The sequence below is a fragment of the Anopheles marshallii genome, chromosome 2 (assembly GCF_943734725.1).
Source record: "Anopheles marshallii chromosome 2, idAnoMarsDA_429_01, whole genome shotgun sequence".
Classification (NCBI taxonomy): Eukaryota; Metazoa; Arthropoda; class Insecta; order Diptera; family Culicidae; genus Anopheles; species Anopheles marshallii.
In genome coordinates this window covers 91,832,833-91,904,921 of record NC_071326.1, presented here as the reverse complement: position 1 = coordinate 91,904,921, position 72,089 = coordinate 91,832,833, and the positions used below count along the sequence as shown (strand labels likewise).

Sequence of the window (72,089 nt, the reverse complement as noted above, 5' to 3'; positions counted from 1 at the left end):
TTGATTTATAACAGCTTTAAGATGGCACACATCTTCTCTTTTAGTGTAACCGCAAAGTATTTTACGCCTTCGGTATCCGTCTAGTGAAGCTGTGGTTTTGCGAGGTTTGTGGCGTTGACGGGTGCGCTTTTATCGTTGTAAATTTATAAATATTTATCAGACCCCGATCGTATCACCCAAAACACATACACACACTTCCAATGTTGACGCGTTTGTTTTTCCATCAATTGAGACGACCTGCAGAATCCTTATGGTTTCCAGAAAGGGTTTTCCTTCTTCAAAGCGTATGTACCGATGTAAACATAAAGAGTTCATCAGCAATCGAGTGAAATGCTTCGGCAAGAATCAGTTGAGCAAATATTTGAGCGACCGCAAACGCATCGGAAGAAGGCGTCTTTCCCGAGAAGCATCAAACGACTACGTTTCTCCATTTAAGTGACATCGAATTTGGGTATCGATGAAATTCATTGCCTTGTTCGTAACACAATATCGTTTCGTCTTCACGATAGGGAAGCCTTGTTTCTTACCTTGGGATCAACCGTTTCTGGAGATGCCGGAAAAGGGGTTACTTACGCTTTCAAGCTACGACAAGCTTAAACACCTTTCACCCATGAATAATAAAGTACCCAATTTCCGTACTAGCCGACCAGAACAGACTACTTCAATATGGCAGCTTCAGTTGGGATTGTGGTTTGTGGACGTTCATCTGAAGTGTTACTAGCAAGACACATCCATTGCAAGAACGTTTAGGTTCCTTTGAAAAAAGATGAAATACGATGTCTATTTTTAGCATGTGTAGCCAACATTGCACTTGAAATACATCTTACCACTTTGTGGATACAGTATGCGAGTAGGGTATCGAGTTGAGTTGGCAATAAAATGGTTATAGAAGCAAAACCAAGATCTAATAGGTCACATGTCATTGTTTCAACTCAGAAGCAGCTATTGGAAGGCTGGCTAAAATTTTACAGCGTCTTCTCCGATTCCTTGTATGTACAATGTATTAAGCAGTACCACGAGAGGCGTTGAATCAAGCTCTGTATCAGAATCGGAAAACTGATGTGTTGCTCTTAAAACGATATTAAATATTGAATAAATTAAACGTTCCTATGCTCTATGGAGTCAGACCAAAACAGGGTTTCATTCTAAGGATGGTCGTAGACTAACCTTTTGGAGCAATGGTATTGAAAATCCCTTTCATTGTTTTGGGGGTGATCTTAAGAGATGTTGAATATTTTGAAGAAGAACCTCCCGTTTCTTCTGCACAGTTTGCCAGCAACTTCTGGAGTGTTGTTACTGATGGTAGCAGAGGGAATGTAGATATTGAATTTAATATGCAACATGAGTGCGATACATTGTCTTACTCACCACCCGTACGTACGAATAGTTAAGCTGTTTGCTGACAACAACTTTATTAGGGACGATCGGACGATTCTTACATGGTTGAAAGTAGACCGTTTACTCCTTTGCCGGACCCATCCTATGTATTAAAAATGAACAAACGTCAGCTGAGGATAACATGCCCTTGATATATCTACTTGTGGCAGCAATCTGACATTGCTAATGACATGACAGATAGCTCAAGAGTAACTTAATTAGGAGGATGCTGTATCAACGGTACAATTAGCAGGCTTTCAAGGGGTAGTTTAAGTGTTCGCAAACTAATTTAATATTTAATTTAATTTTAAGTTTTTAAATTGTAATAAATTCATCACTCTAGCACATTATTAAACCCTAACAGCTAACTCAAAAATAAACAAGACTCCGATAGTATTTTATTTTTGCTCCTTGTGACTGGTACAAGTCTACTGGCTATTGTCATTGGTCATTGTAAATCATTGTCAACAATTGTTTCTTCACAACGCATTTGCATGAACATCCATTTACGAATGGTCAGGTGCTAAGAAATATTTGAGCTATACACCAACGACCCATGTTAAATCGTGGTCGTGTTTAGCAGGACACCTTCCACCCATAACACTAATGATATCAAACATTCTCATGTCCATCGACGTTACTCTAGGCTAGTCAGAACAGTGTTTGCTTGTCGTTGGGGTGTAACGAACTGTGGCGTTCACACGGATGATTGCAGAAAAACATCGTCAGCCTAGGTTTTAAGTTTGAGGGAAAATCAGCCCAACGGCTAAAAAGCCGTCTAGTAGCTTGAAAGGACTGTTTATACTTCGGTGGAAGATTATGTAAATTAAAGGATATAGAGAGGCTTGTCGGTATAGGCCCAGAAATGGCGTTTTCGTTTGGTAGAATCGACTTCCGGGTCGTATTCGATGACCATTGGTGTAGATTTTCTTCTTTTGTGCTGGACGGTTGCGGCTCCTGTTACCAGTAATTCTCATTATCACCCGTTACGAGGTGGCTAGATTCTATGCAAATCTGAATTTCCCTGCTTTAGTCCAGTCCTGCTCTGTGTTGGTAAATGGCTGAAGCGGTTGTGGTTTTTCACAAGCATCATCATCATCAACAACCACCACAGTACCGTCGACGTTGTCGTCACCTAACTCGAAACAGCTTCGTTGAGGCTGTTTTACGGACGAACAACATATTCCCAATGCCTATTCCTTATCATTTGCTCGGATATCGTTTGCTCAAAGTGCTTCTAGGAAGTTCATTCAATGATAATTGATCCAACCGTTCCGTCTCGATGCTCGACCGCTCTGTTAGACCTAACGCTTAGTGCAGTGCATTACAAAGTGGTTGGTTTCCTTCAATTGTTCACCATGGGAATCATACAAAGTGGTGATCATTGAAGGTCGATTAATCATCCGGTTGTCGAATCAGATGCAAGGCCATCTTCAAGCTGAGCTATCCTGTCATACACCATTAAAAGAGGCAGAAAGGAAAACTCATTATTCTGCTGCCAGCTACCGATTGCCCTCAGTGAGCAGTGAGTTATAGTATGATATCCTTGGTGGCGTTGTTGTGGTTCTTCAAGTGATGCTCTTTGTGATGAGCCTATCAAATCCAGAAAAGTTTCGCTTTAGCTTTCATGAAGAATCAATCTGGCAAAAAATAGTCATTTTCATTCAATCCAATATACTCTCTTTGTTAGTGATTTCACTTTTATAGGTAACAACAAATTTTAACTTTTATGATAACTATGTTTCCAAGATGATTCTTTACGCTCATACATGGTTTGGTATTGATGTGATGAATATTGATGATTCTATTTTCTTTCGCAGGTAAGACGAGAAAACTATTACTTCAAAGCGGAGGTTAGTGATCTGAACTCTGTAGAAGAACAAGATATGATAAGAATTGAATTATTGCAATTTTTTACCCAATTTCATCCAAGTATATTTTTAAGCAAATTTTTTATTTCGTATTTGACGACCTCAGACGCAATATTATCAAAATACCCAATAAACTAAAATGAACACAGCTTGCATCCATAACTTTGTTACATTTTTTCTGTAATCATTGCATTCATCAAAGGACGAAAACGCTCCATATCTCATCCATTACACTTCCACCACTGATTTGTCAGGGTGCGTCAAAAATCATTACTTTCCCCACAAACTTGGGTGCCGGTTTGACCCGTAAAAAAGTCGCAGTAACACATAAAAAATCACAACAATTATAGTTGTGCAGCGATTACTGGTCATTTTGCTCCGCTATTGCCCGTTCACGTTCCGACACTTCACTTTGATCCATTTGACCGAGGGGATCTGTGTGTAAATGTCACAAAGGTTGCGATAGGGCAAAATTGTTTATTTTTATTTCAATACCCTCGCCATTGAGAAAAATCTTGCCCTGTCTTGATGTTCTATGGAAGCATAAATTGAGGCGAAAGCATTTTATGGTTCATTTGCGCAGTTTCGAGCAAAACGCTGAGTAAAACGGATGTCAAAAAAACGTGATGTAATTTAAACTACGGAGAATGTACCCCTGTGGTGTGTATCGTTGGCTGAGGATCAAACGCAGACCGGGTAAATGGGTAAGATCGTAAAAGAAATCAAAAGCACCGATTTGTTCTGCTGGACTTACCGGACAAACAGTTGACCTCGTAGAATTATTTTTATTAAAACACTCAAATAGCTTAATAGTACCGCTTCATACATTCATACACAAACAACTAAGACTGACCGTTCAACTGACCGTTTGGTTGAAAGTGATTTAAACTTACGGAATTCGTTAGACTAACCGTCTAAAAAATACATTCATTAATTAATATGTGTTGAAAACTGTTTCCATCTTTAAACATACAGATAGATATGAAAATCTATACAATTTTTATAATGATTATTATTTTAATATTTTATGGTCCTAATGCTAGGTAGGAAAATTTTTGAGCATCAATTAAACTCCAAAGCATCGGTAAAAACTGTTAAACTTCTTCTGCAACTGCAACTCCAACGGGAGAAAGTTCATTTCCGCACAGGCAGGTCAAGCCTGCTGCAGTCATTTCTCAAACGTACAGTCAGGCATCAGAAGCCATTCCGAGCTTGCAATCGTTGTCCTTCCACCGAAACCGGACGGCAATTAAGCAAACGCTCGAGCAGCAAAAACTGTGTCAAAGGCAAACGGGCACGAGTGAATGTAAACCATCGTTTATGGTTCCGATTCGCATTCGAAAAATGCAAATGTGCACGCTAGCGAACGGATAAGTTTTGTTTCGTAATTAGTCGAACATGTTTCCCGACCACCATCACCATCACTTCCGCCCGTTGGAATGTCAACCAGGTCGAGTGGGCTGTGAACTTTAATTTACCGACCAGCTGCAGTAGCACTGTGTAAGAGCTGCATAAGAACAGCACAGGAAGCAGTAAAAAAAATTATACTGAACCACCCTGCAACAATACACTGTTTGCCATGAATCCCGCAAGGGTGATGGGATATGTATTTCATTATCCTGATCCTATACGCTAGTATGCAGGGAAAAAGCTGGAAACTCATTTCGTTCCTTTGCTTTTCCGTATTGCAAGACAAGTTTTTTAGTTTGAGTGTGTAACGGTTGGTTCTCACGCATAAGGGTGGTGAACAATTACTACTATACACTGATGAATAACAAAAATAAAACGGAACTCGACGCCCGTAACCAAGTGCTCGATATTCAAGCACGAAACAATGATTAAAAATCTCCTCAACGGATAACACCCAAGAAGGGATCCCCACTAGTGGTAAATTAAGATTAACAGTGTAGGGTTTTGAATGTTTAGTATTTTTATTTGTATTTTGGGAACTCCATTGCCAGGCAATCGTAGTGACGGTGGACATGGGACTGATGTGCCTTTAAAATCCATAACAATAATCCATTTCCATTACAATTCTCAGCCTCCATAAGGCGTTCGTTCCGAGGTCGTTTTATTCGGGCATAGTCCCTAGGTGTGAATTGATTGTTGCCGCCAGTCTGCTGCTCCCCGACAAAGATATGAGATGCGATCTTCATCTTGCTGTAATTCAGAATTGAAATAAATTTGTGCTCCCATTAGAATACCATTTACATGCGATTTTAAGACTCCCTTTTGGAATGTATACCCCATTCCGCTACTGTTCTATTACGTAGCCGCTCTTTTCTTTTACGATGCGACCGAAACGACCATGCCGACCGTGAAACGAGCGTACAGCCATTTTGGTTCCACCAGCATTCGAGATGCTTCGTCGAGTACACTTGAACACAAAACGGCATGATAATGTGATGCCATTTCTGCCCGGGACGTTGTATGTCTGACGGCTTCTAGGGAAAATGGCCTTGGGTTGAGCTTTTGCTGGATGCACGGATACTGGCAGCTTGTCCCTTGGCTCAGGTTTTGGGCGCATTTTGTAAGGTTATCTTTTGTAGCGGTTCGTTCACTAGGATGGGATTTAGACTAGATGTGTTAGCAAACGACGGACCCTGAGCAGACATTGTTAAAACCCTTTCTATTTCGTGCCCTTTGTGTACCGTTGGGTTGACTTTCACCACCTGCACTTTCATGTTAAAAATTGAACCTTTCGTAAAGTCGTTGTTTTTGGAACACTTTATAAAGCTGATTAGGTATAAAGTATTGTCGAGTTGATATAAATTTGATGACAGGAACGTGTTACAACATACCAATGGGGTTCATGTATGCTAATTTCTCATTCGTTCATTTTAAAATGTTACAATAATTTTTAAAAACTGTTTATACTTATTTAACATTGAACTCATTCAGTTTAAGTTTAATTTTAAGTCTTTTTATAACATGTGCTGATAATGTTGCATTATATCCAAAGTAAAAAACGGAAACACATTGGCCACAATGTCAACCAGAGTCAAACGAACATGAAAAAGAAACACAATAAAACCAACTTACCTCTTGCCAAGCACCGTGTACTTTCGTTCGTTAAATTGATCTTTTTGGAAACGGTCAACACAAAATGGTCATTGGGCACACATTCACAGAAGAATGGTATGGCAGACCTTCTCCTGCTTATGTTTTGTATTCTTTTCTGTGTGGAATGTCGTGCTCCTGCAACACCGTGCAACTACTTTCTCGCTCTGCAAAACTCCTGTCTATTTCCTCCAGTTATATGAAGGTGGCCTTGGGTTTGTTTTACCTGGTGATAGTTGCAAACACGAAAATGGGAAGTTAAAAAATCGATAGCACCTTCTTCTATTCTTCATTGGCTGAATCGTTTGCGCTAGCATCTGTGTCCAACTCTTTCGGGAGTTTAAAGTGTCTATTCATTATATGATGCTTGTCCCTGGGTGGCAAGGAAACCCTCGATTCAGTTGCTACAAAGCGCCACTATCGTTTGACGTCGTCGGCTCTTCTTACGGTGTAGTGAGAAGGTAGCGTTTAGCTCAACCAACAGGACGACGTGCCCTTCGGCCGAACATAATTTTTGCACTTTCCTGTTTAATTGACAGAATGATTTATTCCTTTATTTGGCTTACGAAAGGCACACAGGAATAGACAAAATGGATTTTTTGCCTTGCTAAACCATAGTTCAGATGATACATTCAGGTCCTCTTGAGGTTTAAGGAAACCAAACCTGGCCGAAATAGGAAAAAAAATATGAGCAACATAGCTCATTTAATGTAGATATTTCCGAGTATTGAACAATAATTGTACTTAATGCTTTATTTTAGCAAATAGACCAACTTGTAATATACTATCTTTGTTCTTAATAATATACACTTGAGATAAATCCCCAGATAATTGAAAATTTGCAATGTTCAGCATGAATGGTTGCAAGTTAGCAGATATAGTTAATAATATTGATCTAATTGACCTTATGGTGATGCATTCATTTGCTTCTACATTTACATTACTGATACATTGATCCATTTACATTACTGATATCTTGATCCAACATTCATCGAAAAGTCAGCAACGGTTCTTTAAAGTTCGGCTAAAAATGTGTTTTTACCATATCCATAATTATTGGCCAACGATTCCACAAAATATTCTATGTATGCATCAGATATATACAATACAAAAATGCTGCCCATGCGATGATATCTGTATGCCATTGAAAGGAAAAGTCATCCCAATTTCCCAACTGACCAAAAATGATGCGGGCAAATGCAAATAAAGAAAAAATGAAAAAAACAATGGATGTTTTACACTTTACAACTCAGAGAGCAGCAAGCACACCGAACTCTGACCATTATTATTGAAAACTCGAATCGATAAACGTCTAAAATCCACTGCATTCTGCTGGCCTGGTACGCTTTGTCTCATTTGGTTGGTAAAAGTTTCGAGTTCGAGTACTGAACGGGAGATGAAGCGGAGCGTAAACAAACTTGAGAATTTTAATTTCCCTCAAACCGCCAACGAGCAGCATTGTATGTGGGTGAAATTTTGAAGGAAGGAGATTTTCGGGATGGTAGCATGGATTTGCTCACCACCACATGGGTTGATGAACCTTCTACCCCATGCATTGGTTGAAAATCAATTTCCATTCGGTGGTTGAGTTCATTTCCTTTCGTTTCAAATGGACTCGGACTTTCGGGAAATCGTTTAAACCGATCTGCATACCGAATATTGGCAAGGCTATGCGTTGGAAAGAACTTGTAAACTCTTTGGTGGAAAACCAAACCAGATCCCAATCGATCGGTTCGGGTGTTTAGAGAACTGAGAACGGATAAGAAGCGGTCAGCTCGGTTGCGGTTACACGTTGTCCCACACGCATAGCTGTTTCGAGCGGGTCAGTTAAATCTATCAATTACAAATCAAACACAGACGGTTACCACAAGCATGAACGTATTTTACCTTTCTCTAAATAATCAATTCAACACATATTGGAAAAGTCAATGTTGGTGGGGGAAATATCCAAAGCCCTTGTGGTTAAGCTCGATTATGATTGTTATTCCAATGGGTAGTTGGGATCTTGTGTTTACTTTATACGTACACATCGCTTGTTTCAAGTATCATTGATCGAATGTATACGTTTGATCATAGTTACTGTCCAATGTATCGTGAAACGATCGTAAGATGAAAACGTAAAGCCAGTTTAGGTATATTTAGGTATACAGTTTAGGCCAACACACACACAGTTAAAGTTGCTATACCTTTGTAGTTGACAATAATGGCGTGATATCGATTATGTTGTTTGATCTTTTGTTTTTAAATGATGCATGCCGTTGAAAATAATATGTATAATATTTATTAACATTAGTGTTATCTTTATTATCGTGTTGCTGTTGTTGTATCTTTAAATCCTACCAGCAAGCGAAACAATCGTAACTAAATGTATTATCTGTCTGCAATATACTGTAAATAGCATCTTGTTGGGTAAAGAGATGTGAGAGAGAAGAAGAGAAGCTAAAAAATCAATAACCTATAAACTTAATTAACGACTGCAGATTTACCGAACAACATCATGGGAGGGCTCCTTTATAAAAAACGAAATATATCAATTATCAATAAGTTCGGTCGCGCAGCATGCGACGGAATCTTCGGGCTCTCTATGTAATAATGCTTTTTGATTTGAGTTTTTCCTGTTAGCTGAAATGGTACTTCTTTTATAGAAAATGTTGGGAGAAAGGAGAATTTTGTGTTAGACGGATATGTTGCTATGGATGGGGGTTTTTAGCAGCAACGAGGTTAGGCACTCGAACCTTGCAAAGATGACAACAGACTATAACAGAAAAAACTACCTTCCTTTTGCATTGACAGTATGCAACGGGGAATACAGCTAAAAACAGTGACATCTCAGCAAACTTCGTGCGCTTACGGAAGCGCTTTTTCCACGCTCATCGACTACTTCCGGCTGCTTTCAGTAGCCGTACTGAAACACGCAAAAGGCACTTTGCCGAGAAAGGCATTCACACTCGTTTTCTTTCCCACTATCGCTATACGCTTTTTACAAAACGAAAATCGACAGATCAATTAATTAAACTGCACTTTCTACGTTTCGTTTTTGCCGTTCCGAAACGTCACGTTTTTTTTTTATTGCAGCCAGTGACGAAGGAGAAGAGTCGCACACGCCCTGCTGTCTGCTGCAGTATGATGTTTGATAGTCTAAAAGGCAGGGCTGGAGGCGGAATTCGGTTAGCCGACACAGACGTCAGTTTGCCTTCTTCACTAATTGCGCTGAAATTAAGTAACCATGATGACATGGCATCGCCGCCTTTCTACCAGTAGTTCTCTGGAAAGGTTCTTGATGAAGCCATTTGACGGGTGGGAAAACGGAACAGCGAATTAAGTGCATCGAAAACACATCGATGTCAGTGACACGTGAGCCACAGAGATGATGCACCAAAGAGTAACGTCCTTGAGAACAAATTATGTACATTCCACCCTTTGAAAAAGGTCGGATTTGAAATGCGTCCTTCGCACGAAGCTGTTGAAAATACCATTAAGACATTTGGGCCAAGAACTAAGCAATAGAAAAAGAAGAATATGTGAGACTCAAATAAATAAACACCAATTAAAATGTTTAAACGTTTTGCCTGAATGGTTGCCAAAAATATCTCATCTGAAACCGCTATTAAAGTTGCGGATATATTGAACTTGCATCATGGGTATCTGATGAATCGAAAACCAAACCACATGTTACATAGCCGCTTTACCATCACATTATTCAAATTTTCGAATAATTTCATTGCCTACTCTTCTTGTTCATGTGAATTTATTCGTACTCCGCATCCAACCGTACTGTGAAACGCTACATCGAATACATTGTGCTATTAATTATTTTTAAATGACAGTTTAATTTGATTGTGATTTATTCTTCACATCGTTTGTTGTGTTTGATTGTTTTTTTTAATCTGCTTCTGAGTGGGAGGTTTTGTTATTTGTGTGTGTGTTGTATGCGCTTTAGCATCGTTTTATCATGGTAAACGGGCATAAGCACTTTTTCCTACTAAAAGCTGTGTGTTTATTTCACATGCTCTATACCCGATGGTTTAATTTTCTTTTATTTTTGCTAAGATATGAAGCTCGTTATTTGGATGACCCGTATCATGACTGTATGGTTGTAATGAAATAATTTTAAACAATCGAATAACAAACTAGAGGAAAGAGTAACTACAGTAATTAATACGGTGCAATTGAATAATTGAATATATGTTCATCACACTATTCACACACACACACACACACACATCACAACTATTTCGGAAGCATTTATCGCATGTGTATATCCATTGTTTTTACAGTTTTTGTTACATATAGTTTTACTTTAGTTTTATGCCTTTAATAATGGTTAATGAAAAATTGCCATGTGTGTCACTACGTTCTTACGTTGGATAACCTATTTCATCCAACCTGACTTAATTATAACAACAAATAATTCATACCTTTCAAACTTCGCTTGAAGCCTCAACAACCTTGTGTCATCATCTTCGAAATGTCTGAAATAACTTTCCCAGTCCAAGAACGTCTGATGTTTTGGAATTTATTAATTGAAGTTACAAACAATCTTTAACAAGCGAATGCTCTTTCGGCTAGACATAATAAATCTCTCAACTGTCACCATTCGCAAGAAGATGACTGTCTTGTGTGTACTTCCTTTTCGGTGCTCTTGCAAAAAAAAAACTATAAAAAAAACATTTATCGGATGGATACGGCTCGATGAACAAGCTTTATTCGCGCGGAATCCTTAACGTAGTACTCTTAAACCAACCACCACAAACTGTCTCGCACGAATACGCAAATTTACCAGCTCAATGACTGCAATGGGTGAGATATGCGTTACAAAACTGTACCGGCGAATAGGAAAACTTTCCCCGCAAGATCCAAAGCACCCAAATAGCGAGACTAAAAATAGTACGGGCCTGTACGTTGATGGGAAAACGTTGTAAACAACATTGAAACCACAAACTGGTACTGATAGGGAAATGTCGCGAAAGTCTTTCAATGCTCAATTCATAAATATTTACCTTCGAACGAGAAACCACTTTCACGTAGTTTAGAAGAAAAACAACCGAAATGCACATTTTTCCAATATTTCGATCTTAGTTTGAAAGATGCTTTGGAAGCTTTGCATTGCCAGTTCAAGCTCTTCAGCAAAGTAGCTTGTTGTTTGAAATATGAAAATCCCTCTCAATTTTTTTGTATTGAAATACGGGTTAGGCTCTCGTTTTGTAGACGTCCTTTCGAATCACAAACTTGTTTCAATCTTTTTTTTTCAGTCGAAGCAAAGAAATAAAAAACTGCAGCTAGCACAACTTACGTCACGATCAAATTTACAGAAAACGCGTGGTAGAGTGCAGAGAAAACATTAGAAGAAAAAAAAACAACAAAGAAGATTTCGAGCTTCAAAATGCAAAGCGAGCGAAACAACAATCGCAAATTCCTTTACATCCCAGATGTGTGGTGGTGCTTGCTGTAGCCTTACGAAAGAAAAAAATGACGAAATTGAAAAATCATTGAACGTTTATTGAATCATTGTGTCTCGAACGCTCTCGTTGCAAGCAGTACGATCGCCGTACAGTAGTAGCAGCTTAAAAGAATTTCCTGTCTGCCATTTTACTGCTGAAACTTTTTCCGAACCCGCAAGGGGATCATGGCCTGGTACACTGCTTTGGGCTCCTTGTCAGATTATTCATTGATGGAAAAGTTTTGTGCCATCGATAGGGAAGGTAAAGGCTTCCACTTCTAGCAGAGATGGGATCCAAAACTTGGTGAGGAAAGTGGGAACCAAAGGGTAAGATTAATATTTTCTCAAACCTCGTCGTCAAAGTTGCACTTGCATTGTGTGTTAGCTTTCGACGAGGCTAAAGAGTTAAATCCTTCCAGCGAAACAATGTCCACAATGTTAGTTCACCGTGTCCAGTCGATACTATACGGCGTTTACGGATAAAATCCAAACAGAAGGACTATACGATCGAGGTATAAAGATGTAAGGTTTGCCTTGGTTTTTGATATGAAAGTAAAGACTTGTGACCTCAATCATAACAATCAAATATTGACAAAAACCCATGTATGAAGCTATTAAACTTTCTCAATCACTCGATAGTTTACACATATACACGACACAATGTGCTAGTGATTTCATTGTAAATGACGCTTTTGTTGATGTTCCAAGGCAAAGGTTCAACTTGCTAGTAAAATAATTAGTTTTCACAATGTAATAGGAAATTGAATAAAAACCATAGCAAAAACCATTTCATTAGTAGCATAATACGTAAGTTAGGGAAAAAAGACCCACTCAGAAAAACACAGCACAGTAAAAATGAACGTCATACAGGAAGGAAATTGAGTAATAATATTTCAATTTTATCGATGCCCATCCTATTTGCTGTCAGAACTATACATATTGTGTTAGCAAATCACTGTAGCCAATAAAAGTTGATTTCAAAATATCAAAACAACGAATAAAATATATGATATAAGAAAACCATCTTTAAACAACCCTTTTTTTAATGGTGAAAATTCATGATTTTTGTGCCATGAAATCAACTGGACGACCTGGATTTGAATCTCCAAAAACTGAGCCAACCTTAAATGTAATTTGGAAATAAAACAAAAAATAAATGCCAAGATACATAGACTATTGTAGAGCAAAAGGAAAATGCAATAGTTTTTCTGGGTGAAACTAAATCTATTTCCACTTCTTTCAATCTTCACAAATGGCAAATACGTGCCGTTCGTTGGCAGCACTAGAGCAATGCAAAACACGAGTAATAATTCACAGAGAGAAACCATTGCAAACACCAGGCAATATTCGAAACACAATGCAACCAATCCCTGAATGTATCCAGCACCAGAATACCAGTGTCTTACAGGTCTTGTGCATAACGTGCGCGTGGAAGTCTAACAATAAATCATTCATTTTAATTAAAACTAGGACCGATGCGCTCCATGCGACAGAAGCGAGAAATGTTTGAATTCCTGAGGCGAGACAATAACAGGGATTTCAGCTTAGATGGATGAATAGAGTGTATCAATTCATTCTTTCAATGGAAGATGTACAGACGATGAGTAAAATCACTCATACTTGTTGTGCAAAGTTTCCTGAGCGAATGATGATTTTAAAAATCTTCACTGTCTTTTTTATTCAACTTTACCCTATCGTAAGAGCTATAAATTCAGCATTTTTGAGTTTTTCATTAAGATCAAAATATCTATCTAGGCTTGTGTGAAAACTATTCTTTTCTCCCACGAGACTATTTAAATTTAAACCCATGAAATCGTTTTGCTGCTATTTTTTCAAACCTGTCTGTCCCAGTGCATGATTTGCATCTCGTGAATGTGTGAAGCGATGACTGATGACTGACCACGTGGCAGTCCGAAAAGAATGACTATTCTTCAACTTTTGCTCCGTCCCACATGCGAAACAATTCAACAGTTGTGTACTGGTGGTAAGGGAGTTTTGGACCAGCCATTTCCCCAGAGAAGATAGAACGAGATGCACCCAGTTTGTGTTGTGAGCTAACCCTACCAAACAAGCTGCTGATGGATGAAATCTATTTCACCGCAAAAATGTCCGTAACTTTAACCACACTCATGAGGCGATTGCATGAATATCCTTTTCACTCCATTCCGTTTCTGAAAAGCATGCAATAAGCCATGAGAGTAAATGCTGCGTATCACACAGAACGATTTGGCATTTTCATTTTTCTTGTCCGTTCTACAAAACGCCTTTTCTTTCTGCAGCCAAACAAAACGCTGACCAGAGAGTTTTGGTGCAATTTTGGATTTCAGTTTAGTCGAAAATGGTTCGGTCTAAAACTCAAGTGTGTCGAGGTTCGGTCTATTCTCCTGACGACGGTTGTTGGTTGTTTCTAGTTTGCACTTGGCATGCATATCAAGTGGTATGATACTCTGCGGTTAAATTTGCTCCAACCGTAGGCACTCAGTTAGTACAATCCTACCCGATGTGCAATCTACGACGGATAAATGGGAGTTTGCTCCTAGAAGAATGCTTAACCAACGGATATTAACACTATCGGCATGGAATAAAAATTGTGGTTAAGTTGCTGAGAATTGTTAAACCGCAGCTCAACAGGTTGCTGCAACTAGACAGATGCTTTAAATTTTAATTGTATGTTATCGGTTTTATTTGAAGTGCAATTTTAATATCACATCGTTGTACATATTTGTAATAAGTTCACAGGCATTAAGATTTATTTCAGTATAATTATTCCCTCTGTTGTGGTTAAGCATGTTTTGCTTCAATATGCGTCTTATTTTAAACACATGTGTTGAACTTTTCCACAAATTTATTACATACTGTCAAATGTTTACACCAATTTATTCTTGAAAAGAAACTAAAAGTGTTGAACATCAACCCCAATTCCCAGCTCATTAAATCATTCAACCGTTCCAATCATATTCGTAAATATTCTTAACGCGTGATGATAATTAACAAAGCGACATCAGCTCTCCTTCTTCCGAACCGAATCAACGTCCAAAAATGCAATAAACTCCAGCAGCACTTTGAATTCACCCATTGTCACGCCAACAATGATGATCGGGATGATGATAATGTTTGACGACATTCTGTAGCATACTTTTTTCCCATTCCGAGACACCATCAGCTGATGAACATAATCACAAAAAAAATCCATCTCGTCATGATTTCATGCTTGGTTTTTGCTGAGTTTTTGCAGAAACTTTTTTTGTACACGTGTTTCGTACTTGTTCTCCCTAACAATCCTTATACGTCATGCTCTTATCATGCTCCATTTAATCGACAACGATATGGTTTGTGTTAAAACTTACTCCAACCGAGCTGAGTCTCGTGTCGCTCGTGTTTCAGCGTCAATTGAAACGGAAGAAAGGAGATAGAAGATTCGGATTTACCATGCTCCTTTTCCGGGTGTGTGGTGCATGGTAATTGAATTTTAAAACCCGAACTCTTGCAAGCGCACATAAATATTAATTTCATCAGCTCGTTTGGAATGTGTTCGTGTTTTAACAGATTTATGAATCCTTAATGAAGAGCGGGAACAAAGGCGATTGTGATGAAGTGCGGGAATGAAGGAAGGAGTGAGCATGCAGTGGAAGTGTAATGCATCGTTTAGGGGATTTTATTCTTTTTTCAATTCCTTGCTGCAACAGATGAGCGTAGTCTCTTCTGTGCATTAGTGTCATTCTTTTCTACGCTTCAAAGGAGCAAAGTGAAACAGTTGTTCGATGCCCCGTTGTGAAGAATACCGTTCGAACGCTTCAGAACGAACCCGTAGTATCTTGCAGGTTCTACAGAATCTACAGAGCAACTGCAAAAGTGCATACAACAACCTGCATACAAGGACCATGTGCAGTACAACGTGTTGAACTAGAGAGTGTTACTTTTTATCAATTTCGCTCCCGCTGGAGAAGCCACTTCGAATGGAGATTTATGCGGTGTGGATGCAAGTGCAAGTGAATCAATGGGAGCGCATTTCTAGAAAGTCTTCGCGGTGCTGTTGGGTGTTTGTATCATTTTTTTATTCCCTTACTTCGCTGAAGGATTAGTAAGCATAGGGAAATTGGGTGGATTACTTTTCATTCATCTGCATAATTTTCAAAGCTTTCGAAATCTCTTAGTGCTATTCTTGTGGTGCGTAGGCAATAGTGCAATAAGCGGTGGTTTAAAGCACATTAAGTAGACATTTCATGATGCTACACGGATTAGTAGGATATAATTTAGGTTTTCAAGATAATAGAAATTGGGAATTTGTGATTGTATTCTGCAGTATGTTCAAGTATGTTATAGTGTTACTTTATCTATATTTTACCTTTTAGTTTAAAATACAACTCGAACTCCGAAAATCTTTTATCTCAAACTCGTTTGGTGTAGAGATGCGGAGGAAGAGACCTATTACCTACGTACGGTAAATTGTGTAGTATATCGACCTAAATTGGTCAAAATATGTTTCATAAAGTCTCACAAATAAAGCTTCAATCGAATTGCTTTCAATCAGCATATTCCACGCACGAGTAGTACATTATCACCGAACCTTTGTTATTTTCTTCGTTAGGTCCCATTTAAAGCACTAAAGCCATGCTGATACCAATTATTTACGAATCTCTTCCGCATTAAACCCTATTCGTCGATTGTAAATCATCTGTCTATGGCGTCTGGCAATCATATAGCAACATATAGCAATCATCCATTTGGTGACCATTCGCGCAACACACTAAATCGATCGAATTTATGGTTTATGGCATTGTCCCGCCTGCTTAATTGAAGGCCCAATTCAAATCCGATTGCACTATTTCCACAACAATACGTTTGCAAACGATAGGAGACTTTGGCATTTTTGACGAGTCTGCAGAGTTTGATCACGCTGCCGGTTATCATAATGACGAAGGTGGAGACCGGGCTTGGGAATCTTGCGCATAGAAAGCGATAAAATTAAACGCATCATTTCTCATGCGGAACGCTTCCGGATGGCGGCCAAACCCCGGTTCATAGCTCCCAGTTGTTTGTCCCAATTTCGCATGATTTCTGCGTGCTGTCTATCTTAATTAACATCTAAATGATATGTCAAACAGCGCATCGGCCTAATTAATTAATTCGTATGAATTATGATGATTCACGCAACGTGTTTGATCGATAGCTGGTTCATGGAAACGAAGTCGTGAGAAAAGTAGATTAAATTGAGACTGATTCAGCCGAAGGATGAGTATCGCCAGACCGGTAAAAGCAACATGACTTTTGGGTTTTAGAATATAGCTATGATGCATGATGATGGATTCAAAATTGTTACAATTTTTCGTACAATTTATTTTGTTGATTAAAATGAGTAGTGAGAAGAAGAGCCAGATTATGCCTAGAGATGGAGCAATCGAATCATACAATACAGTTTTTTCTCTTTTTGGTTTTTGCATGTGTGATAAACTTTTTTTTTACAACTCTAGTGTTTTTGTATTTCATTAAATATCCAAGTATGACGGCGTCTGCCGCATTGTTAGAACTGTTGTATGTAGTACGCCAATTATAGTTAGTTTGTACATATAATACACGTACATATAATTTGATTTGCATTACTTCCACATCGAATAAGTTCTATCAAAAAATTTCTTCATTGGTATTCAAATGCCCACAAGCATAGTCGTCATCAATAAGACGTGTCGCGTATAAACCATTTGTGGCATTGAAAATTATCCGTATGAATTAAGCATCCATCACAGCTCATTGCTACAGTCGGACTAGAAAAATTCTCATGGGGAACCACTCGAATCGATTTCTACCCAATGATTTCTGTTTCAAAGTTCCTGCATATCGATTTGAAACCCACTCTTGCAACATCATTTGCGCACAATTAGGTTACACTTTCAATGCTCCGATACCCATGTCTGGGTGATGTTTTCTATCGGACTTTGCTATACCGCTTGGCAACCTCGGCTAGGATCGATGCCCGTTTTGTCCCCCGGGGGATTGTAGAACCACATGCATCGTATGTCCTTGCAGCATCCATTCATCTCCCACCCTGAGTGAGTATCATCGGATTCACGCTAAATCGCCCGCAAGCGAATCCTTCTACGAGTCCTGGACACTGGAGTAGAATAATTTAATTATACCAACTTCATCGAAATCGCATCACACGGAACATGAAAGCACACTTGGGGAGGCCGCTTCAGTCGGGTCGAGATCGAAATCAGAGCCCGGTAACACGTTGCGTCGGGAAAAGGAGAAAGAGAATCGATTGACACTGTATGTGAAGGATTTGGGTTTTTGGTGGTGTGCTCCAGTACCCGAAGAGATGGTCAATCGGCCGTAGTTCGGCGCTATTCCACACACCGACCACTAGCGTCTAATTAATATTCTACAAAGTTATCGATGACGATAATTGGTAGGAAAATATATCGCATTTCATTAAGCCGATAGATCTGCGGCCGGCGGCACACGCACATCACTGAGAGTATGTGCGACGTATGTGTGTCAGTGTAAGTGGTCAGCTTAATTTCGTTCCATTGGTCCGAGACCCGAGGTATGAGGAATGAGGAACCATAATGTCTCTCATTTCAATATTATGTGATGGAAAATGAGAACTTAATCGATTGCATTGTTTTTATTTGACTTTTTTGAGAGCGTTATATATTACTACCATGGCATACACTTACAAAACCGTTAGTTTTAATCATAACATGAAAGACTAATATACTTCTGAAAATCTTCTTTATGCCCGAATCTCCAGTAGTTGTGCCATAAACGAACCATTATATAGTATTATATTTTATTGAGATTGACATAAACTAATCTTCTTTTAACAATTTGTTTATATGCTCACAAACTTTACGTTTAGCCATTGTTTTTGAGGCCTTTAATAAGAACATCCCACTGGCATCGACTATAAATTTAATCACTATTTTAAAATTTCACATGCAATCGCCGTACAGACGGTTACACAAATAATCCGATAGCTTTTTTGAAGTCTTGTTCAAACGCCTGTTAAATAAAAAACGTTTAATAAAGCATAGGGGTATGGGAAAGAATGACTATCTGTGTGTTCGTCACTGTGTGTAGAATATGCATTTGGCAAGATTTCGTAGAACTAAAAAGCTGTTTAAGGTATGGTAGATAGCGATAATAAAATCCATTGTTCCTTGCTACACGCTCTCGAAAACGCATTAAATCGGATAGAGAGGGATAGAGGTGTTTAAACGCTTTGTAACAATTTTTGACGCCAAAAGATAAAAAACTTCGATCCGTAGGAACTGTAATCGTTGCGACAATTGTTTCTTTAGCTTTGTTGGGAACATAAATACTCGTGCCGCTTCTGAAGTTCAGGCCTTTAAAAATATTTCGCTAAGGTTATTCGAGCTTGTCGAAGTAGGTGTGGCAGGGGCATAAAATAATAAATTTTAAACGAAACATCTATCGAATGAAAAGTTATATCTTCTTTAACAGCTCCAGTTCAGTTCATTTGAAGGCAGGAGCAGTTTGATTCGGGTTAAGTTTTACTCTGGTGAACCCTGTACTCGTACACAGGGAACGACATTTGAGGGCATTACGTGAATACCGAGGAAAAAGTTTTATGGAAGTTGTCGAAAGGATTAAATTGACATCACTTCGGATTCAAGGATCCGTACACAGGGTTTTTCATTCTAATGATGGCTCATGCACACCAGCCTACATGTCTGATGCAAAACTAGGATTTAGAAACGGGTTTCTTTATGTGGAATAGGAAGCTTTTAGTGAATTCTGCTCTATTGCATATGATTTCGAGTGACATACAACTTTTATTCAGCCATCTACGTTTGACTCTTTCTTGGTCGAAGAATTTCATCACAAGCATAGTAATACAAACAGTTGTATGCTTTTTCCCAGTACTTGAAGTATTTATCATCTTCGAACTTACGTAACTCAAACGTTTGATCGATATTTAAATATGTGTTGACCGAGCTGTTCCCGTTTAGTGCCGTCCAGGTGATGTTGGAGTGCTCACTACGTGTAGGTGTTGGATTGCTGTAAAGATTTAAACAATCAATGGAACATTTATCATCACGTACCTCCAACAACAACTCTACTAACCCATGCTTGATGAAGTTCGCTATCAGTTCAACAGTCGAACGATGTACTCTGAACTCTTCGCGATAGTCATCAATTGCTGCCAATGCTTGGTTCAGATTGAAGGGAGAAAAAATATACCCCAAGTCATCACCATGCATCGCTCCATACTCTGATTTTTCCAGGTAGTCGAGATAGTAATCATGTTTCGCCTTTCCAAAGCGTCCATCGTACTCAAATCGTAAGTAATAAATAGGATGGTTAGTTGGATCCAATGATTGAGCAAGATCGCTTGCTAATCTTCGCAACGGGTACTTCAAGTTGGCGATGCTAGCGATGTGTTGAATCACTTCTTCACTAGAGTTGGCGTGACCTTCGGTGACCATCAAGGTCACAAAGTCATGTACAGAAGATATGAAATCATTTACTGTAGACCTTGTCCAATTTAGTGGAATATTGGGATAGAACACAAACTGGTTAAAGTCCTTCACTACATCTTCAAATTCTCGGGCAGTTTCGCCTAATAGTATCGGAACACGAGTGACTGGAGGACGCAAAACCGCTTTGTGAGATTCATGCACCGTGAAGTTATCCCCATGTATCTCATCCAGCTCCTGGACGGGTATAAAGTAAGGAGTTCCCATCGATGCAAATGGAAGCCAATACTTGTTCGGTTGATTTTTAATGAAAAACTCTTGAAAATTCATTAACTGAAGCTGTTCTGATGAGTTCTGTTTGAGGTCTGTAAGATATTCCGCAGAACAAAGCTGATGTTCGTACATAAATGACCACGATGCCAACAACGAGCCACTCAATGCAATCAATCGATGAAAGAGATCTTCAGATTGTGGTATGTACAGATGGTGTGATACAGCGGCTGCTCCAGCACTTTGCCCCATTAAGGTGACTTGATCAGAATCACCACCAAAATATTTAATGTATCGTTGTACCCATCGAAGGAGCGTGGTTTGATCCTTTAAACCATAGTTCCCACTAATATTGCGAAAGTCCAATTTTAGAAAGCCAAGCACGTGTAATCGATAGTTGAATGTTACTACAAGAACTCCCTGTAATATATGGAATCGTTGTTAGTAAAATGTGTGCTCTTTAACCATAAATTAACTAAACCTTACACTGTCCATAAGCAAATCTACACCGTGTATGTCCTTTTCTCCATGGCCTTCTAAATAACTTCCACCATGCACAAACACCAACACTGGATATGTCTTCGTTGAGGATACATTCGTAGCTTCGTCAACCCGGGGAGAGTAAATATTGGCAAACAAACAGTCCTCATCGCCCAAAACAAGATCTTTCAGTAGAGTGCTTCTAAATTGAGGACATATGCTGCCTGAAGACGTATAGTTATGATGTCCACTTGGGTGATGTAAAATCGAATGCTGCCAGAAGAAACACATATTGATCAGTAACATTACAACTATCTGCCGTTTTCACACGCGCACAGTGCGTTTCTTACACGAAATCGTAGCTGTTTAACGGGTGGCTTGGCATACCGTACACCCAGATACGCACAGTACGGTTTTCTATCGAAGGTGGTCTTCAGAATTCCAGCGCCTGTTGTTGATTGATCGAATTCCACTTGACAGGCTGCCTGTACAAGGCTGGTACAGAAATAGCCTATAAACACAGCAGTACAGAACCACATCACGCCGCGATCGTTTGGAAAATACTGATGAATGCTGTTTTGCACCAGTTAGCTATGCACTACGAATTTATTCATATACATTGCTCCGAAACTCGTGTGAATCTTTATTATGCGTGATAAGAAATAGTTCCGCCGTTTATACCGAGGTGAGCGCTAGTGTCAATAAACAATTGGAGTTGATTATTACTGCTGTATGAATTAAGTTCTATGAGGTTTCCACATTAGCTTAGATTATGCGATTATAATCTACTAAGGCGAAATAACGATAACGTTTTTACTTGTAATTTGTAACACAAATATAACAGAAAAAATAAAGGCTATACTATACTTATGAACGTATCACCATACTGCATCTTATCTCTGCCTCCATCGGCAAAGAAAGATTTCTGAGAATATTGAGAGTTTTTTTTTTACCAACTACATTTCTCCAGCAAATACAGTGTTCTTGACGTACTTTGGCAAGCGGAAATAATGTTCGATAATTGCTTTTCGATACTAAACATTTACAATAAAATAGAACAGTAGAAGTGCATTATGTATGGCAATATTGTTGTGCGATTTGATAACTTTAACATTTATCTTTATGGGAATACTATTTATTACAATACACTTGTTTCAAATATTCATCATATTTTAATATTTTATTTTTCAAGAAGAACTGGCCTGGCCGTTTTGCTATAATTTAGCTGGAATGTAAATCAAAGTTTAAAAATTCATCAAGTTTTGATGTCTGGCTGTGTGCTTTAGACATTTGATATGTTCCTAAACAAGCGTGTGCAATTTGCGCTCCTTTTTTATTTTGAGTTACATGCTATTGACATGATGCACAAGCTCAGTCATGAATTCAATGTACCCCACATATCATTAAGGTTAGATTGAGGTTTAAGTAGATAAAAAGACAAGACTACGAACGTGACCCTATGCGTAAAGATTATTCTATATGCAGCTCAAATACAGACAGATGATTGAGCAACGCCTCTGCTTATAGCGAAATTTGGTTGTCTGTGCATTGTAATGCTAACACTAGACTAACAAATCAGCCTCTCTGGCAGCACTAAGATGAGCTGAAAGATATTTACCATTCCTTACCGTGCTGCATTTGTGCGTTGTAAATGTTGCAAATAGTTGTAACTGTAAGCGCGTGTACTTATAATCGAGACATCAGTACCATCATCGTCTTTAGCTCGTAAATGATAGTAATAATATCGTACAAACCATTCCATGTGCGAAAACAGACGTCCAAACTTACAATGATCTGTTACCAGAAAACTTCATTCTGGCCAATCCATGTCCTTATTGTCCATACAGCATTACAGGTAGACAAACGTATTTGTGCAAGAGAGTTGGTTAGGTTTTCCCATTAGACCTGCGGAGAGAGGATACATAATCATGATTTACTTCTCTTAAGTACAACTTTTACTGTCTCGCTTTAAGGGGTACTGCTGGGCACAATGCTGCAACGCAAAGCTTAGTAATTAATCTCGTATTGAAATATATTATAATTATCATTTGACTTTCATAGGTGCTTCGAAAATTGTCCTTTTGAGCTATGGCTTCCTTTTGCGCTTTGGTATGACTTTACAGTAACACTGTAACAATCGGAACTATGGGCATATGGTAGAAAGTTGTCGTCTTGGGGAAGAAATTAGCTTAAGTCAAAGGTTCCGATTTTGCGATAATCATAGGAAGCCAACTATCGTTGCATCGAAGCCTTCTAACCTTAAACTTCCTGCAGAACAGCTGCACTATTTATTGTTTTCCTTCTCTAAAAGCTTCTTTCCATTGTCGGAAGGTCGTACGGACAAATAAATTAGATTGTGTCTAAGTTTGTACCCCTTAGCCAGAAGTTGCATAATTCAGTCAGGAAGTTCGTAATGGACCAAACCTGCAAGAAAAGGTAAGGGAATGCGTCGCTTTATCCTCGAATATGCGCGTCAAGTGCATAAAACGTCACATCCTTTCAGAAGCATCTCCTTGGCTTCTCAGGGGCGAAAGTCGAATAAGAGTGCATATTTTGTCGCTAAACTCGTGCTCGTGTCTATTTCTGGGTTATATTGGCACCGCCGCCAAAAAGTTTCAACATTGGGGGAAAAGTGAGGAAGGTTACGCTAAGCTCTCGAGGCATTGTGCGATTGTGACTTTTCCGGTACATGCAAGATGTCTACCCATTCCGCCAAAGCAAGTCAGTGCTAGTACACTACGGATCCCGAACAGAGTTTGCACACAATTCTCCCGTGCTTTTGTTTTTCGGATATTATTGCGCCCAAGCGCCGTAGTAGACGTCGTCAGTTTTGTTCGTGTGCTAGATGGCAACTAATCCCTTCGACATTGGTGTGTGTGCGTGTATGTGTGTTTGCATCTGTGTGTAAGAAAGAAGAAGTTTTGCATTATATTTTCGGGAAAGGTATTGAGCCCAAGGCGCTGGTATCCTTCGGCGGGAAACTTTTGTGGGACGGTGGGTTTTAGAGGGCACAGGAATCGAATTGTTTTGTAAGTTGAAATTTATTGCTTTCGTTTAACTCAATTTAGCAAATAGGTTGGTTCGCAGGATATCTGGATGATAGATGATAGAAGTAGAAATTATGAAAAAACAATACACTTGCACTGTGGTATTGACTTACCAACAATTGCAAAGAGGAAATAATCAAAAGTGTAATGTCTAATTAGCAGTCAGTTAATCCTTGTATTTAACGCGCGACACCATGGCTTAAGAAACAGTGCGCTGATTGTAAACAAATTAATTGTATTATTTTATTTTCTTAAATATAATGGAAATATGCGTACCAGAGCTAGTTTTAAATTTAAATCCATCTCTATTTTCTGCCACACTTAATTGCTTTGGTGTACAAATAATCCGGCCATGATCATCTCACGTTCATGCCATTCAATTGACACAGGAAGATAATTCATTCTTCATCCCCATTAAATTCCACCACCTTTGTTCACTGCTAGAGTCAGGGAAAAGTACTCCTATGTATCACACCCAGAGCCATTTGGGGGAGCATTGAAAAATTAAACATAAAAAACCATCTAACAATACGTGCCTCGTCAAGACGCTGGGATGAGTTCCAGTAGAAGCTGTTTAGTTTTTATTGCACACACAAAAAAAAAAAGAAAGAAAAGCACACTCACCGTGCTGTGAAAATCCCTCTTTATGGCTCGTCACCGCGATGTAGGACGGGCTGAATAGCAGCCTGGCTAGATTGCTTTATTGCATTTCTTTATTTTCACCGCTCGTTTAACACCGTGTCGCTGGTGTTGTTGTTGTTAGAAAGGATAACGCCGTGTCTTTATGGAGTGAAATAACTACAAAAAAGGTCAAACGAAAGTGTAACGCACGAACGCACATCATAAAGCATAAATCGTTTCTTCGGCGAAGTGGACCCGTGCAAAAAGGTTCAAAAGCTATCCTTTTCCTACTTTTAGTCTTGATCTTGCTCGCGGGATAGAACGTGTTATGAGACAGCATAATTTTGCTCATCGTTGTGAAGAAAAGCTGCACCGGGAAGCCGTAAAAAAGGAACCGGCAGATTTGAAAGACCTACGGTAGAGTATTTCATTCCACTACTCGAAGGATGTGGTCATGTCAAACACGGTCGTTAAGTGAAAAATCTTACCATATCATCGTTTGACCCCGTGCATCGGGTCGGAGCGAGCAGAAATGATGAGGCAGTTTAGTACCAATGAAGTGAGAATGAAATGCAATCTATGACGATGTCCAGATGGTATGTTCGTTTGGTAGGGAACGCTTTAAAATGGCTTTGTATGTGATAGTAATACAAGATGCATATAAGACCTAGGAGCCCTAGCATGCCTTACAAGACAATTTCATAAATTAAACAATAATAAAAGAAATAGATTGTTCGAATTACGGTTTGTATTTTATTTCTGTATTTATAACTAAAAACCACAAGTCCCTTTAAGATTTTAGCCTTACAGAACCCATTATGTCTTGCCCCCAGAGTGTATATATCCCTAATTTGATATGCTATCATCACGAGTAGGCATATTTCAACCTTTTACGTTATCACCAGGCTAAATTGTTCAACGGTTCCATTTCTTTGTTGTTCCATGGGATTGAGCTACTACTCATATTGGACGTATGTCCCCGAGAGGGCATAGTCACAATGGAAAGCATTTCTTCCCGTGCAAAACGGGCATGGTAATTATTATCGAATGAAGCCCGAAAATGAGAAAATAATTCGATTTTAATGCCCTCGTGACCTACGGTCGTCTAAGCAGTATGGTACTCATCCGACGTTTAATCGTCCTATTGAATGGTAAATCCATTGAAAAGGAACTGCCTCGGGTTTTCATTGAGGAGTAACATATTTCGTTCCTTTATATTACTAATGGTAATGGATTGTATGTGTGGTTCGCTTATGATCAAACGGCAACCGAATCGTGGTTGATTTAGTGGTCCACGGCCACCGAGGTTTAGTACCACTCGGTGAACTTTCTTGAGCGGCTCATAAAGCACATCGATAAGAATCGAACCCATTAAGATATGTTGCGTGCAGTTTTGTTGCTTTCGGGGGTTATTTGTTTTATTTCTCTAGACGTTTGTTGCCTATCCAACGTAGACAAAGCGCTTCAAGTGGAGTACGCCGATGAGTCTGAGATGCCAAACATTTTCGAAGCCTTGCAGATAAAGGTGAACGATACAATTAAAGCAAGCACATGGGAAGTTGACCAAAGATGTGTCTTTCCGTACAGTAATAAAACAATTCAAATTGATAGTATTCGTGAAGGATTATGGATTCCAATGGCCTATTTGCGGCATAGCGATAATCATCTGCATCCGTTCGTGAGCCCGTACGGTGATCTACGATGCTTGAGGATACTAACCCGGTATGATCCATTGACGAACCGGCTAGCTGTCAACTATGGTTGCAGGACCAACAAAAGTACACCGTTTCAATGGAACTATCATTTCGAGTTTCTTTCAAACAAGCGCATATACTATCGGGAACGATATGGTTGCAGTAGAGCGAGACAACTACGAAGAATTGTCATTGGCAGCACGGACTATACCAACTATATGCTGCTTCATGGCTGCCAGAGTAATGTGGAAATGTACGTGCGAGCTAACGCGTTAATGGTGTTGGTGCAAACTCTCAATATTAGCCAGCAGATCCGATGGGAGATTGGAAACTACACGCGGACGATTCTACTTCCTGAGACGGAATCAAAAATTACCTTCCTGAATTTAACCCAAAACCTAAACAAATCGTTGGATGACGCGTGTGATTGTTCTCATGCTAAGAATTTCATTTTTTGCGATCCAAAATTTCGATTTCGACGTGATCCTGAAAGGATACAGGTTGTAAATGAAAAATGTTACTTGGGTCTGGTTTTGGCAAGTGGTGTCACATTGATAATGACAACCATTGTTCTTATGGAGCAGTTGCACAGATTTCTATCGGAAAGCGATTGATCGAATTATCTGCTGGTTTATTAAAACATTAGAAAATTAATAGTCACACACTAGGAATCACTACTCTGATCCGTTAAAGAGAATTAAATACTAAATGTATCAAACTTATTTGTCTTCATTTATGTTAGTCAGAGAGTGAGTCAACAAACCGATTGCTGTCAATAGTGCTACATATTTAAAAAAATCAATTAAAAATACACAAGCTGAGCATGACATGCCATAATTTAGCAATAAAGTCAAAATAAAATATAATTCATTTCAAGTTTCTACACACTATAAAAACCGGAAATAAAACATAAAACCCTTATGATGTGATTTTTGATGCCCTTTTGGCAGCGTACTTAATGACTGTAGCTTATGCCCATTTAAAGTGTCATTGAAGCGTGTGAAAAATCCGATTAACTTGTAAACGGTGGTTGAATGTATGATTCATTCTAATCCTCTCGCGAGACATGCGTAAATTGTGCCCACTCGAATTACCAGAATCAACACCACATAACCACGCGAGAGAACGTCTCGTTAACCAGGGCACCATTATCAATTAATAAGCGGAATCAATTATGCTACACCGCGTGCACCGCGTGACACGCGGGTGTGAACAAATGCTTCCGGTTTCACAAACATTTCACGAGTAAGTGCCTCAAATCGGTGGCCGGTAATTGATTAAAGCCATACGATTTTGCCGCTTGCTCGCACACACGTCGGTAAAAATGAAAACAATAAATCCATATCCCATCCCAGATCCCTGTCACGCGAAGGGAGTTGATAAAAATCAGACCAATTTATTCATTCCCGCCATTGAAATAGGACACACAGGTGGAAGATTAAAAATATGACACAAAAGGGTGCGGTCGAGGTGCGGGAGCTATAGAGGTTCGTTATTCCGTTATGAAAATTATTTCCCATTTGTTTTGGTTTTATTTTTGTACAATTTTCCGATTTTTCACGCTACTGCTTCTGCTGATGCTGTTTACAATCGTTGAAGTAAGGGCAACCTGCATTCAAACTCTTTCATGCATTTCCACCCATTTCCAGCATAGTTTACGCTCCCATAGCTATTAACATACATGTGTCTGTACTTACATACAAACACAAATACACACATCGTCGCTAACAATGCAACCAATTTTCCTCGTCAATTACAAACGCATATTTAAACGCATGGACAAGAAATGGAAACAAACAACCGCGGAAAACTACGTCAAATGGGTATTCATACATACAAACCAAACAGAGGAATGGCACGAAAAAAACAGAGAGCAAAAAACACCGAAATGAAAAAGTGTTGTTTGGTAATAAAACACGTAAGTCACAACGTTGTTACTCCACCAACAGCAATGCTGCGTGAGTTGACGATGGGATACTAGTTAGGGTTTCAAACGGTTAATAAACCATATCGATAACTTATGATTGTATGGTTGATACGTGTTTGGGATAATGCAACAGGGCAAAATGCGATTTCAAATATCCAGTCACTATTAAGCCAAACTATAGTTGGCACATAGATTGCATACGTTTTGGTCATCAACATTTTCGATGAGCTTTCATAAACACGCCAGTTTTCAGAAAATTCCTAAACAAAGTGTTTTTCCATTTTATGTGCGTCATATGTATTGGCTAAAGTAAGGGAAAGTGTTGTTCACGCTGACTACAAGAGACCAGAACTATTTTGTATGTCCTAGCGAACATACAGGATCAAGTCGGCCAACCTACATCCGCTTACAGCACAATGTAATGCTTGTGTAATACGCGTTGACAGGCAACAGAACAACATAAACCCACTATCCGGCATGTGGAATTGGATGCACTAAAACCTTTTAACAGCATAAAGCAAACACAACCACAGAGCTTAAAGCCCTTTTAATCCATCGCTCGCATTCGTTGCATAGTGAGCAATTGGCTTTCGGAATTGTTTTTCTACCATTTCGAGCAATCCCACGCAACGTGCTCTCTGCCCGACTGGTGATCGATGTCAAAATAGCATAGTTGATTTTTTAAGCAAATAAAAAAAAACCTCTCTATAAACAAAAAAGATTTCTCTACCCACTTTAGTGCGTAAAAAAGGGATTCATGATAGAACAAAAAACAATAACTACACTGTAGAATTTGGTACGATTTATAAACCCTTTGACGCAACGACTCAATCAGATGTCAAATGCAATTTTCATTCACATTCAAAATGCATCGCAAAAACACAACGACCTCGGTGGTCCAGCATAGCGAGTAAAGAAGTAAAATAAATCCCTCCATCAGAAGCTGTGTACGCCTATCATAAGTCGTGCTTAGATGATTTTTTCCATGCCATTCCCATACCATAACTCATTTTTCACTCAATTTCCAAACAAGCGGGAATATTTGGTCCAGTCTACCAAAAAAAGGTGATTAAAAGTTTAGTTCCAGGCAAAGCTGTCTTGTTTTTTTTTATTTTAAAAGTCCAGTCGTAAAAAAGTGCATCGCTGAACGAGGCGTCATTTAAAAGGAAGGAGGAGTTTCAGTCATGCGGTACCAAACTTTGGTATCAAACGTAACATCGCTTAACGATGGTAATTAATTAGGCTAACATTCTGATTGAGTCGGCCAATTAGCTGCTTTATTGGACATTGGGAAAAGAACCCATCGAAATCTAAAAATAGCTAACAATATAACTGAATATTTCGTCGTGTTATGTGATTGAAATTTTAAACTTGTTGGGTAATAGTTACAGATAAAGAACTTATTTTTCGTATAAGTGTAAATTTTATATTGAATCATGTTTGCAAATTTAATGTTCATTATTTTCAATCGGCGATTAATGTCGGCTGTGTACTGTTTATTACCCCACTATTTATGGCACACCAGTTATCAGACGGTTATCCAATTACCCTTCGTTACCATGATTACACTCACTCGAACGTAGTTTCCCCTCTGGTTTTTCTGGCTGGTGTGTGTGTGTGTCTGTGTGTAATTGCTTTAGTTTATCGAAATTCCAATCAAAATAAAATCCAGCAGCTCCTTTTTCCGGGAGTAGTGAAAACAGAAAGAACGAAACAGAAACTACATTCACGGGAGATAATAATAGATTGAAGTTATAATTTCCAAAATAGCAATAGCACAGTCCAAGCTCTGGTCCAAACACGAGATCGTTTTGAGTATCGATCACCGGAAATGCAATTCCAATAGAACGAACCATAAAACCAGCATCATACATAAGTGCGCCCCATGCCTGGGTTTCAAACTAACACTACCCGGGGAAACGGTTGAGAAAATTTTCAAACTGCAATAACACCGCAATAAAAAGCAAGTTACCGGCAACAGTCAGTACGGATTCGGCTTGATGATGAGGCGGTAATGTTGTTACCTCTCGGGCACCAATGTAGTGTTGTAATTCCAACCGAACCAGACGCGCGGAAAGTAATATTATTTTATGTCTACTAGCAAACGGCAAGAAAATGGCAATGGCGACCGAGAAAAAGCAGCCGTGCAACCGAAGTGCAATCGAGCATAACGACGATTCCTAAGGTGGTCGCGTTGGCAGCCAATACAGCGCTACTGCTGGAAAGGATCTGTATTTGCTGTGGATATACGAGCGGAAGGTTGAGGCGAGCATAAAATAAACATAAATATGCGAAGGTTCCGTTCCTCTTCCGTATGCGCACGGTGGCGGCTTTTGTTGTCCCGACAGCATAAAGTTGCCACCAACCACTCTTCACAATGGTACCCCCCTCCATGCACTTCTCGAGAAAACCTGAACCCGTATGGTGTGGTTGCGCTGAAATACTACGATATCGCCAACAATTCCAACTGACGGGAACGACAAAAGCTCCAGCTACGATCGATGCCACGAACTGGAAGCTACCAAGTATTCCGGAGCTGTGACCGTGACTTCTTCGAATGGGCACGGGATGTGTAAAGGAGGAAGGTCAGTCAGAAGACTGGAAGTCGATCAGATAAGATGTCGGCTATAGTGCCGTGCAGTAATATATGTACTGCTTTAATAATCACGTCCCTACGAGGACTAAAATTCGGGAGCAAGTGACGTGATAAAGGCCAGTCTTAACTTAATGTGTAAAACGCGGGGTTTTTTTGTATAAGTGTTATTTTTGCGAAGAAAGTGCTTTATATAAAATTCATATTGCTGGTATGATAGGAAATGTTGCTTGTAAAAATAGTTAAAAATTTATTTATAACCAATTTACAAAAAAAAGCTTATCTCACAAACAATTTAAAACTTATCATTTAAACATGCTTCTTCAAAATTTGAAAATATATTTTATTCAATTAAAGAAGTACACATATTCGGGTACTTATATCCTCTCAGCATTACTTTTGCCTTCTTTATGCATTTATTAAACCGTTCGAGAGGAACATGCTTAGGATAAACATGAACGACATAACGAGAGGTGATATTTACGAACAGTATAATCACCACAGAGCCTATTCCATACCAGAACTGCTCTCTTTGGAATGTTAGCTTTTCTTCGCCAATCGTCAGCTCATACACAACCAGGTTGCAGTCGTATCGAAAAGCAATGCAGTCAACATATCTTAACAATCTTCGGCTGGTCATGCAAAAGCACACAGCACCTGGTCCTCACTATCGTCACCAGACCATTTCACGCAGGACACATTCTGCATTCTCCACGTTTGCTTGCAGTACAATCGCCTCAAGGGCTGGTTAGTTGAATTCATCCGAAACGACAACAACAACCAATCGTACAATCGACCAACCGAAACGGTACGAATCCAATGTCGTTTGTCGATTTCCGGTCCCTGCAGAAACATAATCCTCCTGCACGACATAAATTTCTTCTCCATTCATCCCATTGAAAAGACACTTCAAAGTGTCTGATCAACCACCCACCGCATGGTTACGGGAAAGCTCAATAGAGCATTCATATCGATGACATGCACAAGAGCTTGCTCAACTGCCGATCGAATGGGATTATTCATTAAATTCGATTAATCGATAATCACCGTAAGCAAACAACCTACAAGCACGACGGATGATAATGACCATGATGACCAGTATGATACCGTATCGGTTCAGTACTCTACTGCAACGGGCTGGGGCATCATGTGTGAAGAAATTTAATTACTATACACCTAATGGAGCACAAAAATTGTGCACAAACATGACAAACGGAAGTAAAAGAGCACGGACATTGGAAGTTAATTTAATATTTTCCACGTGACATTTGATCTGGGAAGAATAAAGTTTTTGCGATGTGGTCAATTGAATATCCATTTGTGGTAGCTACATGAAACGAAATATTTGGGTTAAAGTCTCTGCGATCCATTTTAGATTTTTTAGTTTCCATATAAACCATAAGCTTTAACGTCAACGGCATCATATAGGACTATGGAACTTGTTTTCCAAACACAAACAAAGAGGAAAATTCCATACGGAAATAATTCCTCCTTCGGAGACGATGATCCCGAACCGATCCGGTTTACTTTTCGAATTCCATTGGTTTACATACTTTTCATGTGAATATCTCCGCATGGAATGCACGTCACTGTTTTTGACGTCAAAGGCTTCAAAACCCGGACGGTGATGTCCATTTCCCCAGGCTTCAGAAAGACGTTTGAAGAATAAAAGGCTGTGTAAAAAATGCTCTGGAAAGATCCCAAATGAGATTCACAATCGAATGTCTACCGAGAGATAGAAATGCGCAAAACGGAAACCAAATTTGGTCCTTTTCACTAGCGCCGCTCCTCAAATCCAATTCTTGGTGTATAGGATAGGAATGGGAAAAAGGACTTCCTTTCGAGCATGTGTGCATCGAAGTTTTTTTATATTCTTTTCTTTTACACATTCTCCAAATTTGATGGGAATGATGGAACAGTGAACATGTCATATGAGGGATTATTGCTTCCTGCTTTCTTCTTCCATTAACAGTTACCTTTGTTTGGGCTAGCAGCATGTAAGATGACCCAAAACAATATATCGATATGCCATTCTGTAGGAAAGTGGAAATAATTCCAAGCATACTGAACACCACAATCGTCCGTTTCTTCTCTAAAATCCGGAAGCTTCAAGGGTCTAACTGTAAGTGTCCAGACGGTGGAACAAAGTTCTAACTTCTTCATTCGTAACTCATCCCTTTTCCTAAGAAGGAATGACAAGAAAGCACCAAAAGTTCCTATTTTTCCACCCGGTTGTTTGATACGACAAAAAAGTCTATACACTAGACCAACGGCAAAACTGAAGCAGTCTAACACAATAAAAATCATCATCATCATTTTCCGGTCCATATAGAACGAACGATCGGAATGTGTATACGACGAGCACGCCATGTACACTATTCACCTTACCGGTTTGCTAAGCTTTTTTTGCTTGATGCTCGATTAGAGGAAAACCTTTTAAGGTTGGCTTTCTGGGTTCGTCCGGGAATCAAATGTTTACCTTCATCTACATGCTTGTCTGCGCTTTCATGTTGGCCCTATCATCTCATCCACATCGTTATCTTGTTGAGAAGTTTTATTTTGTTCCTGTTCTATCACTTCAAATGGCATGTCTTGCAATTTTTTGTATCAACCTATCGTTATCGTTCGGCATCGTGTGAACGTTGCAATAATGATAACGCTTCGTTTATTATGCTGGCTCAGCAGCCGGTCGGGTTTGCGAAGCTTTGTGATAAACTAATACAAATTTGATAGCTGTGCGGATGTGATACATCATTTTGCTGTAATGGCGAAGACTATCATTACCATTTGCTTTCTGGAGGGACTGAATCAACTGTTGGACAAGAAAACATTGTAATTGAAGTGTTAGGATATTCACCCATATGTTGTCATATTTTGTCCATTTTATTAACTGGCATAACGCGAAGCCATTTTAATATTTTAACTAAATGTTCTTCTATATAGTATTTTTCATTTAGGAAATTCCGTTATAGAGGCTTACAATTTCAGTAGTATTATCAAGTGCGATATCTACCCGAGAGTCAGTCCAACATAAATTGAACCAAAAAACTTTGCATTAACTTTGTTTAAAAGGTTGTAAAAAATCCACTTCATATTGAATTTTTCAATCTGAGCACTTACAATAACTTTACTATTACAACTCAAATAACTCATATATTACATAAAATTGCTGCAACTACCATCTCGTGTTGTGCGTAGCCAAATGGGTGATTTGCAACATCCGGTTCGTCCTCTAAAAGCCTTTAACATCACCATCGTCATAATAAAGGAAAAGAAAGTTAGCGAAAAATTGGGGAAAGAAAAAGCACACGACGAACCCGGCATCATTTTCAAGCGGATGTGTATGCAAACATTTACCTCGTGCTGATGGTACTAGCATGAAAGTGGTGCAAAATTTGGCTACGTTTTCCTCTTCCCCATGTGCAGTTGTGGGGTAGCTTTGCTTTTCCAATATTTATTCATCCATTCTTTTTTTTTTTATACACACTGTACCAAAGAAAAATCTTCGGTGTAGAGTTTTTCTGTATTTTATTTTGGTAACTCTCGTAGCTTGATGCCGTTACTCTTCATTTATTCGCGTCAACAACCTACGCGTGCTGGTGTCGGTTTCATTCGAGTGCCGCCACAAAACCGGAACCGGGTCGAGAAGTCGAGATACACTTGAGGACACCGCAAGACGCAAGTAACTTTCCATCTTCGGGTCAGACATTTGAAGTGTGAGACCGGCGCTGTTTAAATACCTACAATTTACATTCAAATTTGTGAATGGCAACACCCGTGGAGCAATCCATCTCACTTCCCTGACCGACTCGGAAAGCTGCTGGCGACACGGTTCTGCATTTAAGAAAACATCCGCTCCAGCATTTCATCACACCAAAGAGAAGCACAAAAATGTCTCTCTCCCCTAAATCAAGTTCCGGATTACTTACCCGACAAAACGTACCCAAACATTTTCAATATGGAAATCGTTTTCCATTTCTTTGAGTCGGCGTCGCGCGCCACCGGAAATAACAAACATAAGACGACAGTGTGACAGTGCGAATAACAAAAAATAGAAGCACGCAAAACATGTATCTTCTTTTCGCGCAGGGCAAAATGAAGGTGATTCGTTTCAATCTCGATGAAATCGATCAGTGTCGGATGCGCTTCGGCGGAACGAGACGTTGCAAAGTAACGATACTTTTTGGTTCAATTCGTTACACTTCGCCGTGCAACACGCCTGCCAGATTTTGCATGCTCGGCTTTAGAGATTGATTTTCGAAGCTTTTTTCGCATCTGATGGCACCTTTCATTTGCTCAAGATCGATTTGTGTATTGTTGTCGTATTGTTGTTGCTTCCGCACAAGGAATCAATTAAGCGGAAAATGAGGATAAGAGAGTTCAAAAAGATGTTAGCTCGTGGCATGAGTGAAAAGATGTAATTTTGTGTGATGAAGACTTACATCTGTTACTTATCTTTTAATTTCGTTACAGGTAAGCGGTTATGTAAACTTCTTGGAATATGTTCGAGGAAGAGCCAAGATAAGAAAATAGTGTCAAGCTTTCTGTAGTACATGTAAGTCAATTATGGTAAATGAAATGACCAACTTTTCATCGATGATTCACAATATTTTGCAACTTTATGTGAGACAAAACAATGATTGCATGAGCTTAACACCAACTCAATCCTCTCCTTTGCCTTTTTTGTTTTCAAACTTACACTTCAAACGCATCGTTCTTAATGTTGTTCAAACATGTGTAATATCTCATACAGCACTGAAATGTGTTGTACATAAAGAATAATGCCCTCCGCGAAGATGTACAAGCAATAAAAAAAATACAACATAAAGTAGTGCAACTTTACGCCTTAACGACATTAACAATACATCCTACCATATACCTGAGAAAGCTTATCTTGCATTTCACGATCCTCGATAAGCTACATTTCAGTCGCAATCAGTAAAAATGTGTGCCCCAATTTGTACGACCGACTGAGGTTCATCTCATTTTTATCGAAATAATGAGTACTTTCACATCCCTATCAGCGAGAACAACGCACATCAAACGTTTTCGTTATCCGGCGTCTTCAATCGCATTAAAGGGAGGTGTTGCAGCGTATGAATATTTTGCCAGCCAAGCGAGATAAACCTTCGATATACTTCCCCAACCTAGACGGCTGCTTCCTATAATGATTTTGCTCTGCCGTTTAGAGCATTTCGTGCCAACAAACCAATTTCACATATCCCAACATACGTTTGCATTCCACCATTAGTGCGGGAGGGAGTCTTTTGGATAATCATCTTTTGGAAGTACAACTCCCTTCACTATAAAACAGAAAACTAAGTGCTACACACCACAACGAGGGGTATGATCTACGCTACACAGCATCAGGGATCATTGAACTGTGTTCTGATTTTTTGGGCTCTGAATGGTGCAGACCGAAAGTCAATGGCTCAAGAAATCCGATTCCAAACACCGTAGCTCATTTGATGCCGGATTAAGATGAAAATCCCCTCGCTCTTGGTGTGTTGCAACAATCCCCTTTTGTATGAGGAAGACATTCTTCCAATCAACGAACTAACGACCGCTCCCGGGAAGGAAATGGACCATTTCGAGCAGCGACCTCATGCGGAGAGGGAAAGATTAACTGCATGCTGCACCAGATTTGTTTGATGAGAAGGAGTTTCCCGTTTGGACGATTGCTAACGATGTGCGCTGGGAATAAAGCCGTAATCGCAGAGGGGAAGAAAATACTCAAGCTTTCAAGCAAGCTGTCAGGGATATTTCAGCTATTCTTTTTTTACAAGTACAAGGCACAATGAGGATGACCATTTGATTCGATTGATGTGGAGTGATTGATTGAATTGTCTTTACGTTTTGTTTGACACCAAGGTAATCGACTTGAACGCTAATGGCTGTGTAATGAGTGATGGTCAGTTGACATTTAAGTTGCTTACCTACAAGAGGGGATTGGCAGATGAAATTGATCTTGTTTGGAACATAAGGAAGAACTGATATGGTTTAGCTGAAATAGTATTATCGAGCTATAATGTGCTTCACAAAGATTGGCTTAAATGTTCATGTAAAGCATTATAAGCTTTTGTTATATTTTAAAAGTTTTAAAATCAGTAAGATTTTGGTAAGCCATTTTATGTCAAACAATATCTTCTAACAGTCGATTCACTTTCAATTTATAAATTATGATGCTTTTCTCTGGTGTGCTTCTGATATTTAACAATTTTCTTAAACAAATTATCGCAAAAACTGACAATGACAATGATCATCGCTGTCTGCGTTTTCAATGTCAAAGTATCAATTGTGCCCTTTTGTATTCACCACAAGCATCCAATCTTAATCATGTCTAGAGTATGTCTAAAGTATCTAAACTCAGGACTAGTATTACTATGCACCACATAAGATATATGATTTCACGCTAAGGCTGTGACGAATATAGCAAGTGTGGCAAGTTCAACCAACAAGGAATAATTGCAGTTTCTCATACTACGGTCACGATTGTTGATATTGTATCATTCTGTGTCAAGCTTTTAAGTATCCCTATCTCTGTATCTATCTGCTAAATTTCACATAGAACTTGTTTGGGTGGTTTCGCACCATTCTTTCAAAAACACCAGCACTAGTCCATTTGGAAACGAGTTTCATCGCGTTAAAAAGGGATAACAAAACCTTTTTAATTTCTTTTTTTAACTTTTCCATCATATTTCATATAGTCCAAGCTGAGTTGGATGAAACAGGGATGAGCAAGGATGTTTGTTTTTGCCAACACAACACAGAGCAATAGGACTATTCAGTTTTTGTATAAAATAATTCCAGTTTCTCTGTGAGCAATTCCTGCTCGAGTCCTTAGTCTTCTCTTTTCTAAAAAGCATCGTTTTAATTTATGACTGAGAAATTCCTCGTTTACGACCACGGGAAGAGCTATAAAACGTGACACGTACGTACAATATGTTTTCACATGTAATTTTCCGTTTTCGGCCGCTGTTTTATTTTCCCACCGCAACTCACCGGACACATTCACAAACACACATTCACATACTTGTGTGAAATGTCAACGAACACGGTGTCTTGTGTTTCGAGGTATGGCTCAGCTGGAAGGACAGTTGGGAAATCGTTTCAATTTGGCTGCACCTCCTCTTATTCGATTCCATGTTCTACGGTGGGTGGGAATGTTTTCGGTGGTCTCGTTTGTGGTCTGTCACTTTTCGACCAAACATGGGGTAGCCCGCAGCCTTTTTCCCGGAAGGCTTTTCCAGCATCAGCAACACCCGACACGACACAAAACCACACAGAACATAGTTTGCTTACGCCCCAGCAGGGCGACATTATTATCCTGGCCAACAGAAGAAGCATCGTCCCGTCGCAATCTTTCCCGTTTTCATCACATGGCGACCGACGAGGAATCGTCCACAATGGGTTTCTATCTGTACCATGCCATTTTGTGCGGAACCTGCCAAACCGTTGGAGTCTTGTCACATGACGATGAGTGCACCATTGCAATGCATTTTTGTACGCTCTCCATCTTATGACTCGTTCATCATCATCGGATGACTTTTTGAGTACCACGATAAGGGATGGAGCACCGGAAAAACGACGCGTCTGCAATCGAACTCGAGAGGAGGATGTTTATTGAACTGGACATGGCAATGAAAATGGCAAACGGTCACCGGGCGCAGTGGCGTTGCATTTATGGTCAACCTAGCGTACGCTATGAATTTTCCATTACCGTTTTGCGCTGTGAGGTTTTGTATGGGGCAAGGATGCGACCAAAATCGACCGGTAGGGGAAGGATGCCTTTTCACGAACTTGGTTGGTATGGCCGTAGTAAATAATGCGAATTCAGCCTCATATTGCCTGAAGTTGGTTCCAAAATAGCTTGAATATACCGAATTAGAATAAAAAATCTATTCCTAGTTGTATGTACTATGTAAAAGAATTCCAGTTGCATAAATTCAACCAGCGCATCATGTACCATTTATATGTGTAAAGTACTGATTGTAATAAACAAAAAAACATCTTCAAACAACTTTAAAAAGTTACACGAATTACTCACACGTTGTTCTCTTTAAAATCATTCTGTTTGAAGTGTCCTTCGCCAACATTCACATACCAACAAAACTACATGCTTCGTTTGGCCTCTTTTGGTTTAAGGTTACGCAACGACCATCATTACAGCTAGAAAGCGGGAAATTGCTTTATAATATGCTGACCTTAGCTCCTAATTCCCCTCTCTGGTGCTGTCGTTCCTTTGGGTAGGACTGTGAATTTCCACACAAATACCCAAAACCCTTCCGTACGATCATTGCTTCTCGGTTTCTAATCGTGCGCAGAGAAGGGAACATAATAATAATACCGACAACGATGATGGTGATGATGCCGTTGATAATAAGAATAAAAGAAGAGTCAGCTAGCCGAACCAGGCACCTTTTGAACGTTTGCAAGAAACACAGATATCCGCTGGTCCAGCCGTACGTGAGATGACATATTTATGATCGTTACGATGCTGCTAGAGAAGCTGGTTGGGGAATTTATCGCAAGCAGCCTCCAAAACATCGTCTGCCGGAAGTTCAATGTGACCTACAGCTACAGCAAGAGGGAACTATTAGGGAAGGACGGTTCTCATCGTTTGCCGGGAAATGATTTACTCTCCTTTTTGGTGCTGTAATATACCAGCGCACAATATCGGGAGACTCGCCGGTTGGAAAATGGACTTTTCTCGCTTGACCATCACCAGCATCCTAGGAAACCGGTGGTACAAAGTCAGCGAAGTAATTGTAGCTGCCAGGTTCACTTCTTTGCACTATTTCATCCACACGACGGTACTGTGTTGGTAGTTTCGGAACGCGTTCAGTATCGCCGGCCGTGCGGTCATCGCTGCAGATAAACTCACAAATTGAATGCACACCGATGTAATGTCGATGCAGCGCAAGCAATATTTATGGTGTCCTCTATGCACCACGGGCCTTTGGATTGAAGATTTCCTTTGTGCAAAGCTGAGATACGGTGGATGTTTTATTCATACACGAGGAGTACGTAGAGGATTTTGGTGTGTTCTGAGAGAGAAAAAGAAAGAAAGAGAAAGATAGAGAGAGAGAGAGAGCGAGACATAAAGAGAGAGAGAGAGAGAGAGCGAGAGAGAGATACATGCTGTTTGTATCAGCAAATCCATATTAATTTGAACATTAATACACTGCAAATGATATTTAAAACCATCTTTGATGATAAAAGGACAATATTTTAATGTTCTCCTGTGAATCGATAGTAGAATACAGTAATCTTCAAATTATTTCAGTTTAATGACGAGTTTGCAATATCCTGCATACTTTCAAGACATCACAGAAAGGAAACCTATTCAAGGACTATGCTGAATGCTACTACCGATAGATGCATATACAAAACGCATTTAAGATTACCATAAATCGCGCTAGATTAATGTGCCAGCTTTTGACTGGCTGTACACTACTGTACATTAACATTGTACTTGTGAGTCTGTTACACAAATCGCATTGTACAACTGTATTTCCTTTAGGCCGCCTTTGCATATTTTCCTAGTCACCGGCAACGGGTTGCAATATCCGGCCAAGTCCCTAATTCAATATTCCTCCGAATCGAACGACTACGTTTCCTCAACTCAGTGATTGACAGCTTTAATTTCCAGCTCGGTATGGACCGGAATTCGTGATGATTCCAACCCGTGTGACAGTAAATTAAAATGATAATCGGAGCACACGCGCTTTACTCAGATGACATCGTGAAGAATGCAAGTGCTTTAAAGTGTGGGACGATTTCGGAGTAGGAATTTTCTACATTTTGACTAGGCGTCCCACGCATAGTACAACAAGAGGTTGAAAAGCGTGGAAAATTTAAAACTGACTTGGGATGGGGAATTTGGATCTATCCTAAGTAAACCTATCCAGATGTTGAAGGTAACCTGAAAAAATAGACATCGCATATCGTTTCTTTAGTTTTCCCTATCCAGTAGTAGCTTCTCTTTTTTGCATACTTGATTTTGCATACTAGGGTTTTAGATTGAATTTTAAATTTTCAAAGACACCAACACATGGCTGCACAAGTTCCACACCAGGGGGGAAGCAACATTCTAGAGCCTTTTCAACCCCATATCGCGATCCATAAGGATGCTACTCATATCAAACTCGTGGTGTATCAGTTTTTTGCGTTTTCGCGTGGGTTTTGGGTGTGGTATCAGACAAAAAGCAGATAAAAAAGCCTACGATTTCCAACGAAATGAAAATATTATTAAATGCATATCAAAACAGGATGAAATGAAATTCAGGCGGCTTGCGAATGATATGCCACACCAGAGCTGCGAGTGGTATGCAGGCGAGAAAAGAAGTTGTCTAAGCTCTTTTATCACATGCTTTTTTTGCTTCCTTGAGCCTTAATCATAAAGAACGGCAGGGCAAAAAAAATGATTCCTATCGAAAATCACTTATCCACCACCTTGAAAAGGTGCTGTTTGCGTTTGCTATTCTAAACTCTCCTTCGCCAGACTGATTGTGTAATCTGTCCGCCAACAACGATGAAAAAAAGAAATCTGGTACGGGGAAAACGTACAAAAGGACAACGACATGCGGAAAGAAGTCATAAACTCAACCAGATAACGTTAAGGAGGGTTCGATAAAGTAATGGAAATGGATAGTAGTGGTAGCGCTGGAAAACAGCAGCTGCTGCTCGTTTGTCAAGCAGGTGTTTATTGTGAGGAAGTTTTCCGTGCGTATGAGTTTCGATGCCTCCCAGCACGTCAAAACTTCTAAGCAATCCCAGCCGTTCATTTTGATTCGTCCTTGCGAAATGCTCCACAGTTTCGCTTAAGCTGACGTTTGATCCTCGAAACAAAAAGGACATGAACAGTTGTACGGTTGTGCGGTTCGAGGTAACTATTGGCTTCCGTGCAAAATCGCGCGTTGGTTCATGGGAATTCACCCTCATCGAAAGTACTCATGAAGTCCAACGTCTTATGACGGTTTGTTTCTGCTTGTAGGCGTCATTGAAGTGGTAAATTTATGCGCACATTTCGTACACAAACTCCCCCAGGCGGAACCGCAAAAAGAGTCGTCGAGATATTGCAATCCGCACGGTTTGGTGTGTGGCTAAGGATTAGGGTGCCAGCGTGATGTCACCCCAAAATCGAGAGTGTTGAATGTAATTACCAAACTGTTGATGAGCCGATGGTCATGCCGATTGTGTATTTGCGCCATGTTCCGTCGGTCATCGACAGTCGCCTATTCCAATTCTTGGCTGTCAATAATGTGTGCAAGAAAGCATAATAAGAAAAATCGACCCTATCTCAATTTTCAGATCTCGTAATGAAGGCATGACTAAATTCGTAATAGTTTTGTCACGTTGGTGTTGGCAATCGGCAAGTTCGCAAGGGTTCGAATTGTCTGTCGGATTTAATTCCGACCAAAAATGATGTACATGCTTGCTGATGTATTTTGGAATTCAAGCAAAACTTCTTAATTACTTTCCCTAAATGACGGCGTAGGGTGTTGTGAAATGATTTTAAATTGAATTCTAATGACGTTTTAGACATGCAGATATTGATAGCGCAGATATTTTAGCAATACATCACTTTTTTATATCTAAGAAACTTTTACATCAACATGGTCAATACTAAATTATTCACCGAAGACTGATGCGTGCGAATAGGAAAATGTAATAAATGCACTTTAATAGTTATTTGCCAATCTGTATAGCAGATTTTCCATAAACTTTTCAATATCAAACGATGAAATTGATCTTGCTTGAATCAAATTGGATCAAATATGGCAGGCCTAGACCTTTTGAGATTGTTGTGCCTATAAGGAAAAAAACAATAATTCAATCCTGTATATTGATTATCAAGAATTTACTGCTTTATGTTAAGTATTAATTAACAGCAACAGCAAGATTAAATGTAATGTGTAGAATTTTAGAATAGAATTAGAATTTTAACTCCCTTTAACTTCCCTATAACTTTCGTTTGGATATAAAACTAAAAATACTTTTAAAAGGTTCCCTCATTTACAAAATTATTATTTTCTCTCCAATCGTGTTTTTTGCTTCATTTCAATCATTTTAGTTTATTCCGTTCCTTCCAGAACACTGAACTGAACACCATTAATACCCTCTATTAGTGTAATCGTTTCACTAGCACCCTACTAACGTATTACTTTTCCCGAAACTGTGTTTAAACTGCGACAATCGACAGCCGACCACCGGATCCGAAGGTCGAATCAATTAAATAAATAACGCTCAATCAAACGGAAATACGAAACGTTCGCTGAATCTTGTTCTCCTAAATCCCACACCCGCTGTTCCTACGCCAAGATACCAGGACATACAAGACATTTAAGTGCACGTTCGATAGTGTTTTCACGTTCCTCATCGACCTGCTTTAGTAGTATCAGCAGGTGAATCATTAGTTTTTCTCCCGAAGAGAAGACGTGCTGCGGGAATAGTCGCTGGTCGACCCACCAACCGTATGTCCCCCTGATGCGATTCGGCACCATGGTTCGATCTCGAGTTTATCCTTGAGCGTGGTGTTTCGCTACTGTGGTTTTCCCACAGCGGGTCGTCCGTTCCTGTGAGATTTGTGAAGTCATCTTTCTTCTATGGCGAAAGACGATAAACCAACCAAAACACCACCATCCATGCTGTGTCGAGGGTAAGAAGCACTTGCACACAACACTGGTCAATCCTTTGCCTGCTGCCAAGTGCGGCAAGCGTTCAAGTGTGGTTTGAAATGTGCCACGGGAAAACTCGGGCAAACGATGATTTATACACACTGCGCTCTCCTGAGGCGTAAACCCATGGTTAAGCACATTCGTCTGGTCGAGCACTTCGCGGCTACCTAATACGGCTAAGTGGCTCGATAAACTTTACAGCACGGACTCCGCGCACAGTTCACTTCCCAGCTGCAACACATCTTGAAGGAAGCATTTTGCGAAGCCTTGCGTTTGCTAGCTGCAGATAGGATTTATTCCTCCGGGAGGGCATTTTGATTTAGTCCTCTGGCGAGGTTTATTTATTCACCAAAGTATGGTGAACGGTCGTACCAATCATTATCTTCCTGGTTGGAAAGGTGTTCTCATCAAAAGCTCCTTACCCTTTCTAGGAGTAAATTTTTAAACGGGCCCCTGCGTTGGTGAGGTTTGCAAAAGTGTTTGCATCACGGACACTGTGGTTGAGTCGTATCCATCCTTTCGAATCCGTTGCAAGAACTTGTTAGCTTTTCTTTTAGAAAACCTAGGGATTTTTATTTTTAACCATCTTCTAGTTTTGCGAAAATAAATAAATAGCGAGTGGTAAACTATTGCACAAACTATTGCAAACTGAGAGACAACATTTCAACGTGTTAATTTTCCTAATGGTGTGGTTACCAGATTAAAACTGGCAATTGTAAACTTATTTGATCATCCATTCCAAAAGAACAGTGATGAACATATCCCTTGATTTAATTTGAAATGCTAAGGGTCATTGTGTCTTTCATCTGTGTCCGGTCATTTCTTCACCAGTAAAATCGCTCTCTAAATATGTTATTACTAAGAATAACCATCCCACTAGCAAGGTTATCGAGGCATATAATTGAATACATATTGCCATGCTTTCGAAAATGGGTCAAAGCTGGCAGGATTGATACGTGGTGGTACCAGTGGGATACCCGAACCAAACGAAACCACATTAAAGCGTACAAAGCTTAAGATCAAAGGTCCACTCGACGGTCACCGTGGGACTTGAGATTTTGTGAAGAAATAAAACGAGACTGAGGAAAGAAAAAACATACAAACGCCAAAACAAGAGATGAAAATCTTCAAATCAAGTCACGTTCCTTAAACAGCTTTGGGGAACCTTTCTCGCTCCTAGGATCGTTTAGGAAAAAAATCGTTTTTCTCCTGCCATGAGAAAAACCCGTTCGTGGATGAAGACATCCCGTCTCAAATGGGTTTGTTCCCGCAAACGACCCTACAGGCAAGAACACGGTTCCGGAACGTCGTTTGTTTATAGCGTGTGCCTTTTATTCGTTTTCTTGCTAGGTAAATAAATTATCGACCAATCGAACTCCAATGGCAGAGGTAGGATTTTTCATGCGCTGGTTGTATGCAATTATAGTTATTACCGATTTAGGTTCGCTACGCGCAAAGTCCGCTATTCTGGCAACGCATCAATACACCTCGATTAGAACTTACATTTTAAACGACGATTGAGGTTGACAAAATGTAATCAACTCGATACTTTCCAGAGTGTCATCTGGGTATTGTATCATCGTTTAATGAGCAGCCTTTAACAATTGCGTTTAAACTAAATCAATTAATTTTTACAGTTACGTAGGTTGTTGTACAACCTCCAGTTTGCATTTTTTGTTATACAATCGCTATTAATGATAGGATGTTCATTCTATAATCCTGATCATATTTTTCGTTCATTGCCCCATTTATGTCCTTTTCGAAGCAAATAAACACGCTCTAAAACTATCGGAACGTGTGCTCAATAGCAGAACATCCTCACGAACCAGTGCAACGTATGGAAAAGCGATAATTATTCGCTGCTGAATTGAAACCAACCACACACTTCACAGCTCCGCCAAAGCTGCATATATTCTTTTTGATCATTTCCATCGTACCCAACGATGCTATTAGGTATGGTTGCACGAATTACTGACGCTCCTGGGGTCCGGGTTTAGTGGAACACAACCGGGAGGAAGCCGAAACTGCTGAAGTTATTGCAATAATTGGATAGAATTATTTTCCATACGGCTTCCTGATGATGCTTTCGGCGACGAATCGATGCCGCTATGATAATTCGATGCCGCAATTGGGGTAACTCTAGTGTTCTAGTTCCACAGCTCTGGAAATAATGCAGCAAGACCCCGATCACGACGCGTCATCTGCAATGGATTATAATTAGCTGACCCGTAATTGCATGTGGAGAGCGATTTAATCTGAGGGTGAGCTGAATTGTGTGTCCTTTCCCAAAATCGTGTGAAGTGTTCTCTGGTTAGAATCAAACTGTTTAATAATTTCACATCAAACGATCTGCGTTTTGCCTCCAAGGACAAACAAGAGGGAACATTAAACGTACAGCAAGGTTGAATGTGCTTCATTGGGAATGTGGGAATATAATCGACCACCTAAGCGCAATCAATCAAACTTATCCGAAATCGGATGTGTTAATATTTTACGTCATAGCGCTCCGTGTAGTCTTTATTAGATTCTGCTACGGAACATGTGTTATTTGTTTATCAAATTATATCGTTACCTGAGTGCGTTGTCGTCGAGAGATATAAATATCAATTTCATCATCACCGAATGCGTCTTCGCTTTATATCGTTCGGTCGTATAACTTATCGGAATGATTTCGAATAGGTTCGGGTAGATGATGGTAACGTCCATCCTTCCTTTTTTGCATTCCATGCAAACCACGACAACCCATGGGTGACTGGAAAGTGTCTGAAAAATAGATGACACTAAAAGGAAACGTAAAAAGGTTCTTGAAACTTTCGGCGCACAAACAACCCCATGATTTATTTTTGCATTGCTCACCAATTCCCATATCCAGAAGGAGGCAAAAATAACCCACCAGTGTTAAAAAGAACAGTGGCCGAAAAAAAGGGTCGCCTGTCAAAAAGTTTTCCTATTTGTTCCACGGCGAATAACTGCCATATTGAGTCCATTCATTTTTACTCTTGTCTCAATTCTCCTGCTCCTGCTTTACTAAAGCTTGTCCTACAGGTATATGTCTTTAAAATGCATCGTAAGTTTACGCGAAAACATCTTCCGTACTTGGTTCCTACCTCGGTCAGGCTCAGAAGGAGTCTGGAGGCTACGTTCCTAAAAAAAGCGATTTTTGTGGACGTTTCCCGGTCCCGGTTCGTCTAAGATAGAAGATGTCCCATGAATTCTGTTATAAGGAATAAGGTCACACATTTTCAGGCGGCTTTTGTTTTGAGCAACCATTGCTAACTGCAAAATTGATGATCCTTCAACATGGAGTGACGGTACAGTTCGATAAGTTTCTGTTCGTTTATGAATTACGCACAACTGTTGACTGACAATTGAGTGACAATTATACAAGTTGTTCAAAATAATCACTGTGGAGCACACAACTATGACTGTTTCCGTTTTCTCAATTCCTAGGATGTTTGCTTATCAATTGGGTAATTCTCTTCTTCATCCCCTCGTCTTACTTACAGTTAATTACAATAAATCTTCATGCGACGAGTGTCTAAATACTGCAACTCCTTGTACTATTAATACCATCGTACAGTATTTCCTACTACTGTTAATACGGCAAAAGCCGTAATACTGAAAATTAAATAAATAAATAATATTTTCTTCTAGTTTTCCGTACGCGTTGCGTTGGGATTCGGGAACATTGCATGGTCCACAGCTCTTCTATCTGAAGAATTTGTCTAGTGTCCAGACGGATAACGATTCATTAATCAAGAGGTTTTTAACACATAGAGGATTTAGCAATAACCGGAACAAATTCTTCAAATACAAGAAACCGTTTCATTCTAATTGAGCGAAGGAATAGTATGATCAGGAGGTTGATGCATTGCTTGATTCCCAGGTACATCCACCAGCATGTCTATCAATCGTTGTTCCAGGAATTTATTTTACTACCACTACATTCTTACTGCAATATAACATAGCTGAAATGCGACTGTCTTGCTTATTTCACATTCCACTTGATTTGATTGCATGCCTTATGCCGGTAAAACTGATGCTACTCCATGCTAATCTAGCTCGTGTGAGGCCGTAAAACTGCCTCTCATTGTACTTTTTCCCCTGGTCTGTTTTCGGAAGGTCACGCATGAAAAGGATAAACAGAGGAGCTCGTACTTCGTGTTTGCTGAAACTGATTGGTAGAAAAAATCAACGAATTCTACACATAGAAATAAATGAACTACACCGGTTCAGCACATACCCCTGGCAACACATACCTCATTCTATCTACCACTTCCACCGTAGTTGGATTGATTAAATGGGTGGATATTGGGTAATAAATTTCGTTTTTTTCTTTCACCAACGTTCTGCCTCGGACCAAAATGCATACCTCTGGCGTTGAATGTTGCGTGTGCCACCAGGCATGAAATATATATTGCCAAGGAAGCTGGTTTGGACCATTCATCCAGCTGCACACACATGACGTGTGGCATGACTCACGCAAGTAGGAAAGCACGATCGAACCAGACGGTCCAGATTTTCATCCCCTGGTCTCGTTTTGTATGCGTTTAACACGTGAATACTGACAAATCGGAGTAGCAAATGGTCTTCATTACTGAATAGCAGAAATACTATAAACTGAAGCAGAGGATGCTGGTGTGGGTATTGACAATATAAAATAAGATTTGTAACGCCTATGTTATTAGCGATTGAATGAAAAAAAATCACACTAATCCCCGTTTTAGATAGCATAGGACAGACTATTACATTCGTATCGTGTGAATTGCTAATTTAGCGTACGTAGCTCAACTGATCTTCACGGTCAACCACAAAACTACGTAGATATATATATTGGATTTGTAGTGGGTTTATCGTTGCAATTGCTAATCTATTTCAATATAGGGAAATTCATGAAACGTTCGGAAAATAGCACCATAATTGTGTGTGTGATTTGGTGGGTGCTTTGTAATCAACTGCTTTAGAACAATGTTTTCTTATGCACATCGCGTGTAACATTTTGGGACCAACGAGCTATGAAGCGAATATTATGATTGCGATAAGACTGTTGCATAAGTGCTGGATTAATCTTAATCTCATTTATAAATTAATATGATGTGAAAAAAAATAACCATTCATGCACAAACTAAGGAAGACGACATGTAATATTTTAAAAATTATATTGTACTTAATCTCATATAAATGCACACCAAAACTTACATGTCAGCAGACACGTTTTACAATTGTCTGATGTTTACATCACACTCATAAAACTTTCATTACATGATATGGAACGGCAAAATGTACATACAGTTGATAGTACTTCACACGTCTGCTTTTCTTATAGTAAAATCATTCAAATCTTCCTGCCGTTCAAGTAGGAGAGATTTTTCGTTTGCCAAATGCAGCACGGCGTAGAATGCTAACGATTTTGAAATGTTTTCACTCATTGTTTTGCTAAGTAGATGAGGTACTTTACGGTACAGGGTGGTGAATGTGATCTTAGCATCATCGGATTGTGTTGGTGACATGAGACTAACATCCGGTTGGGAGGGGTTTTGTGTTGGCGGTGGGCCCATTTCGGCCTGTACGTGTGAGCTGATCACGCGCCAGCAGTTGTACTTGAGCTGCTTCATGTCGATTACCTTGGCCGTCTTAGCGTAAGCTATATTGATCTTTTGAACCTGTAATGAGAAAACAACGATCGTCAATCATATTTTCCCACGCTACTTCCACTTCAAAGTTGAATTATTACCCTGTCCGGTGCACCATGAAACTCGGACGATATTATATCGACAATCGAGCTAGCGTTCATTGTCTTATCTTTCTCGCCGTGCTCGAGTGGTCGATTATCGTGCTCCATAGGATGAAACTCGCCATCATCGTGGTTCATCATCATGTCATTGTCACCGCCATCATTCTGCAAAACACAATATGTTTTATTTAATTGTTAACACTTTGAAAAGAAACAGTTCGTTCTTTGTTGCACTCACCGTATCGTTGCTACACGATATCTGATCATCCCTGGCATCACAGTTGTACTCTTCCGAAGGGGCATGGTTCGATACGTCTACCTCGCAAAGATTCAGTATAGTTATACCTCGGGCATATTTGTAAACGTCGAAACGATTCGGATCAAGATGATAATCGGTGGGAAGTTTAAGCTTTTTTGATTCCCATTTTTTGCAGATCGCGCTCTTCAGATGCGTGAATCCCTTATTTGGCCGATTAGGGTTATACTCCTGGAACAATGTTTCATTCACACTCAACACCTCGTCTAGTGTGTCTAGTTCGAACCGTTTCTTGCGTTGCCCTACCCGTTCCTTTGAATTTGTAGAGGCGGTCGATGCTGTTTCACTTGGAGCGATAGTCGTACGGGGTCGCAACGTTCGCTTAAACTTCCAGTGCGATGGACCGGCCCAAAACTGAGATATTATGTCCAGCGGACGATATGAATAGTCTAACTGAGCGTTAAAAGATTCTAGCGGCTTCATATCCTCGATAACAACCGTTTTATGCCTTAACCCCTTGCACTGTTCTAGGGCCAGTTGATCATCTTCCGCAAAGTCATCGTTACCGTCAATATCTTTTGCATCGTAATCGAGTATAAAAGCATCCCCAGACGGTACTGGTTCCACCTCGGCATTAATATCGAAGTGCACATCCAGTGCAGACCGATTCACCAGCGAAGTACCATGGTCTCGTGCCTCTATATCGTCCATATGTGCATCCAGGGAGGTTCGATTGCTGCGCTGATCGTCATCATCCTCATCATCTTCCGCTGGTGCATCCGTAATTAAATAACCAGAGCGTAATGATCGTAGCAAATTTCCCGGTCCTAGTGGAAAGAACCGGAGTGTGCTACATTCTAACCCGTCGTACGTTTCTGTCATTCCATCCAAATCAAGCTCGGGTGGTTGCAACGGATCCCAAAAAGGGTAATCCATACCAAGCCTCAGCTCAGCATTTTTCGTCGGCACGATATTTTGCATCAATCTGCTTGAACTGTTTACATCGCCCACGACCGAGTTCAGCTTTGCAAAAAACGGATCCATAAACGGGTTCGTGTCCAGTGGGCCATTGATCGCTTCCTTCGATTTCGTTATCGTACTGACTATGTTACGGGTGCGCTTCTTCTTCACTTTCGGCTGCGTAGTGACAGTCTGATTGTTTTCCTTATTGCTTCCATCGGCTCCTTCCACCATCGATAGATCACTTCCCTGACGATCAGCACCTTCATCATTTTCATCCTCGGGATTGTTGTTCATAGCACGCGCAGTTTGTCGTGTAAGTTCGGAACACATGCGCATTACGTCCGTATGCACGGAATCGACACGGAGTCCGTACACTTTCGTAGATGCTTCCAGCGTTGAACCCGCTACCTGGAAGTTCTGGAGTGATTTCGAATGACGGGCCATCAGCGTAGCGAAACTATCGATGATAGTTAACGACCAGGCATTCTCCTTGCTCATTTTCTGTGAAAAGAAATCCATATTAGCAAAAACATCACATCTACACACAGGATACACGGTATAGCGTTGTCTCACATTGTCAGAGTATAGCTTCAAGCACATATTAATATTTTCATTTTCCTGAACGGCGCTTGTAGAATCGTTAATCGATACTTCCGAACGCCGGCTTCTTCGTTCAGCTTCATCATCGTTTGCCACCTAGAAGAAATGAGAAAATGGAAAATTCATCACGTTCTCCATACACAGTGACGCCAAGAAGCATCTTGTTTACCTCTCGTACTATAGATTGTGGAGTACCGAACACACGCGATGCGTTTGATTTCCGCAAAGGTGTACTGGTGGATGTCATTACGCCCAGAATTTGTGATAAACGATTCAAATTAACTAAACTTTACAGGAATAATTATTGCAACCGTGCCCAGTAAACACCCTTGTTTGCACTTTCCGACGTAAATAAACGCGACGCTTGTGTGCCGCTTGACAGTAATGGCAGTTAGGTAAAATTGAAAGCACACGACTGTCAACGCGCAACGCAAACGCGTTTGCTGTGGTTAGCGCCAACTCGCGGTAAAAAATAGAAGCTGTTATTTGGTTGGTCAGGGAAATCATTATGTGATTTGAGGCTAAATAAAATAAAAACAGACCGATTTGTACCCAGGTACGAGCAAAAATTAAAGCCCTCTTCGTTTGGTTGGGAATTTTAAAAGACATTGTGCAAGGGAAAGAAGCAGTAATAAAAAAGGGCTGCTTCAATCTGCAATGCATCATTCGGAGGTGTCAAACCTATAGTGATGGGGAATTCTCGTAAAGCAATGTTTCTTCGGAATTGCAATTTATACAGTTCATTTACTCGTCTCTTACTATAACAGGTGACTTATAGCGCTTATACCATATAACGAAATGAAATTATTGCCACCGTCGGCCAATTTAACTAACATCTCTTTGCCTTTTTTGTTTTCTTTACAGGTATGTCTTCCATCTTCAAATTTAATGAATCTAATCAAAGGTTGTAGTGTGTACAGTACATGTATCACCAAGTAAAATTTGATTCCATTGCTTAAAAAATAAATCTTACACCATAAAGGAGAAAACTTTTCATCATAATTCATTTTGTAATTCGCCATGTAAAGAGGTAACAATTGCACAACAAATGGACGCAGTGTACGTATCTCGTACTACTAATTACAATGTCGAAATGTTGTAACAAAATATACGGCACACATGGTGCATAAAATTTCACGTACCCATCCGTATGACAAAACCAGGAACGTATAGAAATTTGGCAAGAAAAGATAGTTTTCGTGGGAATGTTACACCATTATCGGTCGATATGGTTTGCGGTACGTCTTTTGCTACTGGTACAAAACGCTTCCCGTGCTCTTCGCTGGCGAAGATTGTGTCGGTGTACGGCACCGAGTGAAAAAAGGTTGATTGTGGAAGGAAAAAGTTTGTCGCATTAAAAATTCATTATTTTTTACATCACCTGTAGAAAGGTTCGGCTGCAGCTGCGGATGTCGGGCTTGGCAGACGATGGAACCAACAGGTTGTAGGGAATGAATTACACCGCACATTGGCGGAGTGTGAGCGAATGTGTCTCAAACTTTCTTGTTGCATAGGGGAAGAAAATGGGACTCTTACGTACAGAAGACGAGGAACTTTTTCTTTACTGCAGCAAGGTAAAAGGTGAGTAGAAGAGTTTATTTTTTGTTTGCTCCATTTCAAATGCAACCTTTTTCTTGAAGGTAGGGCAGAGAAGATGGTAAGGTTAGGTTTGCCTGCAACGCTTCTGCCGAGTAATACGATTTTCGCTCCAGATTACTGCTGAACAATTTAAATTTTCACCAGGAAAAGGAAATGCTTTCGAAACGCTTGCACATTGTCTTGCCAATTTGAAGTTTGTGAGCAGAGCGATTGAAATTTCGTCCCCAATAGTATGAATAATGAAAACTAAAACGTTCAAAGCAGCGACGCTTCCGGAACAGGTTCGTGACCAACAGAGTTCACACTGTGGTTGTACGGACAATTGTGCTCGCATGTCTGGTTTATACCAAAGTCAAGCTACCACACAATGGTAAGTGGTTGCAGAGAAAAAACGCAAAGGATTCACAAAAAATGGCCAGTCCTTCAGAGTGAGAAAACGTCCTGGACGTCTAGAATTGAACAGCAAAAGCAAGTCCAACGTCACCATCCTGTAGTGTCCAAACCCCCGGAAAGCCTTCAACTTGACAACGGGTGAGTGGCCATTCTGCTGCCGACACTTGCTTCACAGCAGTCTCGGACCGTCACAGAAATACGCACACGCCATGGTACTCTGGTTGCATGGGAGGGTGCGTAAATTCAATTGTGTTAAGAAGATTAAAACTTCCCATTCATTCGAACGGAATAATCGGATGCTTTTCTTTACGACTCAATATTCGCTACTCAGCAGTAGGAGGGAAAACGTCAGCAAACTATCTTTGGGCGTGCTTTCCCGGTCTGGCTCTCAGTGCTGCGTGTAAGAATCCGTATTGTGGAACCATCTCTTGCGCGTGAGATGAGACACACACACATTGGGAATGGTAGCAATGTGCCGCTATGATTTAGAGTTCACTTCTTCACAAAATCCCGCCTGTGATGCACTTTTGTCCGACATTTACCACCAACGGTGTGTTTAATTCAATTAAGATATCAAAATATAACAGCGCGACCGTTCGCTCTTGCCGCGGGATTCGGGAACCGGTATTGTGGTTCCGGTTCCCAGCAGACATTGCAAAATTTGATCGAAATCTCTGGAACGCGAACCGGAACGGCGACAGGACTAGACGGAAAATCTAGCCGTGGGAAAGAGACTACTTGCAGTTTTTTTATTTGTGAGTGTGCGTGTGAGTGCGTTTTGGACGGCAGGAGTCGTTTGGGTGAATTTATGGCGGATTAGTGCTTCGGGTTGGATGAGCACGTAGTAGATCTTGCCCGCCGAGCTGCCTGATAGCAGCTGATGGTGAACGACGATATGGGGATGATTTTATGATGCGCAGAACGAGGTGTGCAAAATGGTGAAACCATAAAAGAAATCTCTCCTTATACCTGTTTTCTCTCTCAGTTTCCCCTAACAATAACAAATGCGAAACCCGGATGCGCTGACTCTCAGCTTTAAATGGAAGCAGACCTCGCCTGAAAGTGCATCGTCCACGGAAAGTGTTTTAAATGACCTGAACATTTTCCTGCTTGTATCAAAACCGATCCCCTGGTTACTTCCGATAATCCTTGAGCTAATGCAATCAGAATTAAAGCAATAAGCCATAAAGTATCGTCATGGGATTTTCCACACCTGGCACAATGTAACGATTCGAATGAGCATTTTTCCTATCGGTACAATCCTGATGAAAAAGACCTTTAAAGAGTATTATGTCGGTATTTATCCATTTTTCCGCAAGTAGTCAACTAAAACGACAACATCACATTTTAGCAAGATAGAATGCCCGAGCCGGGGCATGCTTGTGTGTATTACTTTTAATCCATTTTCGACCCTAACTTTACGATAACTTAATCCCAAACCAATTCTCCCCCAACACACACACACAATGGTCGCTCTTCCTTGGAACGCTTGCTAGGTACAATATTAAAGCAGCAAACGTTTCACCATTATCGTCACCGGATTTTGCGTTGGGCATCTTCTCTGTTCCGTACATACGGGTAAATTGTTGAAAGGACGGCTTTGAGGTAACCCTTTTTCGGCGTACCTTGAACAAAGTTCACCCCAGATCGAAGGGGCAAACATGATTCGATTAATTTTCACTCCCACCGCACAAACTTTCTGTTGAATCGTGGGCGGATAGGGATACGGTGTACTCATTTCCGGGGGGTAGAAACTCGCTCAATGATATTTACCGTAACATTCTCTACCGTTGCCTCAGTCAAGAACGCGCAAATGTTCACCAGGGCCGGAAGTTTGGCGCGTAAATTTCGTACACGGTGGCTTCCTTTGCTTGGTATCCAGAAAGGGAGCACGTGCCAAATAAATGGTGCCAGCTTGAAGGTCACATTCCTCGACAGCATGAGTGCGATTTGTTCTGTTTTTGTGTGCATATAAATTTAGAATTATTTCCACTCCGCCATTTTGTGCGCTTGAGGTGGCCACATTTGTATGCCTTAATCCGTACTACATTCACACGGAAGTAATGGTGACAGTTGCGCCGTTGGAGTAAGTTTGTAAATAATACACAACTGGAACAACTGCAACTGGTTAAAAAACCACAACCACCACCCCTGATGGGAAAACAGGATAAAACAGGATTCAAAATTTTCCACCAAACTTCACCGTACGGCAAGCAGACAGGGTTTGCCACTGTCTGTTCCGTTTTCCACATAGCTGGGTTGCAAAATGGAATGGTTTTAATATTGGACATTAATTTTTGTCATCGTCCATCGAACGAAAGAGCACGTATGGTATTGGTTACGATCAAAAAGGACTGACTGGTGTATTCCCTAATGGTGAATTGGGAAAATCGCACAAATTGAGTAGCTCGAACGCGGGCTAAAGGCACGCACAACCCCACCGTTCTTTCCATTTCGTGAACATTATCATGATAATCATGTTTTGGAATTTCTAAATTAAAACTTCCTCCATTGCTCCCGTTTGTTTAACAATATGCTCAGCTTTTCCGTGTTGAACAATAACAGCAACAAAACTGCTTGAACGGCGCCAGCAAACACATAAAAAAGAAGTAAAAGAACGCAGTATCTCAAACATATTGAACCATGACATTTTGTCCTGCGTTAATTGGATTGTGCGTGGAATACAGGGAAACAGACACATTGTGACAATTTATACGTTCCCCGTGCTTGCCCTCTTCGGGATGCGCTGTATTGAGCGATGCAAGCGATGTGGGTGGAATACTGCCGTAGAAATAATGCCTAATTTGCATTAGCTAACGAGGGGCTAAAAACGATACACACTGCATGCGTTGAATGGGAAGGACAATTACTTTTAATTAGGAAGCATGAAAACAGTGGCATGTACAAAAAATGTAAGGTTTTATGTTGTACTCTCACTTTTTCTTGCACTCAACAATTAACCTGTCAATTTAACCTTACTGTATGTTTTGTCTTGTGTTCGAAGTACAGTTACATTATCTTCGTTTTATATTGAATCGCTATATTAAGTATTTTATTCATTTTCCTTTTTTTCAATTTCATGGTTTCTTACAAATTTTGTTACATGTTATTTGCTTACATATTCACTTACTTGCAATTTCCCGACCTTTTTTTCCATCGCATTAACTCCCCACAACCCCGTTACATTTTTTTTTTCTCTTGAGATTTTATTCGGTTATAACAATTGACGATTCTTGGTAATTTTTTGTAACCCTTTAATAAAAAAATGAACCATTGGAATGGTTAGTGCTTGAAGTTGCTACTTTTGTGATACTACCAGTGATTTAACGTTTAACGCAAGATAACGCCATTCCATCTGGTGGAAATACGCTTCCTTAATTTCAAACATCAATATTCGTTTGAATCATAACGCATTGAGCTCGTCTCTAACACTCATTTACGCCTGTTTACATTTCATTAGGGATATTACGACCGTCCTAAAGCACCGACAACCAGTGCACGGCTGCCGTGGTTGTGTCCTTGTACTTTGCGTTCAATTTGCGCTTCAACTAATTTCAAAAGCCGACCGTTCAGATTGTGTCTGCCGGTACGGGATGGATCAGATAACGTGGCAAAGCGAATGCATCAAAGCGTCGTGGAGGAGCATAAAAACCTTCAAAGTCAAGGACTCGGCAGTGACGGCAACCGGTCCGCGCATTTGTTTTACGGGCTCGTCGAACAGGAAAATCGTGTTAATGAAGCTTGTTCGGGGGTTTTCCGCTTTTTTGAATGCACAGTAGTTTTAGCATTGAATTGACAATTTCCGTGATACGATAGCCGTTGCTGGCTGTGTAGAGCTTCATCAAAAGTGTTAAAAATAAAACCAATTCTGGGTAGCGAAAGATCTGAGGCTATACTCCGCTAGGATGAAATGACATTCAAGTGCAAATAAAGCTTGCTATTGAAGCCTTAGGAGTAGTTGATGAAAATGAAAATGACACCTAGATAACTTATCGAGCCTTCGAAGCCCATGGCCTATGAACGAAGACCCTAATAGCACCGTCAGAACCATGAGCATCAACCTTGAAATTAATAAAAAGCTTTAATTATTCCACTCCATAAAGCAGTCAACTAACCGCTACAGCCGTCATCGTTTGTCGCCAGTGTAGGTTGAACTGAGTTCGGTTTTGGTCAGTGCAGGGTTTTTTTTTTCTTCTATCCATCAGGAGGGAAAGTTTGCCGCCATATTCTCTACTCTAAACTCATCGCGGCGGAGGAGTAACAACGCGAAAAGAGTGCAACGGAACTGGAGAGGAAAATTAAATTGCACTCATCGTTCGGTGCGATGCACTTAGAGTACTTTAGTGAGGAAAAAAAGTGGCTGTAGCTCTTGTTAGGGTACCGCGTGGTCGCTTTACATGCCGAGTATAATGGAGCAAACTTACGCTCGATGGCATCCCGTGTCATGCGCCTAATGGCATCTCTTGGGTGGGTTTTGCGAAATAGGAATTAAAAAAAAAAGCATAACAGCCATCTAATATGGTTCGTTTAACGGTGAAGTATTTGGTGATGGTAAAATAGTGTGCGACGGGCAATATGAATTAGGTGAGATGAGACGAAATGGTGGTGTGGTCGTAATGACATGAAGCTGCCCAGCTGGTGTCTTGCTGTTTCAGTTTCAGTTTGACCGCATCAAGGGAGCACTTTATTAGGAAGCTTTCGTTATTTTGGTTTACATTTGCATTAACGAAGCATAGGAAGACATCCGGGGATTTTAAGTGGATTTTTATTGTGAATTTAGTACTTCGGAACATGTAGTGTGATATCTCTTCAGCCTTTAGACACAAGGATATATAATTAATTACACAACCTCGCGACAATAATGGAACTATTGTAAAAGTCATACTTATCAGGCAATTCAATCCCTCTTCATTGATTACTGTTATGCGTAAGGGGGTTTTCAACAATTTCCTATCATCGGATTCGTTTTGTCAACAGAAGACCAAGAGCAAAAACAACACTCAAATATAAATTAAAAATAAGAATTTATTAAACAACGTATCACTTCAAAACCGCATACAAATGTTCGCACTGAATGTTCAAATGAAAGAGAATGAAAAAATGTTTTTTTCTCTACCCGTTTGATCACGTAATCACGATCACGCTTTGTACGATCTAACTACCGGAATGCAGCATTTCAGATGTTGTGGGTGCAAAATAAAAACTTATCGCAATCAATAAATTAATTCGACGGTCTGATATACACGAGCACAGTGCGTGCGTGTGTGGCTGCGATTTCTTTTTCTATGAAGCATGTTCTATTCTTATCGATGCTTCTTGTTACTGGTATTGGTCGGAGCGATAAACGAAAATAAAAGCTGTGAAGCCAAACGAGGACCAAAAACCTCCCAGCGGAAGAGAAATTGCGAATCGCGAATTGGAAATCATTAATTTTCCACTTCCGTTGTCGAAACGACGGTTCGCTATCGCTGCCGGGACAGGAAAACAATTTAAATTCTTTCCGCCCTACATCGGAAGGTGGGTTCTGGTTGAAAATGTGTGCACGGGTTTAGGGAGTACTCGAAGAAAAAAATAAGAAACAATAAAATTACAAAAAAATTCACCATTCATCATCAGCACTCTGTGCTTTCTACGCTAATGTTTTATTTCCTTTCTTTCGATATCGAAATACAAGAATTTGGCTGAAAAATGATAAAAAATGGTAATGTTTATTCATTTTGTTCCGCTACTCATAAAAGCTATTGACCTCGTTTGGTTTGTTTCGGAGAAGAATCTAGAAAAGCCTCAAAAGTAAAGATGTAGATAAGGTTGATTAGAATACAATTCCCCTGGCAATCAGTAAACATTCCGTAGCATAATCACTATTTTGTTTCAAAACGGATCGGGCTTCATCTTCAATTTTAACTTACTCTTGCTTCATTATTTCATCGCCATCGAATAACAAAACTGTCTCTCGAAGATAGTTGAACAAACCACAACACGAACGAGAAGTTTTGATATCGAACATGACGTTATTATTAAATTAAAAACTTTTAATGAGTTTGAATATTAATTCCTTCATTTCTTGCGTCATTGTTGGAGAGAGTGATCTATGATTTTCCAAGACACATCGCTAGGGTTCCTTCCCATTGACGGTGTGCGGCATTTAGAAAGTACTGTCTGTTCTTTCAACTGCAACTAACTGATGTTCGCGCTCCGTGTTTTTGGTAGAACCCAAAAGAGACCCTAACGTTAAACCAGCGAAATTGTCTTTCCGCATCGCTGATAATGTACGATGTTTTTTTTTTTATTAACATCTCCACCATTGGTGAGTTTAAAGGATGGCGTTCCCTTTGCACCCCAGTAATGTAGCGTTTTATTCCTTTGCCGACTGTTCCTTGTCCAACATCTTTGCTTCTTCTAGATAATTCAATGATGGCGATGGTAATGGTGGTACATTCATTGACAGCAGAATATTTTTAGCATGTTCCTACCAGACGGAGTTTTAATCTTTCATTGCTTCAGTGAATCCGAGTGGAATCTCGGTGAATATCGTATTTTTGTGTGGCGTCTATTTCATAGAAGGACTGTTTCATGTATGTTTTAATTAAATTATGTCCGGTTCCAGCATCCAATAAAATACTGTCTAGATTCATTTTCAGTATCTCTATTGGGATTTTCCCCTTTGTGAAAATTAATTTTTGTCCCGACGAAAGCGAACACAAAACACATGTTCACGCGAGTAACTAAATGTAGTTGTTGGGATGTTCATTACTCGTCTGCTGCAACTGCAGCGATGAAACATTTCTTCATAGACGACAGTAAATTCAATAAAAGTAACAGCAGCAGCAAGTCTGCGAGTAAATTCAAGCACTCCATCCAACCCAACAGTATTAATATTGTGCAAAATGTCTTCTTTAAAAGCACACCGAACCCCGGTTAGCATCATAGCCTGTACATTTTTTAGCTTTCTCTCATTTCCTTTACCCGGAAGGTTAAACGATGTAGCCAAATGGTGCTCCGAATGCAGCAGGCGATTAATATTAATGATGTGATGCGCGCATCTATCGCGAACGAACTCGGACCAGGACATTGGACACTATCCGGTTTGCTTCTGGTTCTGGCAGAAGCTAAGACTGTTGTTTTTTTGTTGCAACGGAACAGAAATTTATCCTTCTCCTTTGGCATAGTCACGGATAGTTATGGTACGACGAAGATTGCAAATCGCTCTTATACATTGTTGGTACAGTAGCGTCTCAGTTGCGCAACTTCAGCAACGAGCGTTATCGTGCTCCATTGCAACACACAAAACCGGCTACGCGTTATTGAAATTTGTACTTTTGACGAGTTTCTGGCAGCTTTTAAGAATGTTTACTCTCTTCTAAATGGATACTATCTCCCCACCCTCATATTCTGAATTTGTTTCGTAATGAAAAGAGGCTTTCGGAGTTCTTCAATTAATCAATACCAATCACTCGATTAATATTCGAAAAAATCTATATTGCAATCTTCCAAACAGAGATAAGATGTAACCATCGACACAGCCCGTAAGCTAGAGAGAAGAAAAATGGTTACACCAGAAAGATTAACGTCCTAAATCTTTTGCATCTCACATGCAAACCTTCATAATTCAAGCTCTGCATTCACTCTGTCACTGTCAGTTACAACGGTCCTCCGTGGAAATCCCTTCGAACTCGCTTCCTGCCGAAGTCAGCAACGCACCATTTACAATTAGCTATACAGAAGTATGACAATGCCTACGGATATTTGTTGGAGATGTGGTGCTTCCGGGTTCCGAAAAAAACCGACAGAGAACACTGCTGTGGACCCCCCGGATGTTGCATTGAGCACAGCCAGTGGTGGGTAGAGTGCGTCACACATGTCACCTGCAAGCGATACAACCGATACGCGAGCGCATATCAGCATGTCATGTGTGTACTGACGATTTATGTAATTGAAATGATTATCTGTTCATTGTATTGCGTGGGAAATGGACACGAGAAAAGGGTGTAGTTACAACATTGCACCCCATCCTACGTTTGCATCGTTTCAGATGCACCGATCTCCTGTGTTGGATGGTGCAAAGTATTTACAGTGTTCTAACTTTAGAACATCATCTAAATCATCGCAAAATTTATGTCCCTTATCTTAAACGCGACACTGGCTCTGGTTATGGTTTTGAATTCGTTTCAGTGAAAACACTACACCATTCGTTGTTTTTAGGATGGTTTAATGTCCTGGAAGTTCCGTTTCTCTGTTGCTGTCCTGGCAAATAGCTGTTGCTATTGGCACAAGCAAACTGTTCTGTTGGTAGTTAATGGCTGACGCAATCAAATCATTGCTACTGAAAGTGTAACACTCACTGCGCCTGTCGGATCCGATCGTATAAAGTCCATCGAAGCCATACGGGTGAGAGAAACCGCCAAAACACACGTACGAGAACTGCTCCAGTTAAAATCAAATCGCTTGGGACTTAATTAATGCTGCTCGTGACTTGACGCCCGGGCGCCTATCCGTTTAGTGTGTGGTATATGTTTTTGTTGCTATTGTTTGCATTATGCACCGCGCTACCTTACCCGGTCTGCATCATCTAGGATGAATTGCTGGGACCGAAAGACGTCAGGGATACAGTATATGACTTCCACCCCCAAAAATATGCAAGACTCGTGGGTAATACCATTGTTTGGTGGTATTTTCATACAGCCATTTAAATATTGCCAGTGGTGTGGGTTTGCTTGCCTCATCCTGTCCCCTTCCTCTTGGGTCTCATCTTCATCAGACCGTGTAGCGTGCCTATTATTTATACGCTTATTTTGCCACATCATAATCATCATTATCGTTCGTGTGGCTCGTATCGTCGTTCGGGCGTTTGAACGAGCTGTCGATTTGTTTTATGGCAGCAATGGCTTGTTGGTTTGGTTTGTTTGGAAGCGGGTTTTATGATGATTGTGATTATTAGAAAACGTTGCCATTCCACTTTTAGTCTTTCAGCAATCTGGTTCCACGTTAATGAGAACACCCTTTTACCGTACGTGTAATATCCATGTTGGATTGACGTATGTATTGAAGCACCAGGTATGATTGGGAATGTAAACAGTAGTTAAAACAATGCATGACATTCACGATTTTACAACAAACAAACCAAGCTTACACTTTATCGCTCAACTATTACTAACATTCACTGCTAGTACAAAAAAAAAGAATAATTGTATAGTTTGAAAACTCCTTATTGGGTACAGTTATTCAGGCCGTTTTCATCCCAACATGTGTGAGAATCTGAAATGCAGAGAGCATGCGTGCGTGTCGAAAGATCAGTGGAAAACTTAAACAAAACGGTACCATAAATTAATTTGTACCATCAATGGTAGGGACTGGCGAATGAAAATTCAAGCAGAGCTGGTGTATGATTTTAAGCCATTATTTATGAAACATAATACCTGAGGCACCTACATCCAAAATTGTGTGAGGGTTGCGTAAGTATTGGGCACTCCTTTTGCCATTATTCGGTGGTACTTCAGTGCGGTTGATGTAATTGTGCAGGCATATGAATCCAACGAAAACAGGTCGAAGGATGGGTCAGTTAAATCCTTTCCCTTCAAAAGGTGTTACCGACTTGTTGTGCATACCAATGTGGTGGCCCGTACACCTCCCACCGTTTAGGCACAAGTTCAACTTCCCTGCGCTTAATCCGCGCTAAGACCCGTTGATACTGGCCGATAAATTACCGCACTTGTGAAGCGTCGTTACCTCTCGCTTGCTTTCCCATTCCTTAACAATGTACCACTTACGAGTAGCATGGGTTGGAAAAGCCGTCCTCCAGAAGAATGGAACAATTATCTTTGGGACGTGCCCGGAAATGAACTCTACCAGTGGGGCTAGATGCTGGTACCTGAAAGAAGGGTTTAGAATTTGAAACATTTTCAGCCAATTTTACCGTTAATGTTCATTTAAAAAGCCACCCCTTCTAACAGGGAGTCTATTGCGCTCCATTCAAACAAAGTGTTCAACTCTTCTACACCACACAACCTGCTGCAGATTTCTTAAACAGGAAACGCATGCCGGAAGTAAAGTTGTTAACGTCCCATCCTTTGCCAACCGAAACTTCTTTTATATGCGTACAATTCCTCTGCTCTCCTTCTTTAGCTTCGAGACAAAAGTTTTTCCGCTAAACTTTTTGAACAAATTTCATCTTTTCTTACGTTGTGTCAACGTCGTTTTCGTTTCAAATTGCTCTTTTTTATTAGTCTGTGTCTATTGTTTCGTTTGCCTTTTTTCTCCGGGTAGTACCTTTTGTCCCTATTGCATCATTGTGGTACAATTCTTTTCGGGACTGATAGGTTGGCAATTTGGTAGCTTCACACTGTGTTTCCTGCCGACGTAGTGGAGGAATAGATGGAAGGAAAGATGGAAAATTTTAACTTCTTCCGTTACAGAGAACCGTTGTACCTTTGAACGCAAATCGGTTGGAAGATTGTACTGGAACGCGGGCAAACAAGAACAATTTCGCGTCTGTAAAGTTTGAAAGAATAAGCATTTTAAAGACGACTGCGACGTTTTTGAAAGGAGAGTAAGCTGTTTATTATGGGTGCCGTTTAATTTATCTTGATGAATTTTCGTTGTTTTTCGTTCGTTGTTTCGTTGTCCTACAATTGTTTAAAAAAAAGAAACCTGGAAAAGGGAATCCGAGGTGTTTCTCAACTTAATACAAATTATATTTATCACAATTATTACACGAATTCTTCCACATGCAGTTACACAGGAAGGCAAATGAAAATTCACATAAAAAAAATCTTACTGGCATTCTTTACTCAACATCACGCCTATCGGAACAGCTGTTGACATTGTGTCAGAATAACAAATTTTCATCTTCATTCTCAAAACTTCATTAGGAGATCGCATTGAAGCAACGCAGCAACAACAATCGGGAGGGTGCTAAATAAATCTTAAAATTCTATCAATGCACGGAAAAACCGAAATGAAAAAAACTGTCAACGACCTTAACAGACAGTTGTTTCAATCGACAGGAAATGAAACGTTTCGTCCATTGACTTTATCGTTGAGGTGCAGCTGGAAACAAGCTACACTTTTATGTTCTTTTCGTTCATCTTTTGTCGTCTTTTCCTGCCCATCCAACAAGCACAGCAAGGCAAGGTGACTCATCAGCGTCCTCTCGAATTGGTAAAAGACATTGTGATGAAGCATCTGCCTAGGATATAGATTTTTTTACTACTACGGTCTGTATGTCTGTAATCTTCCCCACAAACCATTCACGCCCGGCAAGTCGAGTCGTAAAAAGCGGCCACTTGGCAGAAACTTCATCGTTTGGACCTTCTTCAATCCGCATATCTTTGACACTTGGGGAAAAGAGGCAGATTGGTTAACAATGGCTCGAAACCGGGAACTTATTATTATCCCTTTGAATATCTCACCACTTGTGTAAGTAGCGGAAAAGGGCTGACTCAGACTTCGTCTGGCGAAAGGAAGAGAATCCTAGTTGAAAATTCCTGTTTCGTACGGTACCGGCCAGCAGGACCCTTCTTAAGAGTGTTCGAAAATGAAGTGTAGTTAATATTTAATTCTTCCCAAGTGCTCTTACTTCAGTGCGTCGATTTATCCACACGCCTTCCCGCCCGGTTGTAGGACGTTCGTTTCAAGTGGGCAATAACCTTCAGGCACAATTTTCGACGAGAGTGCAGCGCCTACACAACGATCATTCCATCATTTAGCGTGACATGGAAAATTATTCCGATTGGATGTCAAGGTTAAGCGGCAAACGATTCTGGGAAAAGAGCAGCTCTTGCTTTTGACACTTATCGCACCACCAGTACTTTGGATGGCAAATTTGTTACCGCTCTTGAGATAATCACGTTTGTAAAAATCTCACAGCAAAGCGCAAATAGTTTTACCATTGGCGGCGGTTTCGGGAGGGTCTTGGCTTCCTGTGTTGTATCCATGCACGTAAAATCAATTGGAATTACAGCCGGATTCTTTGGCATGGCAAAAAGTATACGGACACGTAGGAAGAAACGTGTTTTTCTGCAGGCGACAAAAAGTGACTCGATGCAAAAAGTGAGCAATGTGTTTTTGGACACTTTACTTCGAGCACTTCACTTCTCTTGAGAATCGTTTAGTTGACGATTAAGTACACACTCTTGAAGGTGAAACGGTCTTCTGCAGATGGTCAGCATGAGTGTTGATATTTTTCTAATGTGTGCTAAGGTAAATGAACCTGTCCTTGGAATGTTGATCAAGTGATATGTTAGATGTCGGCAAAAAAAACATTATTTTAAAAATGTTATAAATAGGCGAATAAATATTCAATTCAATTTCAATTTCAATTCAACAGAATTCAATGAGATCTTTCACATTCATGAAGTTCACAAATACGCAGTTTAGATATACGGCCTGGCCGTTCTTCAGATAAATAAAAAAATACGCAGTTTAATCTCAAAATGAGAAAAAATCAAGTCATGACAAAACATTGTTTCTCCTTCGAATGTTTAGCACGTTACAGTGTGTAAACACATTTGTACGTCCTAATTGTTACTGTTTACATTTTCCAGGTAGCTCAGTTTTTGTACTCATTCTTTTCACTTTGAATTTCCCGACCACTACTTCAATTATTTCCCATTTGGATCCACTTTACGTATGCTTGCTGGTTGTAGCACAGCATAAATCATACTGCACAGCAAGTCAGGACGGTTGAAAAGACAGGCACCTGCTACTACTAGTGAAAACGATAAACAATAGTGAAACACTCCTTCTCTCATATCCACACTGCGCCGACTAACCTCAGCACCAACAAGGCATACTACAAGTTCCACGAAATGTTGCACGTTTCCTGTGCTGTCGTGCTGCTGCTCAAGTGCTTCTGTTAGCTTTGGTACGGATGGTAAGAATAACAGTAACAACACCACTCACTTGCGGTAGACTGCAGACAAGAACACACAAATGAGACAAACAAAGAACAAATTGTGTCGCGCGAGTTCGCCGCTTGTTCGCTTGCATTTCCCTGTTTTTTCCGGTTCTGGTTCTGGCAGGATTCTAATGCAGTGCGTTGCTGTAGAGTAGAAATTTATTACGCCAAATCAACGCTTGAGTGTTTTTGCTGGCTAGGTGCTATGTCGAGAAACGTGACGCCAAATGAATGGCCGATGAAGATGGAGGCGCCCAGTAGCTTTGAAGACGAAACAAAGGCTGCAGAATGAAAAGCTTACGACAATGTGGTTGTCAATAGTTTTGTTGTTTTCATAATTGGAATCTCACCAAAAATGTGAGATAATTAGCAGCGGTGTTGAAAGTTAAAACGGAAAATAGAGCGGGATAATTTGATACTCCATTTCGAAGCTCGTAACATAACGTTTCAGTACCTGTATGTATCGAAAAAGATAAAGAATTATGAATTCCGAACAACTTTTACCTCCATAATGTGGTAAAGGTTCTGTAGCATATTTTGCTTTAAAATTTCCATTTTATATTCAATTCTGCTTGTTATGCCTGGGAAGCTTATAACTGTTAGGAAATTCTCAGTAAAGCTTAATATCGGAAAAACTATGTCGGCCATACGACCTTCGGCCTCGTAAGTAAAATAAAACCAGCTTATGGTTTATTTTGATATAATTCAGGTTATAGCGATATTTTTCTCTTGTATGCAGCATTATTTGCGTCACGTACCAGCATCAGTAAAGGTACAAATATACTCTATTCTATCGTTAAAGATACCTAAGCTATTTTTACTCACATGCTTTCATATCTGTCTGTCATAACTGTCCCGTGTTCTCATGAGCAGTATCCCAGCCAACCACCAAACTGTTTCACCTCGCAGTGTCCTCCACCGTGAAGATGAAAGGGAAATCAATAATTTTAAATTTATAACAACCAATCATGCGTTCCTTGTTCTGTGCACTGTCTCTCATTGGCCCGTGCTGGTAATGGTTTTTATGTAGCCTCTTTTATACCCACTAAGAGGAAAATTCTCTTAAGCGGATCGATATCCTGCCCGGCTGGGAGAATGTCTTGTGCCTGAATGCAGTTTTATCTCTTTGTATGTATATATGTAGGTTGTGAAACGAAACGAACCGACCATGCGGAATGTGCATTCACGTCGAAATAAAATCAGTACAAAATAAATGGGTTATCTGTTCAGCCACGGCAACTGACTGTGTTTATTATCTCGTCCAGCAACGCGCTAAAACATGGTCGACCGAAACGGGCGCTCGTTCGATGTCATCGAACCATGGCTTGGCTGGTACCTGCAGGAAAACCTTCTTCCACTGTACTACACTGGGCAAAGCATGTAGATGCAGATGAGCAGATGGGAAGGAAACGTAAAGATTGAATTGACAGTCCTGTCACTTTCACACCCGGTATCGTTACATGAGGTGTAACTTGTGGAACAGCACAATACGGTTGCAATCGTATGTAATGTCTTCCTTTTGGCCCTTTAGCAGACAACACATGCAGATTCAAATGTGGCTAACTCAAACCCCGGTTGCCAATCGTGGATTGCAGCTCCATGTTGTAGGTGTTACCGGTATTGTAAATCGAATTCAGTCCTCTTCTGTGGGAGAAGCGGATTAAGAAGCTACAGCAAAGAGTAAGAGAGAAAAGTGCATGTTTTATTCATTTCTAACAAAGCAATTTCACAAAGTGAAACTGTTCCATGTGATGATGAGGATGATGCAAGCTACTAGCTGCCGTGAAAGCACAATCGAAAGATCTTTTAATCAAACTGTAGCAATAATAGAAAGATAGCGCACGGTTGATGCAGGATACGAGAAAGATACTGCAGCTGGCGTATTGGAATCTTTACGAGAAAATAATCTTGTTCCAATCGATGATTCAGTTCCTGTAAATGAAACGATTGCAACACACTTAATTGATACCTTTCGGTGAAAAATAACAACAAAATCGATTTGCCGTCTCGGTTCATTGAGTAAAGAATATGATTCACATTGAAACGTAATAGAAATAATGATCCGTGCTCAGCTACATTTCTAGTTGGTCTTTGACATCACAAAAAAACTAATTGTTTACCGATACCTTTGAATGAAGCATTGTGTTTCATATTCTTTGCAATGACCAACGGAAATAATTAAGGCATATTTTTTTCGATATATTCAGAAATTTTCGATAAAATGATTTACATTTATCTTGTTTGTTAATTTTTTTAGTGAATTTCAAAATTGTGAATCGGAAATGTTTATCAAACACTAGGAATCTTATATTTAATGTGTGTTTTTTCGCTCAATTTCTTTCTTTTTGTGCTGTATTTTCCAACCAAGGCGTTGGAAGAGAGAGTAAAAAGCCTTATCGCCCCGTATTTATTGACTATTTTAAGAACTAGTGGTTCGCGCACCACCTGTATTTCGAAACTAATTCGCTCCTCCGGCAGTCACTTGTCGGAGGTTAAAACTTATAAACAGCTGAAGAGCGTAATGTAAACAGCGTTCCAACAGATTGTTTGTCACAAGTATTTTTATAATATCTACGGCATCGCCGTTAGACCGTTTTAAAACTAAACTCATGTGAACGAACTATAAAAGTGGCTTGTTAAATACAGTGAAAAATATCCGTGTTGATACTACCTTTATAAAAAGCGTAGCGAACAATAGTGCTATCGTCTTATAATTATCTTCAATAAGCCGACAGCAATCAGACTTTCAGTGCAATTGTATTGCTACATTTCTACTGCAGAAAAAAAAATCTGCTCGTTTAAATAAACTTCTGTTAGAAAATAAAACTCCCTTCCATGCATTGGCTTTTATGTAGCGCGTGCATATTTAATTATATCGCACCTTTTTTTCTTATTCACTTGCCTAGCTTATCGCTGCTTGGTCAAAATAAAAAGCGGAATGCACCATCAATGGCGCAATGTTGCACAATTCCTATTTTAATTAGCGCTCAAAATGGAAAAGTGCAACCAAACGCCTAGAGCAAATTGAAAAGGATGCCAACCACTTTCGCTCAGGGTGCGCCCGAAGACGGTAGGTGATGGGATCGCTTTCCGGAATTCCGGATGCAGCGTCTTCCCACAGTGCAGCGTGTTTAGCATATTTGTATGAATATTTAAAGCGATTTTGTGCCCCAGGGACTTTTGCTTTGCCTGGGAGCCTGCTTGAGAAGAGATTTTGCAAAACTGGGCAAAGGCTTCGAGGTAAAGAGCAACCACAAAAACCGAGAGAACACGGCCTCGGGGCGAATCGAGTCAGCGGTTCAAGATTTCTGCTTTGCTTCTGGTTTTACTTCTGACACTCGGAGCACACTGGCAGTTCGACTTTTGGCCTTTTGTTATTTTAACTTTGCATGCTTCGCCCTTCTCTGGCTTGCTTGTTGTCTTAGGTATTATTTTCTCTTCCGAGATGGAACATCGCACCGCCAACACATAAATGGTATAGTTCCAAAAGTTGACCTCTGTTTGGAAGTTTGGTGCTGTAGCATCTTAGAATTACTTGGGTTAAGCTGCAGTTTTGCTGTTGTGTTTGGTTAGGAAATCGAATTAGCTGCGCCTTTTGTTGCGTGAACGATGGCGGATTAGCATGTCCTTCAACTTTCCGATTGGAGTCTGAGTGCAAGTTGTTTCAAAACTATTCAAATACCACTTGTTTTCCAAGTAAGTTTGTGTGGCTCTTTGACAGAAAACGGAACCTAAGTAAAATTGTGTCTATTAGTTTTGCAACCCTCAAAATAAGGTTTCTGCTGCGAAGCCGTACCAGTGTGATCGTAATGCTCCAACAAATAAATTAATTGCCTGAATTCACATCACACCACAAACAAGTGTTGGACCACCCGAATGCACACAATTGGAAGCAACCAGACCGAAAAACAAACCGTACTACTGGGCTACTACATCACCTTCTACGAGTGCCAAACACTACCGGAGTAGGATCGATATTTATCGGTGGTATCATGAAGAGAACAACGCTTCCAATAATAATCTAACACCGCGTGCTTTGCGCTGACCATTTTCTAAAACAACAAACCTCAAACCTCACACTGTGTTACGATGCACGGTATTAAATAGCGCACAACTACATGGACTCGATTCGGCTGTTTTTATTGTCCCAAAATGGTTTTCCCATGCTAATTTCCCTTTTTGACACTGAAGCAATGAAACGTAGCCTGGAAGTATGCGCTAAACCTTTTGCTGGAAACTCAATCGATTTGACCGCAATCGGGAACGATTGTTTAAATTAAATGGATCTGGTCGCGGAATGGAATGCAGTTGACGTGAAAACACACTGCTGGGAGAGTGTTTGGTTTTGCTTGTAAAATCAGAAAAAAAAATCTTCTTTAAATTTAAGCCCGTGGAGCTAGTTTGAGTTAAAGTAAGTTAGCTACAGCCAACCCATTTTCTAAAGGCACTGCTAAAAGTTATCATATTTCACGTTCACCCTACCGCTACTGCTTGTAATTTGTTTCCCAAGGCTTGAAATAAATATGTTACCCTACAACAATAGACAAACAGCGTTGTTTGTATTATATATTAGCATATTTATGTGCAATGTATGTAATCGATCCCATATTCCGGTTGATGATGATTTGGGGTGGATCGTGCTTTGCCCCTAATGAGATGCTAATTATGAGAAGCAATCGATTACATTCTCATTAGAAAAGGGTATTCGTTTTTGGCAAGGTGAGAACGAGGGAGGTTATTTGGCGAGTGGCTTGGAGAAACAAAAATCATGGTAGAATTTTCCAGCGCGCTTGGCTAAAACACGGCAAACATCATTTTTTAATTTTTTATTTGAGCGAAAAATTGTTAATATTAACATTTTGACAATCAAATTTATTATGTTTGATTTGGATGTTATGTTATGTACTTTAGTATAACTTTACTGAACTTCTAAACTTAGATTAGGCGGCCCAATCGCCATTCAATAAAATCATGAAAGCAATCCCTATCCACAGAAACATTCTCACATAGTTTTCCTCATTTTACCAGTTTCATTTTTACCCCATGTTGCAGCTTGTAGTAGTCACCCCAGAAAACCAACTAAGCGTGACTTATTGCATTCCACTAACAAAATGTAAAAAAGTGAAATAAAATCAATCAACACAATAACCAATTAGGAGCATTATGTTGAATGTATTTTTCGTCTCCTCCAAACCAATCCTCTGTCTCGTCGCGTCACGCTCCTCACCATTAGCTACTTGATTGCCTACACCGACAAGAGCCTTCTGCTGCTAAACGATGCAATTTAGTTCTCCACACCACAGCGTTTTCACCATGAAAATGATGCTAAGGAAGCCACACACATATACGCGCAATCTCTTTTGATTCCGAACGTCCTTATTTTGGATACCCTGGATGTATGCAGTGGCGCTGTAAAGACAGAAGGCGGAAGAAAATAGATTGTCTCCTATATCCTGCTGTTCTCGAACGCGACATTTTTTCACTCCTTTGGGGGAAGTTTGTTCTCTTCCAAAGGAAGGAACAGATCTTGCTCTTCCTGTATCTTTTGCGGAAAGTGCAATTTCTCACTTTCGCTACGCTTTCGCAGCAGATACGAGTCCGCCTCCTCAACATGTTTCACCATGGTCTGGGCCAGGGTAGGGCAGAGAGAATAAAATGAATATGTTTTCAATATTGATACCGAAATTTATTGCACAATGATGGGTTCTTCCGATAGTGTGGTGCTGTACTGCTTCGTAGGAAAAAGACGCTTATTGAAGAAGCCTTCCCGCGTACCCTGGTTTTCCTTACGGCGATTGAGCGATCGGAAATACGCTTCTGTCTACCTCAACAGCTAATATTGTGCTGTCTCGTTTGCTTCCGTGCATTGTCTTCCGTGCGCCGAAATTGTTCGTCTTGCTTGTGGTGGTTTTTCTGTTGTCACCTAACACGGGCTGCCGACACGCGGTGTCATCCGCTGATTTTTATTAATGTCACGGGCAGATTCGAGCATGTGTGCAACGCACGAGCATATGTTTGAAGACGGAAGGACGAAAAGAAATCCTTACCAATCACCACCAGCGTCAGCAATGGAAAGGCATGCCAGTAAATCGATATGCGTCACATTGTTTTCCACCCAGTATCTCCCAGCGCCGAACATGATGGTGGG

At 40.1% G+C, this 72,089-nt stretch overlaps 2 protein-coding genes across 2 annotated transcripts; both read right to left on the bottom strand.

The window, feature by feature from the left end:
- Positions 1–19,556: 19,556 nt before the first annotated feature.
- On the bottom strand, positions 19,557–21,478 carry LOC128718843 (juvenile hormone esterase-like). Its single transcript, XM_053812459.1, has 4 exons — positions 21,290–21,478; positions 20,946–21,212; positions 19,837–20,879; positions 19,557–19,770 (listed from the first exon to the last, which is right to left on the bottom strand). The coding sequence occupies exons 1-4, from the start codon at positions 21,476–21,478 to the stop codon at positions 19,557–19,559; spliced, it is 1,713 nt and encodes a 570-aa protein (XP_053668434.1).
- A 27,326-nt stretch (positions 21,479–48,804) lies between these two features.
- On the bottom strand, positions 48,805–51,301 carry LOC128707916 (condensin complex subunit 2). The gene is made up of 5 exons (XM_053802874.1): positions 51,224–51,301; positions 51,028–51,150; positions 49,474–50,955; positions 49,236–49,400; positions 48,805–49,164 (listed from the first exon to the last, which is right to left on the bottom strand). Exons 1-5 carry the CDS (start codon positions 51,299–51,301, stop codon positions 48,805–48,807), a joined length of 2,208 nt encoding a protein of 735 aa, XP_053658849.1.
- Between the last annotated feature and the right edge of the window lie 20,788 nt (positions 51,302–72,089).

Bases quoted from the DNA above. Each gene is read 5' to 3' on its own strand.
- LOC128707916 (XM_053802874.1), bottom strand. From the start codon at position 51,301: ATGACATCCACCAGTACACCTTTGCGGAAATCAAACGCATCGCGTGTG. The intron at 51,151-51,223 runs GTAAACAAGATG...CATTTCTTCTAG, and splicing joins CACAATCTATAGTACGAGAG to GTGGCAAACGATGATGAAGC. The intron at 49,165-49,235 runs GTAATAATTCAA...TTCTCATTACAG, and splicing joins TTCATGGTGCACCGGACAGG to GTTCAAAAGATCAATATAGC.
- LOC128718843 (XM_053812459.1), bottom strand. From the start codon at position 21,478: ATGTGGTTCTGTACTGCTGTGTTTATAGGCTATTTCTGTACCAGCCTT. The intron at 21,213-21,289 runs GTAAGAAACGCA...TTCTTCTGGCAG, and splicing joins TTAAACAGCTACGATTTCGT to CATTCGATTTTACATCACCC. The intron at 20,880-20,945 runs GTAAGGTTTAGT...CATATATTACAG, and splicing joins TAGATTTGCTTATGGACAGT to GGAGTTCTTGTAGTAACATT.